Below are 68,196 nucleotides of genomic sequence, written 5' to 3'. Positions count from 1 at the left end.
AAAATTGCACTCTAGGGGTTGACAAGCTACTAAAGAAAAAAAAAGAAAAAAACAACAACAATTATGAGTCGACGGAGCCTCGCTACGCGGGGCTCCTACTTCTGGGTGGTTCACAAAAAATAACCACGATGGCTAAGGCGGGAGCGTAGCGCAGCGTAGCTCCCGCCTAATCTAACCTAACACAATCAAGTCGTATTGGGCCAACATTGGTATTAATTATTTAAGAATCATTAATAAATTTATTAACCCATAAAATTAGAAAACAGTAGTGAATTTTGATAATTTTTCTTAATTTTTATCAAGAAACCTTGAATTATAGAGTTTTGGAATGATAAAATCTTTCACCATATTATCTCATCGTAATTACCGAAAATCTTTGTCGCTAACACAGAAATAGATCAAGATATAATATCTGAGGTCACAAAAGAGTAAAGAGCGAGCGCAAAGGAGTGAGTGCGGCGTTAGATGAGGATGCCCCAACATGTTTTTCAGTAAAACAGAGAAACAGAAAGAAAATAAAGTTAGTCAATTTGCAGACTTGTTTTGATAATAGAAATTGATTTTATTGTGGTGCACCTTTCGATATAATTTTTAGAAATTTCGTTGTAAGATTGTCCAATTTAGAGTGCAAGTTAGTATTTTTGATAAACAATTTAAATTTTAGTTTTACAAATAATATATTTGATGTATGAACCATATTTTTGGTGTGAATTCGGTTATAAAGGTCGTCTCGTTTTGTATGATGTTTAAGTTTTTTTTGAAGGACATGTTCAGTTAATCAATTGTTTTTTTTGATCAGCATTAGTTTTTCTGGTATGCATTCAGTTAATTAGGGGAGTTAAGGTAGTGTGCTGAAAAATTATTCTGATGTGCATTTAATAATATCCCATTTTAAAATAAGTGCTTCTAGTTTACCAGAGATCCATTTATTATAGTATCTTTGTTATATAATGACCATGTTGCTATATAGTACCTTAAAGCTGCGTTGATGCGTACACCAACGCAACCTACAGAGCGCCAGAGCCCAGAGCTGATGCCCGCTAGTTTTCTCTGACACCGTGGTATTAATGAATTCCCTCTATTTTTTTCGTGAGACTTTAAATATGCTTTAGTAAAAATTATCATGAAGAGGAGGTTCTATGACATTAATGTCCAATCATCGTATAGATAGATATATTCAATGACATAAATCGGCTATTAGCCAGTGTTAGGCTGCGTTTCCACCAGAGATGTGTTGCGAGGAATGTGTTTTTGAGAACCAATAGAATCGCTTCATTGATGTGAGCTTGCCATGACATCGGTCGGCGCGGCGATGCTATTGGATCTTAAGAGGATACACCAGGGGCTAGAGACATGACAAAAAAGTACCTGTAATATCAGAGCTGTCTCCCTTACCTCAAGCCTATACCGCAGAAAGCGATAGAGACAATTGCAGAAAATCAACGATTCGTTGTCCCCTGATTCCTTCTCCAAAACTTAACCGATTTAAGTACTTTTTTCATTAAAGATTAAAGAAAGGCCTGAGCTATGTTCCTATGTTTTAGTTTTTTTTTTTATAATCTAGCCAAATGTGTTTTCTGGATGTTTGAACACAGCGGAAAATCTTGCCATTTTCTGGGTTTTTGAACGTTCATATGTTATTTAATAATTAAATTATTAAAAAAAACATAGGGACATTGTATTAGTGGCCGTAGATGTTCAGGAAAAAATATAACTCTACTAGCATTATCCAGGGAGGAAACAGGGGACAACGTTTGTATGGAAAAACGGCGGTGTGGACTCCTCTTAAGGTGACTCCGCGTTAAAGTAAAAAATCATTTTGGATATGTTTTAGATCGCTTGTTGGATATGTTTTAGATGTTGTTTTCTATGAGAGGCCGGCCCGGACTCTCATAAAAAAAAGAAATGGAACAGCAAGAAATGGAAAGGGCGTAAGCGACAAAATGGTTTTTGTTGCGTAATTTAAAATTCATAAATATATTTCATATATTATATGCTATGGGCAAATTACAGTGTATGCTTGAACTAATTTTGGAAGCTTAAATCACTCTCCTCTGTTGGCAAAATTAGAAGCCCTGGTTTTATAGAGATCTTTTTGATTAATCAGATTAATTATTCTGTGTTATAAAAGTTGACCAATCGTGTTATGCTATGGGTAATTCAAAGATAAAGACATGATGAATACTGACAATGAACTTTAACTTATTAGCTTCAGTCATTGTTGAGAAAAATCGATATCGCTGCAGCCAAATTATCAAGGCGTCACCTTAAAAACACATTCCTCGCAACACATCTCTGGTGGAAACGCAGCCTTAGGATAACGTATGCGAAGCGCTACTGGCTCGAACAATCAACAATAGATGACATGACGTATGACATCATGGATCCCACTTCTGAATATTGAGGATTCGTTTTGGAAAACCTGTGATAATACGATAACAACGCTATTAGAATTATTGAATGAATGATTCAATCGATATTCTTATTAGTTTATATTGCAGATAAAACGTTATACATTATCCTTATGTGATCTTTATTTTATTGCTCTACTAGAATAAATTTGACACCCGTTATAGGCAGTAACTCCGTTGCGCCAAAATCCAAAATTAATTTATCGTGCGACTATTATATTACCTATGTTTATCTATATAATCCGGCATTCTATACAACGCGTAGGCAATGTATAAAGTAATATTATTTACTAGATGACACCTCAACTCCGTTTCGTCAAAATTAGTTTATCGCGCAGAAACCATACATTTTTCCGAGATAACAATTATCCTATGTTCTTTCCCGCGACTCAAAGTATCTCCATACCATAAAGTTAATATACCTAGCGGAATAGAGAAACAAAGGCCTGAGCAAGAGAGATGTCACTATCAGTAACACTGCGTGGTAAAAAGAGACGTGTGATACATGACAGCAGCATTCTTTTTTGACGTCCAGTCGGCACGTGCCGCACGTTGACAATTTAATCTCATAGTAATCATATTGTTATCATGTTCTATCATGCTTGTGTAAGTGTATACGTACACATATTTTTACACACAGATGAAACCAATTTCGGTTACGTTTGACAGCTCAAGATTGTTGCTCTATTCCGCTAGGTATGTTAACTTTATGCTCCATATCTAGTCCTTTATTTAATTTAGTTTATTTCAAATAATAAACGTAATAAAATAATAAATATAGATATATAGTAGGAGGATCTCTACAACAGGTTTTTGTTTTAATTTTGGGAACTTACATTGACCATGGGTTATACCAATTTTAGGTGCTACGTGCCTTAATACATGGTACTTTATAAAACATACTAGCTGTTGCCCGCGACTTCGTCCGCGTGGACTTCAGTTTATAGCGCGCGATGTCACCAAAATAAAAAATTGGTGTAAAAAGCTTTTATAAAAAAACCCTGGTACCCCATAAATCAAAACAGCTGTGCAGTGTGCACATAGTATTTCAATTTTTTAAATTAAACTTTATATTTTATGCCAAATTTTTAAGCTTAATTAACCCCCAATTACACAACTTTACCCATAAACAATTTATCATTGATAGGTTTAAGGTTACGTCACTGCATAGATAAAGTACTGATTTATTAAATAACGTAGAAAGGAATAACAATAAAAAAAATTGAAAGCAAGTTTATAATAATACCGCATCTTATAGAAAGACTTTTGGGCAAGCGTTAGCGCGATGCAGGAGACGCACGGCGCCATCTATTATGAATTTTTGGAACTAACTTAATTTGAACAAATTTACGCATTTTCACCCCCTTACAACGCTTTTTTCCAGTAAAAAAGTAGCCTATGTCCTTTCTCAGGCTTGAGACTATCTGTATACAAAATTTCATTACAATCGGTTCGGTAGTTTTGGCGTGAAAGCGAGACAGACAGACAGAGATACTTTCGCATTTATAATATTAGTATAGAAGTATAGATATAGATTATAACTCCTCCCTCGCTCATATTATACCATGTAATTTGTTGTCTAAAATATACAAAAACATCGTAAATTTTGACTCAAATCAAAAAAACTGGAATAAAAATTCTGTAACTAAGTACATACTTCTAACCTTAAAATCTATTACTTATAAACAATCAAATATAATATTACCTTCAAAAATAGTCAAAAATTAAACACAACACAAAATACCATATTTTTAACCCAAATAGTATATTTTAAGCAGGTTAAAAATTAAACATTATTAACACAAAATACCATATTATTTTTAACCAAAACAGAATTTTATAAACAGGTTAAAAATGGCGTAAAACAGGAATAAGCTGTATGTTGGCAATAACAGTACTACGTGCAAGTATGTAGATCCTAGTCTACAAGTGGTGTTTCTAGATCCTAAATCAAGTTCAAGGTTACCCAACTACCCGTACTTATATGAATCAGTTAATATTTATTGCTGCCAATTGTTTTCGTGACTTAAATGCACCGACCATTTTTCGGCTTATACAGCGTGTATTTTTTAAATCCCGAAAAATATTTTTTTTATTTTTTTGTACATTTCATAAAACATTATTAGTATAATATTATATTCACATGGCTAAAAATATACAGCATATAAAACATTTAGAGCGATTGTTAAAAAATCTATAACCATATTAGAAAGTTCCTAATATTATGATAGTAGATTTAAAATAATCGGAAATATTATTTTATAAAATATATAAAAATATACTTAAATTTTTATTACATTTAAGCTATACTTAAGGTTTACACAATAGTCCCAACGCTATATTGAATTACTGGATTGGACGATTGGAATATTGTAAACCGGCCATTAAGCTTCTAAGGCATTTTATTTATACAATTGAAACAGCGTTACCTGCATAATATTTTTATTTCTAACTATATCATTTATTATTTATTATCATGGCGAGCAAAGCGAGCCCTAGTATATCCCATAACCTGAGCACTTTTGTTATACACTTTTCGAAAAAACTATCATGCCTATCGATTTGTACATTAATATATAAATTTTTATTTAGGTATATTATGTAGATTATGTAGATGGGTCATCACTTATCATCGGTCAGTCAAGGTTTGGTTACTATTAAAATATTTAAAAAACTGCCTTAAAGCTTATTACCACGCAGAGAAACGACGCGAGCCCTGACAAAGCTCGGTTTTTAACAACTATTAATTTAAATGCACAATCCTTGTCTTAATATTATATTGACACTACGTTTAATGAGTGAGAATTTAAAATGAGAACGATTAATATTTTCAACATCCTGTGGTTATTATGAAGGATAATCGTATTCAGGTAGCGTACTCCTGATGGCGCATGTCCTCGCCGAGTGCGCGCACGCACTCACGGGAGCACCCTGTATATATTGGCCGGGACTGCTCGGTACACATCAGTGTGAGACGGCAAACAAACAAAATGTTCAAATACGTGAGTATTTTTTAAATATTTATAACGTGGTAAAGATTTTTTGTTGAATTTTTTTCTGTTGCGTGAGTTAGTGATTTAATAACGTTTCTTATTATAATAATATTTAAGCTGTCGTAAATCGTTGTGAAATGTATAAATCTTTGCAGTTTAGATATATCTTGCAACTTTTTTATAAAAGAACATACCTACACATAATATTATAATTAAGATTGTATAAAGAATTTTTGAAAATAATTATTTTATGGTAAATTATTGCAAAGCCTAAAATTGTGTCTATAATTAATTTCAACTAAAATCTCATAAAATGTAATGATTCGTTTTCGTATAAATATTATAATAAGAGTATTTTCAAAAACAGTTAAAAGTTTTTATTAAATAACTTTTTATTGTAGTTAATTGTTCTGTGTTTTCTAAAAAAAACTTTATTTTTCAGTTGGTATTCTTCGCTCTGTTGCTGGCGTTCGCCGCAGCCAAGCCGTACGTGTACGCGCCGTACGCAGCGTACACCGCGCCCGTGGCCGGCGCGTACTCTTACCCCTACAGTGCTGCCTACACCTACCCCTACTCAGCCTACTCAGCCTACTCAGCCTACACATACCCCGCCTATGGAGTGGGTGCATCGTACTACATTTAAACTAACGACTACAGCGAATACTTTATGGATATTAAGTGACTATGTGATTATTTAATTTTAAACATAAAGTTATTTTTACATTACTTATTGGTATTAATAAAATTAACGTTATTAACACTTCACTACCTTATTAAATAACAATATATAATTTTAAAAACTTATGCAGCTATGCGAATAAACTTTTTGCTAAACTTAGTAAGTAACATGATATTTTTAGATTCGACAAAGTAACAATACTATATTTCATACAATCATTATTTAGCGAATGTTAACATGGGACATAATATTAATTATTTAACTAGGCGCTAATTTAGAACGCCCTGTATAAACATTGATATTATGAAATGCTTCCATTTTCGTTTTCTGACATCCATTGTTTTGGAAAACCATTGAATATGTCCTTGCTTATTATCTCAATGATTTTAAAACATACATACAGTAGCGTCTATTGATACTCTTGCAAATATATACACCGTAAATATCATTTTAGTTTAGTATTTTTCTGGTTTAGTAACACAACATGAAGATTTTTTTGGTAAGTGTTAATTTGTTCTGATTTTTTGTGAATTGTTTTAACTTTTAATACTGTATAAAAATAAATTCGGTCCTAAAAAAAATTGCTCTTATAATATTATAATTAATCTCATCTTATTTTTAACTTAATGCTTTTTTAAAAAAAGAAAATATCAAGGTTATGTATTCTCTATTTTTAAAGTAATAGGCTTGATGACTATTTTTTTTTTTTGGGAATTGAAAGACCCTTAAAAAATAGAAACATAGCTGAGAGAATGACTCTGATAGCTTAAAAATTCACCAAGATATGACAATTCAAACATCTCATAAAATAGGCCTGCCCGAAACGCTCCATACAAAATGCTACGAAAGACTGACGTCAATCTTTCGTAGTTTGTACGCATCGGGAGAGGACTTTGTTCGATAGATATATTAAATATTGCGTTTATGAAAGTCGTTTCATAACAAAAGTTGTTTTTAATTGCATAAGTTATCGAATGGTATACAAATATTAAGAAATTAAATTGAAAAAAAAATCGACTTGATTATCTAACTTTGAAGGCGCATAACAAAAAAAATACAAACGCTATCGAGCTGTAATTTTGGGATCACTTATTTTTCACCGTGATTTCTTTATTTTATTAACAAAATTCACTAATCTTTGACCTTGTCATCATCCCTATTGTTATAAGTTATAACTTATAGAGAAAAAATAATTAACGGTTTCAGATTCTTTCAGCCATCGCGACAATAGCCAGTTCTGAACCGGCTACAATTTTAATAAGCAATGGCTACTTAGCTTCTCCCCTTACTACCGCAGCCCTACTGGCTCAAGGATCATCAATATTGGCACCGCAACCCTCGGCAGCTCAAGTGGTACCTTCATCAACAGTTTCTGTGGTACCAGTTTCATCGGTGGTCCCAGCTTCATCGTCAGTACCGGTTGCAACGGTTGGAGCCGTAGCATCATTGGTGCCGGTGGTTCCAGTAACTTCGATGCTGGATTATCAGTATGCCTACGGTTCCTCATACTATCAAGATTACTCTTTGTCTCTGCCGTATGTTGAGTGGTTTTACCGAAACGGCAGAATGTAAAAAAATCTTCTAAAGTAGGAATTCGTGTTGTGACTGCAGTTGTATAATAATAATTATTAGGTTGTATAAGTATTTGGTTGAATATCTATAAATGGTTCGTTATATTTTTATATTTATTTACTTATAAAAATCTTTGTGAAGATTGTTGTTATATTTTTATCGCAATTTTACACAAATCCCTTTTTATAATGGAACACATGGAACTTCTTATGCTAAGTACTCACACAAAGTCGTTCTCGATAGTTTTACTCCAAATCGAGTAATAATTACTGTGTGGACCGCAAAACTCACAGCTCGAAGGCTCGCATCGAGCCAGCTCGAAGGCTCGCATCCAGCTGGCTTGATGGAATTAAATATATCAATTTAGAGTAAAACTATCGAGCAATGCTGAATGTGTGGACGAGAGCCCGAGCCACGGGTTTTGCTCGAAGTTAGGCTGTGTTGTTTTAGTATAGAAGTCGCGCGACTGCCGCACTACTCACGACTTAATGTGAAGGCAGCCTTATTGCTCGATCGAGCAAAACCGTATGTGAGTACTTAGTATAATAAAGGATTAGAAGAAGTCTATGTTGGTCGTGATTTCATTAATCGTGATCTATCGACTTGGTTTGACATAACTCCCTGTTTAAAAAAATAGAGCAATCTATTCGCTACGAAACCTTGCTAAGTTGTTTTACTCTTCAGTTTTTCTGTCAATTTTGGCTAATATTATATCTTTAAACGAGCAATTCTTGTATATATATATTTATAATTGGAATCTCGGAATCGGCTCCAACGATTTTCATGAAATTCAGTATATATTTCGGGGGCGATAAATCGATCTAGCTAAGAATCATTTTATTAGAAAAAGGTCATTTTATTCGTGTTTTACCGAGCGAAGCTCGGTCAAATAGTGTAAAATTGCCGTACGAGCTGCGAGGTAGGAACTTAACTATCCACAAAAACTTAATGCGCATTCGAATTAATTTCTCTAATGGTCCTTGCAAAAAATGAAAAACGAAAATGCCAGAATAAAATTTATTGAAAAATCACGGTGTTTGAATAGCCATAGTCATTTTGGGGATTGGTTGTATTAATTGTATGTATTGTACTTACAATTAATAGAACTAATTTTAACATGCAGATATATTAATGCTGTCAGGGGCGGATTAACGTATGAGGTAAGGGTTGTAGGCGTAGGGCAGCGCGGCGTAGGGCGCCACGACGCCGGGGGCACCGTAATACGCGCCGTAGATGCCGGGGGAGTACGTCAGCACCTGGGGCTCCGCCTTGGGCTCCGGGGCGGCGAAGGCCACGGCGAAGAGGGCGAAAAGGGCGAACTGGAATAAGAAATAATTAATTACTATAATAGTTGTTACTTTGCTTTAATTGCTGCAACATAATTTCCCCATCAAAAATAATTTTCACTACTTATAGATTAAATTGATTTAAATTTTATTTTAATAAAGTTAGTTAGTATATTATATATTAGTCGGATTCTGTATTCACTGAGACTAATCAGAATGATTTCACTGAAGTCCGCGGTAGCCTAGCCTTAGCCTATCTAGTATTAGCCTTACTAGCTTAGATCCGTGCCTTTATTCTTACAGAGTGTTATGTGTATGGATGCCCTATACCGGGTGTAACAAAACTAAGTGATAATACTTTAGGGTGTATACGGGTCTCCTATATAGAGTTCGCTGTAAAAGTAGCATTGCTGAGAGAGCAACTTTTTGTACTTTTATATGGAAAAATCATGGTACTCGGGCGCTTGCCCATACAAATCACAAACCAAAATTTGCTCTTTCAGCGCTGTTACTTTCTCAGTGAACCCTAGATAAAGAACGCATACAAACCCTTAAGTATTACTTACAACTTACGGCGGTTCCCAATATTTGATCTATCTCTGGTTTTGCCCTACTAGAGATAGGAATAGCTCACAATTGACATAAAATATATGTCTCTAATGTCTAATGTGAGCTATTCCTATCTCTAGTAGGGCAAAACCAGAGATAGATCAAATATTGGGAACGGCCGTTAGTTTTGTTACAACGTGTTACATATGCGCTGACAGATCAGAAGACACTATACTCCACTCGGGCTAACTTGTCGCTAGCGGTCGTTGACTCCCTGTCAAAAACTTGTCATTTTCCATATATACCGTGATTGACAATGAAGTGTCAGATATTGTTAATCGTGGTTTTATATGGAAAATGACAAGATTTTGACGGGGAGTCAATGACCGCTAGCGACAAGTTAGCCCGAGTGGAGTATAGAATCAGTATTTTCGACGCGTTTTCGCTATTTCTCTCACGTTATTAAAATGGACTAGAGTTATACATACTGTGACATAGAATGAGAAAGACAACGCTAAATATAAAGTAAAAGTAGTACAAGTGGGACTAAGGAGTAAGGATGTCAAGCAACTCACCAGTTTGTAGAACATGTTGTTGGTACTAGAGACTTCTCAAGTGGTGACTATAGGACGAGTGCTCTAGTTTATATAGGACCACGCCTCTGCCTATGCATGCCCTTGATCTTCAAAGTGATTATTGATATGAATAAATCATATCCGTGTTCCATCTGTTTGTCACCAACAATGACAGTACTAGATGTATAAGCAATGATATTGTACAGTTAAGGCTTTCGCGCACGACACGTCCGGCAGTCAATTTTTTCTGGTTCCATAGAAAACAAGGTCTTTACGCAGATGTTCATATAAGCACCATGAGCACAATGAGCAATAGCACACAATGAAGAAGAGACATCTAAGGAAGAAACAGTATCTTATCATTGCTCAGTTGGATGTATGACCGACGTAACTAGTGAGATATTAGGCGCAGAACTACTTTATAGTTTGTAATTTCAATGGATAAAAGAAAGTAACTTAATCTAACCAAAAACATTTCTTGTAAAATGTTGCCGAGACGATCACATAACCCTGTGAAAAAGATATGAGATATCATGTAGAGTCATGCTTTGTTCAAACCTACGCGACCAGGCGACTGCGAAGCGGTAGCGTCAAGTTGTCAAATGTGTGTTTTGATTCATAAGTCATAACTCATAACACACATTTGACAGCTTGACGCAACTTGACGCTTCCGCTTCGCAGTCGCCTGGTTCGAACCTGTGGTTTGAACAAAGCATCAAGCTTCTGCTACACGACCTAACTCTACTGACTCTCACCTCAACAAATTCTACATACTAGTAAAATATATGTATGGCTTCGCTGTTTCCCTACCGTCGCGGAAACGACGAAAGAGTCGAACCATACATATTTACTGATATACATAGAATTTGTTTATGTTAGGGTATCCTGAGGATACATCTAAAACTAACTCTATGTAGGTTAAAAAACGACGAAACGCTTCGAGAAAAGGTATAAGCTATTCTACCAATGCTATGTTACAATATATGCGTAAACTGTGTGTCTCTCTGTCACCTCTTCATTATTAAAAGCCAAAAATGTGGTATGAAGATACTCTTACTTTCAAAAAAGGAAACAGTTTTCATTACTGAAAAACAAATTTAGATTTAGGCGCAACTTAGTTACGAGGTGGTTTCGAGTAATAACTAGTATTCTAGTTTATGATATATCGTTGGCAATCGCCATAGTATTACATAGTCTACATTACACGCGTAAGCATACTACCTTATTGCATACTTGTATGAATATAATGTCATATCAGGTAATTAATTGAAGAATATTTGAAACACCATGCCGTTTAAAGATTATACGGCATATCTAATTATTAAGTTATTACTGATTTGTTGTGGTAAGACCTGAATGTATGAAAAACTTGAGAGGTGTCAAGGGACACCCGAATTGAACGAAGTTATTTCTTAAAAAATTAAAAAAACGCCATCTAATTGACGCACAGGAATACTATAACTCCCCCTGTCCCTACCATGCAGGTACTAATAAAAAAGTGTCGAGGTCAAATATCGTTCTGTCTAGCCTCCTTTACGCCGAACGCGCGATAAGGAACTTCGTTCGAATAAGGAAACTCGGGATATGCATAAAGCACGTATTACGGACATAAGACAAAAATCTTCATAAAGGAATATTAAGTTTTTCAAATATCCACTTGTATAGTTGGCTATTTAACTGAATATTCAAAATGGCACCAAGTAACCACGAAGAGGGCTATTTGACCACGCTTTTAGTGTAATATTCCATATCTATTGTAGACTCCATCATCTACAGAGAAATAAAAGATTTATATAAACGTGTCTACGCAGCCCCGTGTATAGGCAGCCCCGGATCAAAATAGGCCCTACGGATTACGCACATGTGGAGGTCGAAATAAAGTGGTTTACTCTCATAAAAAATACAAATACGGCACTCCCTATAGGCGCAGACGAAAAAAGCATAGTGAATATACTGGCAGAAGTGTACTGTCTATGTTCCACACATTATTGTAAAAACGTAATTTGTCCATAATTATTATACTGACTACACCTTTGTTATACACTGTATTGTATTTTAATTAATATATCATATGATTAACATAACTGCTGTATGTTATAACAATAAAATACCTTCATTGATAAAACCAGTTTGTTTCTAGGCGTTGTAAGTGCAACTTTGTTAGAAGCTACTTAACATAAAGATATGAGCTAGGCACTTAGCATAAAGCACGTCAGGAATTAAGTATAGTGCAACTTTTTATATGACACTAGCTGTTGCCCGCGACTTCGTCCGCGTGGACTTCAGTTTATAGCGCGCGATGATAAAATTTCATTACAATCGGTTCGGTAGTTTTGGCGTGAAAGCGAGACAGACAGACAGACAGACAGACAGAGATACTTTCGCATTTATAATATTAGTATAGATTAGATGATGCCCGCAACTCCGCTGCGCCAAAATTCGTTGATCGCGCGGGAACCGTACATTTTTCCGGAATAAAAAGTATCACATGTCCTTTCCAGGGACTCAATTGTCAAAACTCTCATCTCCATACCAAATTTCAGCAAAATCTGTTCAGCAGTTTGGACGCGAAGAGGTAACAGACAGACAGACATACTTTCACATAAGTATGGATTAATAATTGACATTAGTGATTGGTTAATTGGTCCAACCAAAAAATTAATTTTAGCCGAAGCCTATGGCTATAGCCGAAGACTAAACCGAAGTGATATACAGTAATTCTTACAGATAATAATTTTGCCGTCATAATGACATTTGTTACGAAAAGTTCTAGAAATTGTTTCAATTATTATTCAATTAAACAAGGTTCTATATTTAAATACGCACAAAAACTTTTCAAAATCGAGGACAAGCCTTTGTTGAAGAAAACCTTGCGGCCTATTTAGAAGCACTTCAAGTTGTTCCTATTATTTAAGGCCTCTCTTCACGAAGGGCTATGATGAATAACAATGATTGTGCAGCTAAAGTAAACAAAATCGACTTCGATCATTTTTTCATCAAGCCACTTTACACGTTCTTTTATTCTTCATGGGTTCATACCCATCTTCATCATCTGGCAACGTGGGGAAGCCATTTTATTTTAAAAAATCTTTTTATCGCAGTGATTCCTAATCTTTTAAAATAATGAAACCCCATAAACTACTCGTTAGTCGTAATTCGTAATTTAATCCATAGTAAGGGCCTTGTTCTGACGTCTGAACTAAATTCTTGCTGATTTACTTTATTTCGTTAATGTATTATTTGCACCAATAAGTAGACTAATAACAATTCTAACATAAAAACATTAATTGTAATGTGATATAATATAATGTACAATTCAAAACAAACTAATGGTAATAATTTAATCATTATTATTATTACCACTCGCCTCAAATCGTTTACTTTTAAATTACCATTTAATATGTAAATACTATAATATTAGTATTACTTTGTCAATGTATAGATAAAAGGTACCTATAATGTATTATGTAGTAACTTAGTAAGTACAACATTGTCACCAACCTGTTTGGTTAGTATGCTAGATATCAATCCACGGTCATCATTTAAGGCCCGCATACATGAAAGGCCAAAAAATCCTGTCGGACTAAAGTCTAAACACGGGCCAAACTACCCGAACTCAATCAGGGGACATTAAGGACAGCCAGAACAGGTATTCCAAAAGAGAGAAATCTTTTGAGCAACCAGCTTTAAAATTCACCTGAGCTAAATTGTAGGAAAAAGCGATTGCCGCAAAAGCAGTCTCCAAACATATTGTAATATCAAAACTACTGTCAGCACTACACCCGTGCGAAGCCGGGGCGAGTCGCTAGTTCTGTATAATATACCAAAAATAGACCAAGTGCCTATAATGTGCACCAATTTAAAATAAGTAATAACAGTAAGGCAAATGGTAATACCTAAATATAATTAAATGTTAATTGCTTAACGGAGTTTTAACACAAAGTTTTAAATAATATGCAACAGTTGCAGAAAAATTAACGCGAAAAACCATAATTATATATTTTAGCATATTAGGTATATTATGTTACCCAGACTACGTGATAAAAAAACTAGAAGCATAATAATAATTATTGATAAATCAAATACAAATCTTTTTTACCATAATCTTAGTTTACAATTTTAAAAGTGGCGGTCCCCCAAACTAGGCGCAGCCTGTGCTATGGGGGAATTTTTAACGAATTACAATAAAAAGAGTGCCAAAAAAAAATAACAGAAAATTAAATTTAAATTAACAAAAATATTCTAGGAATTAAAAAACAATAATAATACTTAATAAAATCTTAATACAGCAACAAAAATTAAAATTCTTAGGTTAAATTATTATATTTAATAACCATAATGAAGTGCATTATAGGTGTGTATAAAACTGGGTGTGTAATAGTGTGTGTGTGTGTGTATGAATGTCTTATGAGGTTGAGTTATTTGTACACTTTAATTAAATTTTCTGTTTCAATGTATGACCAGGGTAGTATAAATTTATATATACCTAGGATAGGATTTAACAATGTTCCGAATCTATAGGCAAATGATGTGTTAACGAGAGTACTGGGTATTCTGAAAAGTCGTCTGCGTTATTTAGAGAAGAAGGGGCCGAAGACGCAGTTTTGTGGAAGCAAAGAAATTTGGTTTTAGTAGTATTTAGGGAAAGGAGGTTATAACTTAACCAATTTAATATAATGGACATTCTCCGCTCTTTATGGAATCCTCAGCTCTTTTGCAGGTTCGTTCCCAAGTAGAGTCATGAAATATGATGGCTTTATCATCCGCATAGCATTGTAGGTCCGCATTTTTCAGTTTTAGAGCTGCAATGCCATTTATATAAAGGGGGAAGAGGGATGGACCAAGAATGCTGCCTTGTGGTATACCGTAAGTCACAGGACTCATATTACTTTTCAGACCATCAAAAATGAAACAATTTAATTTACTTAATTGCAGAAAGTTTATTGGCAAAATTTATATGGAATATTTTGGTTTATTGGTATTTTAAAATATAAGTTGACAAACTAATAAAACCCTTAGACCTTAAGTGACTCTTCGCAAAATATCACCAAGCATACGCATACCCGGTGTTGTACGGATATCCGTATGCGGTGCTGTACGCGACGGGGTTGACGTAGCCATCGTATCCGGAATATCCGGAATAGCCCGGATAGCTGGTGTAGCCGTAACCGTTGTATCCATAACCGGGCAGAATCGAAGGCTTCGCTGCGACGAACGCGAGAAGAGCGAACAGGAACACCTGAAATGGAAATTAAATAATTCATTTAATGAAAGAAGGTTTATAATTAATAAGAAATTTTAAAAAACCCCCGCCATACAACTTTAAAAAGTAATGAAATAATATTTACTGCCTTTAAGTTCAAATAATTCCTAACTTGTGTAAAGTAATATTTTAGTCCATAATTGTTGTCACGGTGTGTCGGGGGACCGCCAAGTAAACTACACCCTTCAACCGCCAAGTCGTTGATTATCTCGATTTAGTTCGCTGTGAATTGATCCAATCTTGTTAATTGTTATGTGAAATCAAACATAGACATTAGCGGTCCCCCGACACACCGTGACAACAATTATGGACTAAAATATTACTTTACACAAGTTAGGAATTATTTGAACTTAAAGGCAGTAAATATTATTTCATTACTTTTTAAAGTTGTTTGGCGGGGGTTTTTTTTAATTTCTTAATTTAATTTTATTTCATACTTTCTAAACTTGTGTTGGTTATAGTGCAGAATAATTCCTATCAACAGAATCTTGTTCTCATGATTACCATCTATCAAAGTCCTTTTCGATGAAGCCGTTAATAGAGCCCAAACATGAAACCTCCACTTTGGGTTCATACGAAGCTCGGTTCCTATACAGGGTGTAACAAAAATAAGTGATAATACTTTAGGGTGTGTAAGTGTTCCTTGTAGAGAGTTCACTGTGAAAGTAGCAGCGCTGAAAGACCAAATTTTTTTTTTAATTTTGTATGGGGAAATTCGTGACGCTCGGGCCCTTGTCCATACAAAGGTGAAAATTTTTTTTTATCTTTTAGCGCTGCTACTTTCACAGTGAACTCTCTACAAGGAACACGTACACACCCTAAAGTATTATCACTTATTTTTGTTACACACTGTAGAATCCAGGTGATGCTGCAGCAGCAGCATGTAAATATTTACTGTTTATTTACTTCTTACTGGTTGTCGAAATTAAAATGAGCCCAAGCACGAAACCTCTGCTCTAAGTTGGCGAGGAGTTGGATATCCTGTTGATTACCAGGTGATGCTGCAGCACCAGGTCAACTTTCCATTATTATGTGTATACGTCTATTGTATATTCACAAATGTCACGAACTAGAATGAAATATAAAACCCATCAAACGACTACAAGTTGCTAACGGCTCATGAAAATAACCAGATAAACCCTGATTGTCCAGCACGGAGCAGGCTGATGATGATGAACTATAGCTAAGAACACTCTCGATCATGTCAGCTTTCAAACAAAAAAAACTAGATCAAAATCGGTCCACCCGTTTGGATGCTACGATGCCACGGACAGATATACACACAGACAAACAGACAGACAGACAGACAAACAGACAGACACGTCAAACTTATAACACCCCTCTTTTTTGTCGGGGGTTAAAAACAACCGTGTTGCGTTCAAAATGACGACTAATTCATTCAGGATTCACACTTCACAGACAACTGACAAGCACAGATTAAGGTATATGACAAGTGACAGGTATACATAATATAATAACCCTGGATCATGTTGACGTCCCTAATAAGTATATTATCTGGTCCTTTCATCTATAAATTAAAAATAATGTAACGAATTTTTGCCATTTGTTTGCAATACAATATTTTTACAACTAAAAATTATTAATTTTTTATTCTTTATTAACACCTAAGTTATAAAAAATCTGATTTGCCCCCCCCCCCCCCCCCTGGCCCAGAATCTGCGTAATTTGCCCCCCCCCCTGGCCCAGAACCTGGGTAATTTGCCCCCCCCCCTGGCCCAGAACCTGGGTACGCCCATGATAAGCCCCATTTGTTGTCTTGAAGTTTGATCTTCATTAATTAATGTCTCTATGTGCGGCCGTAAGAAACTAACTAGTACATAAGGTAAATGACTAACTAGTAACTACTGTCCAATCACTAGTCATAATATTTCACCCTAAATAAAATGACTCGGAACAGCAATAAAATGTTGTAAGTCTTATTTACGAAAGTGCTTATGGCCTCATTAATTTTTTTTTTTCAGCGCTGCTACTTTCACAGCGAACTCTATACACGGGGCCAATACACATCCTAATAGTAGGGGAGGTCGCGCTCATTTTAAAAAGTCATTTCATACCGAGCGAAAATCGTAACAATAATACTATTCTATTAATACATAAGAGTTTTGATCGTCAGCTACTGCAGTATGGGTGGAATAAAAATTGAGAGTATCTCAAAGTTGTTGTTGGAAATCGTATTGAATTGACATTAAAAAGATCCCAATTCGCACCCAATAAAGGTCATATCTAGATTATACACGTTTAGGTTTGGTAGGTGCTATTTTAGTTTTAGTATATAACAACAGATGGCGCTTTTAAAGTAAAATGTATATAATTCTTCTTCACAAATATTGACTATCGAATTAATTACTTAAAATTGCTATATGAGACAATTTTATGGTTAATTCAAACGAAAATCGCCGTCAGCTGAATATTTGCAGGTGGAAATGTCGTCTACGCGACGCCCTAGGATACATTCACTGCGAAGTAGGGCTATATTGGTTATAGCTTATATCGCTGGCTGACGGGCTTTCCACCCGCATATTAACGACTGACGGTGGTCTTTATTATTAAAAAGGTATCAACATTCACCTGTATAAATTTTGTACGGTATAAAATGACTTTATATTTTAATTTTTTTAACATAGTTCAGTAACGCGACTGACGTTAAATCCCCCGACTGCGATACGGCTCACGGTGCATTTTTGGTTAAGCATGACCTCAATAATAAATAAAATAAAATAAAATAAAAATAAAATAAAAAGCCTTTTATTTCTTGCTATGAACCTCAATAATCATCCATAAAAATTTCATTTGGTATAAAATCACTTTTCGCAATTATTTTTTTTACAACTTTGAAATACTCTCAGTTAACATCCCACCACGGGTGCGGCGACTGACGCTGATTATATTGATTGAGAAATATTACAATTTATAATGTATATAAATATTATAATTAAATATGACTTAGCAAACGATAGCACTACCTATAAAGTATTAATATCACCATAGACAAAGGAAAATAGTATGTCCGGTCTCTGATATCACTAAGCTTTGTTACACCCCGTATATCTAAAAAGTTATTAGTCCATAATAATTATTATTATACGTAGAATATGTGCTTACCAATTTACTAAACATTGTGGTTTTTGTCAGTACTATTGCTTTGAAGTTCTGAAAATGTTGTGTCGAAGTCTTTGAAAACTTTATTATTTATACAAGTTTCCCCTTGCTTTGGTCTCTACACAAACACGGAAAAACAAAAGATCATACGATTATGGTAGTAACTTAATTAGTAACAAAGAAGATCCTTAACTTGGCTGATTTTGTAACAAGTTTTCAATACTTATATAATACTTATTATTTTTTTGTCTCTCTGACCGCTGCCCCGCACTGCCGCGCGTCCATGCAAAATCATATTGAAAGAAAATAAAATTGAAAAAAAAACATGTTTTCAATTGGTTTTTAGGGTGTATTTAAAAACTACTAGCTGTCCCGGCAAACATTGTTTTGCCATATATATATTTTTTTTGGTATGAAAAAGAGATGTTGGCCGATTCTCAGACCTACTCAATATGCTCACAAAATTTCATCAAAATCGGTGAAGCCGTTTCGGAGGAGTATGGCAACGAAAACTGTGACACGAGAATTTTATATATTAGATTTAATATATTATATACACTCGTTTAGTTTAAAAGGATTTAGACCACAACTCTACACTAATAATTAAAATTAACTGGAGAGGCTAATAGTTAATTGATTGTTTGTTTTCGCAAAATAGCCTACGAATAAAATTTAAATTAAATTTGCACACGTGTAGTATTTAAAACTATGGTGAATGCCATGAACAACATTTTAAAGCGTCGTACAAAAGAGGCATGAAGTAATATGGGTGAAAATCCCATAGAAGATGCAAATATATTTATACGTGGGAGAGCCATGCTTTGGCACGAATGGGCCGGCTCGACCGGAGAAATACCACGTTCTCACAGAAAACCGGCGTGAAACAGCGCTTGCGCTGTGTTTCGCCGAGTGAGTGAGTTTACCGGAGGCCCAATCCCTTACCCTATTCCCTTCCCTACCCTCCCCTATTCCCTTCCCTTTCCTTCCTTACCCTATTACCCTGTTCCCTCTTAAAAGGCCAGCAACGCACTTGCAGCTCTTCTGATGCTGCGAGTGTCCATGGGCGACGGAAATTGCTTTCCATCAAGTGACCCGTTGGCTCGTTTGCCCCCTTTATTCCATTTAAAAAAAATGAATAAATAGCCCAGTAAAACAACTGGTTATATTTTTTTTGGAGTAAAACAATTTATTTACGATTCATCCTGTCGACATAAAAAAAGTTATCTTAAAGGAATCAGCGGCTGTGACTTAAACATTTTTTGTATTAAATAAATATTCATATAACAGTAGTAATTAGGCGGTGCTAAAACATTGATAACATCATACAGATTATTTTATTTCGGCTTCGTGTGTAACAATGTATTATTTTTGCCGAAACCGGCTATATTGTTTAAATTTTAATTAGTTACGAATTATTAAATAACAAACTTTTGGGATTACAATTTATATAAAATATGGAAGTTATACGTTTTTTTTCCTTTTTTTTTTATACCCTTGTTAATAAGCGATTTAGTTAATTGAATTTTTGACATTTTAATTTGGAACAAACAGTACGGTACATTTTAAATGATGAAAAAATTTCAATATTTAATTTAGTTTTACTTGTTAAATGTTTTGAACAAAAAAAATTAAACTACAGCTAGGTACTATATACTTCTTAAAGAATTAAATTTTAACAAAAAATAATTGCTTAAATCGAACTTATATAGTTCCGGAGATATGCGAACGCAAACATCAACCATTCAGACCCTGATATAGACTAAGTACTAACATAATATAATATACGAACTGGTCAGTTCTGGAAATATTACATACTCGAATTGATAACCTCCTTTTTGAAGTCGGTTAAAAATATGTATACACTATACAGCCATTGGGAGCACAGATGTTTCGATTACGATCATGTTCGATTTTTTTTTTTCGAGGAAATGCATAGTATAATACGCTATCCTATTAATTCGCAGAGTTTTATAAATAGTAACCCTTGCACCTCTTACTAGTTATTTAAACTTATAGCAGATGAATATTTTATTAGTTGTAATGTGTTTGTTTTTAATGTTTTATAATTATTGTTCTACATTATTTTGGCTGGCTAAACCTTTTGTTCTATTATTCCAGCCATACATAGGTTCTGGAATTGTTTCGACTATGCATTAACAATTGATGATTATTTAACCAAATTAAAATACTCATTATTTTCTCAGCAAAACTCGTTATTAATTTTTCGTTATGGTTCAAGGCACCAAGGACTTTAAAATCGTATAAATATTCACAAATAACAGCTATGTTATCATAACGTTTAAAGAAGTGTAACAGAGGCACTACAAATTCCAAGATGCTCGCCAAGTTGGTAAGATATAATTAGCAAAAAAACATATTTCTGTAAAATAATTTTTGGTTGCAATTATATTAGCAAGTGTCCAAAATCAAATAATAAAAAAATGTACTAGATCGTTCATATTATGATGTTGGATAAAGTCGATTACAGATAATTTTGGCGTAGTAATGACCTACTCATGGACGTTTAGCAAAGGCCTAAGTTTGCGTCGAGAAAATTGGTCATCCATAGCAAAATAATGAGTTTTTCTGTTTGAGCTAAAGCATGCAAAGCATAAGTAATTTTTTGTCAACATCTATAACTTATCTGCACAGCTTATAGCTTATAGCCTGATTCTTAATTTATTTAAACAAAACAGAATTTAAAATTTTGTTAGTCTCGCTAAAACTCGAGAACTAAGTTTAGCGGGTCATCTATTTGATAATAATAATTAATCATACGCTGTTTATTCTGTAACAACAAATTAGATAAATCCAGACTTTATTTGTCTATTTACTTTTCAGTTTTTCCTCTTCGCCATCCTCGCTTTCGTAGCGGCCCAGCCGACGTTGCTCGGCGGATACGGATACAACAATGGATACGGTTGGAACGGATACGGCGGATATTCCGGATATAGCGGCTACAGCCCCCTGTCATACGGATACGGCTCCTACGGATCATACGGCTACCCATACTATTCCGGATACGGTACCTGGTAATTCCGAATCTGAAAGATCTTGATGTTTACAAATATGAGATGTTTTAAGAGATTTTAAATTTTAATAAAGTTTTATTTGCTGTTATTTCATTTTTCTTTTTTATGCTAATATAGAAAAAATCCTTGCCTTTAGATTTCTGTTTTTACCATTAGCTTAGTTATAATTGGACAGCACTATGTGATAACAGATTAAGCGACACTAGAGAGAATTCGAGAAAGTAAGCTTCAAAGATTTTAAACTTAAAATTATTGTCCGTGTGAGCTCATTATTATCCCCTACGGAGATGCCATTACTTGCCGTTTTTAGAGTCTTATTAACTCATAATTTGAAAGCTACAAAATTATAATAAAAGAGAAGAGCAATAATCTTCAGCATATAAATATTCCTTTCTCCGTTATAAATTTCCTAATTTTTTTTTATACTCATGATATCAGCTTCCAAAGTAATACCAATTTCTTTTAATTCAAGCATACATTCAGTATCTCCCTAGTATGTATTTACAAATTACGTTCATTTGAAACACACGCCAATAGATCGACAATTTCATTAACTACATATTATTTGCCGTTTGAATTCTTTTTAGGTCAATTTTGATCTAAGATATTAAGTAAAAAAAGTAGGATTTTGGTGCGATCTCGGCAACGCGGCAAACGTATGGTCAAGGTCGTTTGCTCGGGGGATGCAGATGGCCTTAAGTGTATGATTTTTTACTGTAAATTAAGATGTATATAAAGTTTAGATTAATTTAGAATATATTTTGGAAATTGGAAACTTAATCCAGGATTGTAAGATATGCTTCAGTTCAAACAGTCAACACTTCCTTAGGAATAAAAATGTTTTGTACTTGTCTGAAACGTTAGAAAAGTCACTCGATAGACTAAATGGAGTCAAACAACTGTTATAAGCTATCCAGTGTTTAAATATTATAAGGAAGGTAATAATTATTTAGTTTCAGAGGTAATTAAGAAATTTAAAAAAGCCATCGCCAAAAAACTTTAAAAAGTAATGAAATATTATTTACTGTCTAAGTTCAAATAATTCCTAAGTGTAAAGTAATATTTAATTAAATTATAGTGTATTTTATTAAATATATATATTAGTTTGTTTAAATCTAGTATCTGTGTATTAGTATATTTTTAAATAGTGGATAATATTTAACCCAAGAATTTTAATTTTTTGAATAAGATTTAGTGTAAGAGTAGGTAATGTGTGTAAGATTATTCCTAAGTAATTTAAGATGTAAGATAAGCCTAACTTAATTTCTAGTTTTCGTTTTATCCCAACTCAAGCTGCACTGTGTTGTTGCTTGGAAGAAATCGCTTTACAGCGGTAAAGCCGCCTTTGTAGTTTGTGCTCATGCTGAGTTCATGTGAATTTCCTTTATTTCATTTGTATATTTTGAGCACAATAAAGTATATTCATTCATTCATTTTAGTCCATATTTGTCAGCGACCACATAGCCTCTTATGTGGTCGCTGATATTTGTTGTCAAGGTGTATCGGGGAACCGCCAAGTAAACTACAACCTACAACCGCCAAGTCGCTGATTATCTGGATTCGGTTTTCTGTGAACTGATCCTATGTGAAATCATAGAGAAAATAAACAAATATACACGGTCTGTGATAAAATCAAACATCATTAGCAGTCACCCGACACACCTTGACAAAAATTATGGACTATAACACCCCTCTTTTTTGTCGGGGGTTAAAAAATAATCACATAACTTATAACGCAGTTGTTTATTTTCAAATCGGCATTACAATACAGTTAACATTAATACATATTATCATACAATTTTAAGCATTAGACTAGATTTTAATGAATTTAAAGAAATTGGCGGATTATAGAAAAAGGGCAGAGCTGAGTTTAGTAGTAACCGTATCCGTAATTGTACGGATAGTTGTAGGATCCGTAGCCACTGTACGCAACCGGATTCGAATATCCGGAGTATCCAGTGTAGCTGGGGTATCCGCTGTATCCGTAGTTGTTGTATCCGTACCCGGAGTATAGCTGTGGGGCAGCAGCTGCAAACGCCAGCACAGCGAACAACAAAATCTGGAAAAGAAGACGTCGTGTTGCCTTGACTCATACTTCGTCTTTCCATGAAAAGGACCGGTGCAGAGTGATTTTAAATCGAGCAACACCAATGCAACAGGCTCAAAGTCACAAAGCTACGAACACAAAGTGATTTTTATGTCGTCATGAAATTGCAATGAAAAAAAAATTATAAAATATAAATAATCTTTTAACCTTAAAAATTCTGATTGACTGCAGTACGCATATTGTATATTGCGTACTGTATGGTGTCAATGAGAATAGTCTCTGTTGCTAGCTGTCGCATGATGTGAATCGTTATTCTGAGGATTATCTAATGAATTGACGATTGCTGAAATAAGCGACATCGTCTTCATCTGTGCAAGTTCAAAACGTAATTTTCTTCATTATGAATTAGTTTAATTTATAAAAAATAATTATGATTTTGGTTAAATAAGATAAACTCCCATTAAGCATGAATAATAATAATAAACCTAGTTGATGTCATGCACTACATGAATAATAATAATAAACCTAGTTGATGTCAGCTACAGACCTCTTTCAGATTGCTTAGTTCTGTTATTTCCAGCGTAATTTGTTGCATTATTAATAATTAGAAATTAAAAAAAATAGTCATCTTTACAAATATTAAAACTATTAATAATTACGAATACAACTCATCATAATTGTACCGCTATAATTAGCTATCGGCTAAAAATATTCCCGTTAGATACTTTAATTTAAAAACACAAAAATATAGTTACACTTAAATTAACAGTGTTTTTTTTCCTTCTAAAGTTACACAATTACATTGGAAATACCATGTAAAATTGCTCAAAATGAAGTTAAATTATGTTTACTTTTTCCTTTAAATTTGCTTTAAGTTGCATTAAATATAAACTAATTTGACTATAATTCAACTAAAAGTACCTAATATGTGTATTTTACGTTTATGACAGCGCCAAGCCAAGTTGCGTTCGATAAAACTATCAAGAGCAAAGTGTTACTTAGCGAAGTACCCTGCTCTAGTACTTACCAATTTAGCGAACATTGCGTGTAGTTACTCCTTGCTTCTGGAAGACTTATGTAAATGTTATGGCTTGGTTTAATATTTATATGAACCATTCGTCCTTGAAAGCTCCTACCATAACGGAAACTCACAAAGAATTGCGCTCGAAATCAATTTCAATATAGAATACAGAAATCGTCTGACTACGGGCTGTACATTTCAAATTAGGTTCTTTTGTCTGTCGTACACAAATATACCTGACTTGAATGTCTATAGCTTTTGAACCATTTATATACCTAATGTTCACACTATTATGTTATTGTAAAAATAATATTTGGAACGCAATTTGGCTCTCGTACAGAGGTTCGTAGCAGCCTGCTAGCTACCTTCGCCATAATCTACAGCACAAAGTCTTATAGCAGTAATAATTATATGGAACTTATATCAAGTAAATAAATATTCTAATGCAAAATATTTTGGATTTGTGACGATGGTATGTCGCACTTTTTTGTATTTAAAGAAAAAGTGAAAGAACAGGGTAGGTGGCAGAATTTGTTAAGTAAATAATCAACTTTAGGTGTCGAATAGTCGACACCAGTTTGCCAAGTTCCCTATTGGCAAGGAGACACCATGTTCCCTGTTCGCAGCACCTTCATTTACGTTCCCTATAGATGTTGTGAGTTGTGACAATTATTTTGTCTGTCAACAAGTAGGTTTAAGTTTTGGTCATCGCAACTAAATTTCCATCTGTTTTATAAAAGATGGCCCCGTGCGAGTTCCATACGCCAGTTATTATCGCCGGGTTACTTCCCGAACCGGTGGTAGGTACCATAATTTAGACTTTAGAGGCTTAGCAAAAAAAAAATAACTCTGAATAAAAATAATTATTTGATTTTGGTTTTCAAATCTTTGGTTACCAAATACCAATCAATGACCAATAAGTCCGACTAATATAAACTGATATTACATAATTTTCATCTATCTAGCCGCAATTTCTTCACATAAATGAAAGAAAATTTGAATGTAGGCGTTACATCCGGGACATGAAAACAAAATTAAGGAAGATCGATGAACCCAAAACCACCGACGTATTTGTCAACATTGTTCAGTCAGCTCTCACGTCAAGGACGAAATAATACGTAATTTATTACAAAAGAAATGTTACGTAATATTATATAAATTGAGGTGTATACGTATTTTTTTAATGATGTAATAGTATTTCAGGACCATTCCTCTTTTGTTGTTGCGAGTGTCCATGGGCGACGCGGACGGTAGTTACTTTGATTTTTGACGGAGTTTGCTGTTGCTGAGTGTTGCTTTCCGTCAAGTGACCCGTTTGCTCGTTTGCCCCCGAATTTTATAAAAAAATAATTTATAGGGTTAATAATTCAGGCAGGTTTAGAATATTCGTTACTTTGAGTCTTGAGCAATAGTGACGTACATACCTCCTAGAATTGCAACGTTCTGCGAAACACAATTACCCTTGTAGGAAATCCTTTGGCCAAACGAGTAAAAAGATTTGGGCGAGCCGGGCGTTTTCCCAGAGCAGCAGAAACACGTCGGCACAATTGATTCTGCAACCTAGCCAAGTTTTAGAATTTTACATTTAAACCTACTTCAGGCCAGTTATTTCAAAGCTATTTGAAAAGCTGTTACTTAGAAGGCATAAACCAATTTTGGATGAAGAAAATGTAATTCCTGACCACCAATTTGGGTTTAGAATTTAGACAGCATCACTCAACAGTAGAGCAAGACCATCCTGTGGTAAGAAAATAAGACAGTCCTTGGAGAAAAAAGAGTACTTACTATGCTGCTGTATTTCTTGATATACTTAATACTTACAACAAGCTTTTGATAGAGTCTGCAACAAATGCCTTCTATTCAAAATCAAAAACAAGTTACCTAACTCTTACTACATGACGTTATTCAAATCTTATTTTGAAGACAGAAAATTCCAAGTAAAATTTGATGACGAAGTTTAAAAAATGTATGATACCACAGGGCTCAGTCCTCGGCCCAATACTGTACTCTATATTTACAGCAGATTTGCCGAGTAGCAGCTAGCTAGTGATGAAAATCAGACCATAGCATAACAAAAATTGCTACCACCTAAATAAAAAAGATAATTAGTGGCTTGACCAGTAGAGGATGAACATGAAGAATCCGTATGAAAATAGTGTAAAAAAACTTAGGGATGCATATTGATAGATGATTAACCTGGGCTAAGCATGTCAAAACAAAGAGGCAACAGGCAGAAATGGAGTTTAAAAAATTAAATTAAATACACAATAAAACATTACACAATAAACTTCTTGTATAGAAAGCCATCATCAAGCCAATATGGCCATATGGCGTCCAACTGTGGGGCACCGCAAGCAAAAGTATTCTGGCCATATTATCACAACGTTTTCAGAATAAATGTCTAAAAATTATAGCTAATGCACCTTGGTTCATAACAAACTCTGAGATACATACATATTTAAATATTACCACCTTAAATGAAGAGGTGAGTATCTAAATACTTATATACAAACATACAAGAAAAGATTAGAAAATCACACCTACGAACTTGCTAGGGACCTGCTAATGGATCACAACATAACAAAACAGAAACGTCTGCATAATAATATACTATAGTAACTAGACCAAAGAGAACGAATAATCGTTCTAAAGTAATGAAAGACCTGAGTGTTCAGTGCAACACCTCTCATAAAAGTGACTAGCAATGAACACACTAGAGAAAAAAAAGAAACCTACTTCAGGTTGGATAGTGGAAATATTTAAGAATTTTTCTAAAATAGGTACTAGCTGACCCGGCAAACGTTGTTTTGCCATATTAATTATTCTCAGGCCTCGTGTACGTATACAAAATTTAATTTAATAAAATCGGTTGAGCCATTTTGGAGAAGTTCGCGCACAAACACTGTAACACGAGAATTACAGTGTTTGTGTGAATATACATATTAATATATTAGATTGGTTCGGACCCTGCTTGTTGCTTCCTCCACTGTTATATATAATATTGGGAGTGCCTCCGCAGCCGGCGCCGGTTGCTGAACTGGCTGCCAGCACCGTCTTCCGAAGTTTGCGGAAGTCACGCGATATTTGTCGAAAAGGACTATGAAAAGTACCAATAATAACTAATAAGGTATAATGTGAGGATGCATATTTTAATGGTAGTTATGATGATTAATGTGATCTGCATAGTAGCATATAAGTACCTTTGCTTGTTTAAAAAACGCTGAAACTCTCAAACATGTATAAGGAGTCCGAAGTTCTGTTCAGTACCTTCGGAACCCTGCTATAGGTACCTACTGTGGTGCAAAAACAGCAAAATCTTACGTTTTGGTAGCATTTGATCAAAATGCATCACAAGAAACTAAAATATCCGCAGCCGAACATTTAATATCCACCTTTGGAAGTGGGTTGAAAAGTCGAATATTTCAGGTAATATTTCTTTTTAAATTTTTTTTACCGGCACTGGAACCCAGCGTTTTACGCATTTTCACCGGTTCCTATTTTGAGTGCCGGCGCCGGCAGCCGTTGTTTTATAATTTATATCTCGGCTGCCGGCAGTATACTTACCGCCGAACGCCGGTTCCCATTACTAATCTATTTTTGGTAGCCGGCGCCGGCAGCGGATCCCTATAATCCCTATAATGTTTCGAATTTCGCCGTCCGTAGCAATGTTGATAGGAGTCTGCGGGGCTAAATGGTCGCTTTGGAGAATCATATTATTATGAATCATTTCTTATATCTTTAAACGAGCAATTCTTGTATATAATATATACAATGTGTCCCGACACTGGTGTCCGATCCTTTAATGTCATGATCTATGGCATATTTTATCGACAAATTGGCTCTCAAATTTTTTCTCTCTCTCACGGTTGTAAAATGGCAGCCATTTTAGTTTTTCCCAGGCTTTCACACTAATCTGACGAAAACTTCTCATGTAAATATCCTATGAAGATAAAAAAGGTCTCATTTGATAGCTAAACTGATGGACTACGCTTACGCAGGCAATATGTTATAAATTTCCTGGAATGAAATATAGAAAACAGAAAGCTTCAGAAAAAAATTGTATGTTTTTTAATTAATGGGCTTTTTGTCTAGCTAGTAATTCGTAATAATTTGACATTCTTCATTTTCACAGTTTGGACAATTCGTTTTCTGAATTACTTTGAGAGGAATTGCAAAATGTGACCATTTTAGGTCCGCTGTTATAGGTTAGATACTTACTTGTTAGATACTATTACTAATCATCTAAATTCTAATAACTTCTCGTGGGATGTGACTTACGGCCATGCCACACGATGCGCTGCGACACCTCACCGGTGTCCGTCTCACCGGACTACCGGCCACACGGTGAGTGCGGCAGGAACCGCAACGTTTTGTAGTACTGTAGTGCAGCGACGGACTCGAGTAGGAGACCGGAGCGGCACCGGTCAGGCGCCGTACCGCCGCGAGTTACAGTTCGACAAGGCTTTATTTGGACGTGGGTGACATTGACGGGAGCGCTGCTAAAGGAGAACTGTCAAACACATGTCAAAAATGACGTTTTTGTATGATAGAAGCGTTTAGTTCATTTTCTCGCCACGTTCAAATAAAGCCTTGTCGAACTGTATAGAGTACTATAGAGTGAAGAAGCATTGTCTATGGCTGAGGTACGTATGACTTTCGCAGGACTTCTGCGGTAAAGGTGTAAGTTGTAACATCATAATATTACGTAACTTACTTAACTATTGGCATTGTTAACTTTAATATTATAACCATGGCTTACCCTTAATACCTCAAAATCGCAATTATTGTCGTCTACGAAGCGAAAGGGTATTACGTTTTCAGTGTCGTTAGTGTCAGGTCAATGATTTTTGTAATAAGCCACCTACATCAGGATTCAGGAATTTAGGCTGGCCCAGGGGTGGCAGAGACGTGTTGTTAAAAATCTAAAAGTATCGCTCTTTAGACTTATGTGTACCTAACTAGGTCATTTTAATAATCTATAATATGTCTTAGGAGGTAATTTGGTAGGTTACTGATATTATTGTTATTAATTATATAGTACATGTACCTTAATACTAGCTACACCATACTTCCTACTTCCGACTATCCTACTAAATATTATAAAGGCGAAAGTTTGTTTGGAACGAACTGGCAACAAAGTTAAAGATAAAGTTCGTACCATGGCCTCTTTGCTGGTAAATGGGACAAAAGAAACCTACAAAAGGTTGATAGTTGACGAGGCCCTCATGAACCATTTCGGCTCAATCGTCATGGCGAATCAGTTAACAGGCGCCAACGATGTCATCCTCATTGGAGATATTAACCAACTCCCGTTTATAGAGCGTGAAAACCTCTTTAAACTTAATTACACTCGTCCAAACCTGGTAACCAGCATCACCCAGGAGTTGTCTTGCACACACAGGAGCCCTATGGATGTGGCATACGCCTTAAGCATGGTCTATAATAACATCTATTCATCGAAGGAAATTGTGCGGTCCCTAAAGCTAATGAAGTATACAGGAGCGAGAATACCTAAAGCCAATCTAAATACCCTGTATCTTGTCCACACACAAGAGGAGAAAGCAGCCCTCACTAATACAGGCTATGGATCGGGAACGGACTCTCGCGTCCTCACAATCCATGAAGCTCAGGGATTAACGAGTCCCTCGGTGATCATCATACAGACCAAGTCCCGAAAGCTGGCAATCCATGACAGCGTTCCTCATGCAGTTGTAGCCATATCCCGGCACACTAACACCTGTGTCTATTACACTGACACTGATGGAGACGCTGTGGCAAGCTTCATAAAAAGAGCCACGGAGGTGTCAACCGAACACATAAGAGATTATAACATAAAAATGGCTATAAAAGACAGGAACGATAAAGTCCTAAGCCACATGGCGGGTAGATTCGACACAGAACGATATCTCTTTAACACCCTAGAAACTCCACCCAGCTTGAGTGACCCCTCTCCACCAAGCCAATGTCACAACATCTAAAGGCAAAGGGTGGAGCAGCATAAAATCTAAGGAAATCGGAAAATGTCGGACCTACTGGCCGCCACACCGACTGGGACCTCACCGTTCAAAACATATTATTATTATGTAATTTATAAAACAATAAATATATATATTTATTTATTATATGTATAATATATTATAGTCTATTCTACTAAGTATATATATTACTTATGTTGTGTCCATGGCGTGATGGACCACAATTAATTAAAATTCATAATATTATTTCAATTATCCTTGGTGCGAAAAATCTAAATAATAAAATAACAAAAAAGGATATGGACGAACAGTCCATAGACGGCCACAATTTTTTAATAAAAAAAAAAAAAAAAAAAGTTTGTTTGGATGTATGGATGTTTGTTACTCTTTCACGCAAAAACCTCTGAACGGATTTTCCTGAAACTTCACAATAATATAGCTTATACATCAGAAAAACACATAGGCATTTTAAACGACTTTCAAAATGGGAGAGGTGTTATGTTTTTTTTTTTTAATGTTCAACGATTACTCCGCCGTTTGTTAACCGATTTTCAAAATGTTTCTTTTGGTATATAGGGTATTATCCCAATTTAATATTACATTCACAAAAGTGGTGATCTGATGAAGGATCCATAAGTAATCGAGGGAACTCCTCAAAATTTATAGGGAAACATGTGATGACTTCGGTTTCGTGAGAAGTATTCTAGGCATATGCTACCAACAAGTAAGATTTTTTACCGAGGTATACCTGGTATACCGTGGTTCGGAAGGTGCTGAAAGAACTCCTGATTCTTTAAGGATCAGGGGGGTTTGGGGGTTTCCGCGTTGTTTTAAGAACGGAATGCATATGCTACTATGCAAATTACATTCATCATCATCATTATCATTAAGTACCATATTATACCATGCATCGTCCCATGATTATGAGCCTAATATGACCCTGTTATTGGTACTTTTCATAGTCTTTTAGATTGAGACTCGAGTTTTTCAAGCTATAATTATTTAAAAAAAATCTACTAAGTATACTTAATAATATTATAAATAATAAACCTGAAGAGTATGTTTGCTTTAACGCGCTAATCTCAGGAACTACAGGTGCGATTTAAAAACTTATTTCAGTGTTAGATAGCTCATTTATTGATCACCTGATTGTCTGACAAGTAAGATGATCCATGCGTCGGATGGGCATGTAAAAAGTCGGTCCTGCGCCTGACCTCTCGCCAGTCGTGTCGGTCTTCCATCCCACTGGGTATATGAGAGTAAAAGGAATAGAGAGTGCTCTTGTGTATTGCGCACACACTTGGGCACTATAAAATTACTCCTGCGTAACTGGCCTGGTTTCAATGAAACCGGCCACCATCACCGAAACCGGTGTGGGAGTTATTATTATTATTATTATTAACAGTTTGGCAGATAAAAAAATGTATGATAGCTGTATCTGGTTATCAAATAAACCTTTTTTTCGTTTCATTTCATTTTCATTTCAGGTATTCTAGAACCGTGGTGCCGTGGTGCCTGCAATTTTGTTACGGCAAAATTCGTTTTTCGCGCTTTGTATGTGTCTGTATTATTAGTAGGAAAAATATTCTATATTTCTCTTAAAGTCCTCCTGTTTTATATTTTTTTGCATTTTGCCAATTTCAATTTATCTATTACTTTACAGTCAAAACTTTTATATTTCCTTGTCTAAGTTATTATAATGTTTTAATACTTTAGATTCGACATTCGACAACCCTACACTGCCTTGAAGTATGTGTGTATCGTGTGTTAATTTTCAAAGTCAATGTCAAGTTATTTGATCAATTTTGTCACGACTTCACGAGTAGCAATTATAAATGTTATTAACAGCCGTACGCTGTACACTTATCTTTTCATTTATGTGTAAATTATTGTAATTAACAAGAATAATTATTATAGCACCTGGACGACCGAGCTTTGCTCGGTATAGCAAACACTCATTGACTTCGTGTTACTTAACAACGCCATCTGCTGGAATAGCTTTAGCTGTTGTTGTGTCGTTAAAGTAATTAGTTGCTCACAAAATAGTATTATTATTCGCCGAAAATACTAAGTTATTGATTCGATGTGAATATCTCAAGGAAAACAACACATTCAGTTTTCGAGTGAGGTTTAATTACTATTCGGGGAGCTAGCCCCCCGAACCCCCCACTTGAGGGACTGCGCCCCCCCTCTCCCCCCCGCTTAGATCGCAGAATCGGTTGCTTAAAACAAAACGGCTTTGCTTCGTTAGTGTTGCGTTTTTTCTCATGTTTTAAGAAAATACTACGCTATCCCACCAAAACATTAAATGTCAAAAGGGGCCAAGCAAAATATTGCATAGCCATGCAATATATCTATCGTAAAAAGTTTTCAGATCACATTCAAGCCAAGCCTTCAACTTATTTTGTAATTTAAAGTGAATTTATCAATGTTTTTCTTTATTTGATAATTATTAGAGTGGCTCGGCAATGAGTACAAGAAAAACAAATATAAAACTTCATATTTGGGGTAGTTCATACTTACACAAACGGCAAGCGTAAAATTGTTTTTTAGTATGTAACGGCACATGTGGACGATGGTACCCAATAAATCCAATCAGTTGCTGATTATTTCTCTAGTGCTCATTGCCTAGCCACTATAATAATTATAAAGTAAAGAAAACTATTGATAAATTCACTGAATGTTGATTTAAATTACAAAATAAGTTGAAGGCTTGGCTTGAATGTGATCTGAAAACTTTTTACGATAGATATATTGCATGGCTATGCAATATTTTGCTTGGCTCCTTTTTACATTTAATGTTTTGGTGGGATTTTGTTTCTTTTTTTAAGGTTCCTTTTCTTTTAGGTCACGTTAAAACTTTTCTGTACTTAGCTTAGCACCCATTCTCTGTCTCTAGGTATATATTCTAGTTCGTAAAATTAATTGATAATAACAGGTAGGTACTTCTACAAAGTACAAATTCTATGACGATAGCCAAACAACTTTTGAACTTTCAGGGGGTTATTCGTGCACCGATGTTACTTTCGATTGAGTATCCCGGATTTTTTTAAACCATAATAATTATACTCCGCAAACAAGCGATACCGCGATATAAAGGGAGTGCTACGCCATCTATCGAGCGAGTATGGAGTGTACAATGTACATCGTAATTCGCACTTCTGATTTCATTTATATTTGAATCGAATTTATTTATCATAGTTTCATTGTTAACTTTGTTAACACTATTTTTCCTTTTGTACGTAAAATAATTATTAAGTATAAAGTCGAAACTCATTTTTAATGTTCTTGCAAAGCCACAAACATAAAAATCTTTTCTTTTATAATATTATACTTTTCAGTTTTTAGGTTTCCTTGCCCAAAGGATGAAAAAGGGAGCCTATTCCTAATGAGTCTAGACTTCGCTGTCTGTCTGTCGTCCGTCCGTGTTTCACGAGGATAGTTCTCGAGAACCGCAATAGCTAGATATTTTAATTTTTTACAAATTATGTACTTTTGTTGTCGCTATAAAAGCTAATAGTCCAACTAAAATAAAATAAATGATTAATCGGGGCTCTCATACAACAAACACGTTTTTTTGTCCTATTTTGCTCTATATCCATAATGGCAAAAGTAAGGTTTTTGAAAATTTCAGAAAATACTTAATTGTAGTTTCAACCTTAATAATAAGTAATAAAAAGTACATAAACTTATGATTTAAGGGGGGCTCCCATACAAATTTACGGTACGGAACCCTATGTACGCCAGTCCGACTCGCACTTGGCCAGTTTCATATTTTTTCCTTCCATTGTGGATAACGATCTACCTTGTTACCAAATTTCAAGGTTCTAAGTCTGCTAGAAGTACCTTAGAATTTTGATGATCTGTCAGTCAGTGAGTGACAAAATGTAGTAACTTTGATCATCCGTAACTATTAAACTGTTTATCGAAATGTTATGTAATTTGGTGGTTAAGCTAGTTTTAATACTTGCTCCTAGTCACCGAAATTCTAAATCAATAGTTTTGTTAACATAGAAGATAATGGGGGTGTGAAAAAGCCGCAAACCGCTTCGAGAAAAGTATGCTACGGCCTTTGCTACAAAACTTGGCTGTCTGCTAGAAGTACCTTAGAATTTTGATGATCTGTCAGTCAGTGAGTGACAAAATGTAGTAACTTTGATCATCCGTAACTATTAAACTATTTATCGAAATGTTATGTAATTTGGTGGTTAAGCTAGTTTTAATACTTGCTCCTAGTCACCGAAATTCTAAATCAATAGTTTTGTTAACATAGAAGATAATGGGGGTGTGAAAAAGCCGCAAACCGCTTCGAGAAAAGTATGCTACGGCCTTTGCTACAAAGCTTGGCTGGAGCACTGCCGTGCTCCCAGATAAAATTCTTGTGTCACAATGTTAGTTACCAACTTACTCCTCCGAAAAGGCTTTACTGACTTTTACCAAATTTCATAAGCATATTTCTGTCTGAGTAGGCTACTGGTTACTTTTTATACTTATTGATAATTGCATTTCTTGAATAAATAATTGATAAATTGGTCACCAAATAATGTCTTACACAAAAATTCATATTATTACTACCAAAAACCTTACTCTAAGATTTGTTAGACGTCATCCAAAATGAATACTTACATAATATATTGAACACAGACTACTTTAATCCTTCGATCGCAGATTCTTGGAAAACTATTCTTCATTCACTGGTGAGCTTGGGGGTTGATAGGTTAATGTAGGAATAAGGGTCAATTCAGACTTCGACGCGACGCGTAGATGAATAATATTTTCTAGTCATTTACATTTTACACATATTATTCTGAAACACAATCAAGATGAAATAAATCTATCGTAAAAAGTTTTCAGATCACATTCAAGGCTTCAACTTATTTTGTAATTTAAATCAATATTCAGTGAATTTATCAATAGTTTTCTTAATTTTATAATTATTATAGTGGCTCGGTACTATATTGTATCGGTACATTATTACTTTTAGAGAAACTTTTGGACTGGTAGTTCCAGAGACATGCGAACACAAACATAAAAACTTAAAACATACATGCATACGAACACAATACATATTATACACTTTTGAAGGGCACATTAATTTTGTTCAGACGCTGATATAGACTAACATACTTATACGAAAACTGGACAGTTCTGGAAATACTTATTACATACATACACGTCGAACTGAACACCTTTTTTGAAGTCGGTTAAAAATAGGTTCATTTCTGGCAGGCGCAAACAAGTGACCATGTTTGGGAACCCAGTATATACAGGGTGTAACAAAAACAAGTGATAATACTTTAGGGTGTGTACGTGTTCCTTGTAGAGATTTCACTGTGAAAGTAGCAGGGCTGAAAGACCAAAATTTTTTTTCACTTTTGTATGGGGATACTCGTGACGCTCGGGCCCTTTCCCATACAAAAGTGAAAAAAAATGTTCGTCTTTCAGAGCTGCTACTTTCACAGTGAACTCCCTACAAGGAACACATACATACCCTAAAGTATTATCACTAGTTTTTGTTACACACTGTATATATTTTTTTTATGAAATAAGGGGGCAAACGAGCAAACGGGTCACCTGATGGAAAGCAACTTCCGTCGCCCATGGACCATCAAATGAATGCTTGATTTGATAATATTTTAGGAAACGTAATTTGGTGATCAAAATATCCATTTTTGATCGTTTCGAATTTTATTGGTAGTAAATAGGTAAGTACATTTTTGGGCACCGTTTAAAGCCATGCTTATTTAGTTACTTCAATATACCTAATAAGGCCGAAATCAAAAAAAGGTACTCAATAATAAGGCAAAACAACATTTGCCGGGACAGCTAGTAAGTAATATAATAATTACTTATTACTAAGTGTTTGAATACTTGATTTATCAAAAATGTTTCATAATAATCTTGTAAGTATTAAAACTGGTTGTGTGGACGATAGACATGTTTTATTTAAACGCCTGCCGAAAACAATACTGCATCCGAGAAACGCTCGCAGCGAACAAAAATAGTATTACGTTACATCGAGCGGTGAACTTGTGAACCGGCTAGCCGTTAGAGCGAGAACGAGAAGGCAAGATATCGTTCGCCGTTCGCACGTCTCGGGCATTCCCGGACCATCTCGGCGCGACGCCGAGCCGCCTCGTCAATATTGGTACCGCGAGTTCACAGCTTGTTCGCGCGGCGCGGGGTTCACATTCTCGCCGCGCCGCCATGACAGTTCGAGCGCGACCATTGACGCACCTCGTCGTAAACAAAATGGAGTTGAAAAGTCGTCTAGCTTGGGATAACAAACTAGAAATGGAATTTTTGAAGCACTATTTCACTGAAAACATACTATGGAACCAAAAAAATCCTTACTACAGGGACAGACACCAAAATTATTTAGCATGGGATAGGATCAGCAACGCCATGAATATGGACATCGAAGAACTAAAAAAGAAAAAAGACTCTCTGTTATCTAGTTATCGTCTTTATAGAAATAAGGTTAAGAAGTCGTTGATAAATGGATCTGGAGCAGTGTATCAACCAATCTGGTTTGCATTCTCGTACATGGATTCTTTTCTATCTAAAGGGCAAACTGAAGTAAAACAACTAGACGTTGGAGTAAGTTAAACTTTATTTTCTTATACTTATGTACTTAGTAAAATTTTTGTAATTATTGTAATATTAGGTGACGCCCTCAACTTCGTCGGGCCAAAATCAAATTATCGCGTGGGAACCGTACATTTTTTCGGGATAAAAAGTATCCTATTCCTGGGATTTAAAGTATCTCCATAGGTACCAAATATGTACTTATCAGGAAAATTGGTTTAGAAGTTTTGACGTAAAGAGGTAACGGACAGTACAATATTAGTATGGATATGGAAGAATGGATAATATTTTAGTAAAAATTCTATAATAATATTATAACGATACTAAAATCAATTGAAGGTGTTAAGGGACACCGGATGGAAGGAAGTTATTAAAAAAATTATGAGTACCGCTACCCCACCCAGCTAAAAAAACAAATTTCCCGCCATAGAGGAATGGTAGAGTTTTAAATTTCCCGCCAGTTGACGTCATCGCCTCATCAACACCCTCTGCCCCTACTTCGCAGGTAAGTGTCAGTCAAAAAGTGTCGTTACAACTTTTTTCGTCTAGCCCCCTTTTGCAACGCGCGATAAAAAACTTCGTTCCAAAATTTAAAAAATACATTCAAACTAGTAATGTCACTTATGCTATTTTCTAATAATTTCATTAACGTGATAATTTTCATGTCGTGTCATTGCTTTGCTATTTGCTAAAATCGTGGCTCGGTTCACATGATTCACATCGCACCGCTCGCTCGCATCGAATATTATTTCGCATCGAGTGAAATATAGTCAAGTTCAATAGCAGTTAGCACCGCGGTGCGTAACAGCGCGGACGTGAATTTTTTCGTGATCGCAGACTATATTGTTAGCAATCTTATTTTTAGCAAGTACTATCAATTTAATTATTGCATTAGGAAACGATTATTGCATTAGCAATGATTTAATTGTTATTAATGTTAAGTATATTTTAGTTTTCTTTAGTCAAGTGAAACAATTGCGTTGATTAAAACCGGTCGCGTGAATGCAATAGTTTGTTCGGTTTTCTTTTAATTTAAAAGTGTGTGAGCATATTTTGTTTATGACAAATGCTAAAGATTATATATTTAAAGTGAAAGATAAAAAATATATTTTAACGCTTTTTAGTTTCTTTATAGTGATTGTTTTTGTTAATATAATTGTAAACTTTTACTTGATTACGTGACATTTGGTGGAAAAGTGCTTAACTGAGGAATTTCATGTCAATAAATATGTCTGGTCGTTTGTTGATATGGGATTATTTTTCTAAAGTGCAAGGCGATGGTAAGAGAGCCATTTGTGACCAATGTTCTAAAGAATTTTCATATAGGACCTCCATAACTAATTTGAAAACGCATTTAAAAGTTAAGCATAGGGAACTTTATAATACTTTTATAGCGGAATATCAACAACAACAAGTTGAAGCTGCACTATCGTCAAACAAGAAAGTTTTAGATCCTAAAGAAAAAAGTGTGAGTATGTTTATAAATACCTATTTACTATTTGAAAGGTGACGTGACGTAATGAAAAAGCATTAGCATGCTGCATACGTCACAAAACACAGCCATTTATGATAAAAAACGTTTTTTTGCAAAAGGAAAAGCACGTAGCATGCTAGTCTTAACTTCATGTCAATAAAAATTAACATGTTAATAAAATTAATAGAAAATAGCAATAATTTCCGTTGCTATTGGCGTAAAATGGCCGTAAATTGCAATCAACTTCGCTTGTTCACTGGTTAATACAAAGAGTTAATGTACTTAAATCCCTTCCATACTACAAGTAGGTACCTACCTAATAAACTGTAGGTATACAGTAATGTGAATGACAAATCAGGGCTTGAAAACGTTACTAATTCACGTTAAAAATTACGTTAAATAATTATGTTATTCCCCAATTATTATTATTATTAGTTATAGTGCTAACGAGCAAACGACTTCGCAAACGGTTATCTTGGTTATTTTTTGCGACGTTGCCGTTTGGCGTTTTCTCGAAGCATGCGGCGCGGGCGCGTCATGGCGGGTGGCGGCCTGGCGGGTGGCGGGCTGGCGGCGGGGCGCAGGGCAGGGACGCCGCGCCGGCCCCTCTGACATGACGCGCTGTTGCCATTTTGTTTGTACTTAGTGTTGCCAACGTGATTATGCGCCAAATTTTTGTAGAAATTGGTAGAATGTAAAATGTAAAATGAGTCCAAAATTGGTAGATCGACCAGGTGGTCGATCTACCGATGCTGAGGTCAGCATCATCACCATTTTTTAAAATGGCTTATTTGTATCGATAAAAATCCTTGCTTTGGTCGCGTGTACGGGACAGTCCAGAGTTCCAGACAGAGTGTATGGGGTAGAAGATGGGACTCCCAGTTGTTGGAGCATTGGGTGCAACTCCATACGGTACTAACCCCTACACATATTATTGATCTGTAGAGGAGGAACCTTAAAATTGTTTAATTAAACCTTACCGTATACTGTAAAAAATTGTGATGTTGTAAATGTTGTAAAAAAATTGTAACTGAGATGATGTTGTTAAGTAGTACTTAGTGTAAAACACGTAAAAAATGTGCATTCATTGACTAAACAAAAATTATCGCGGTACTACGGAACCCTATATTGCGCGTGGCACGACACGCACTTTGCCGGTTTTTTTAGGATTTACGAGTATCAATAAAATCTTTCAACAAAATATTTTGTTGTAAGTAGATATTTTGCAAGAAGACGGATTTTTTTAAAATCACTAGTGTTTTTAAAACTTGAGTACTTATATTTTTTGGATAATTCATAAACTTATTTGTATCGATAAACATCCTTGCTTTGGTCGCGTGTACGGGACAGTCCAGACAGAGTGTATGGGGTAGAAGATGGGACTTCCAGTTGTTGGAGCATTGAGTGCAACTCCATGCTCATGCATGCTCCATGCCGCATGCATGCCAAGCTTTTTAGCAAAGGCACGGCCGTACCATACTTTTCTCGAAGCGGTTCGTGGCTATTTCACACCCCCTTTATCTTTTATGTTAACAAAACTAGGGATTTAGAATTTCGGTCACTAGGAGCAAGTATTAAAACTAGCTTAACCTCCAAATTACATTAAATTTCGATAAATAGTTTAATAGTTACGGATGGTCAAAGTAATTACATTTTGTCACTCGCTGACTGACAGATCATCAAAATTCTAAGGTACTTCTAGCAGTCTTATAACCTTGAAATTTGGTACCCGAATAGGTCTTTATTCACAATGGAAGGAAAAATTATGAAACCGGCCAAATTCGAGTCGGACTGGCGTACATAGGGTTCCGTACCGTAAATTTGTATGGGAGCCCCCCTTAAATAATAAGTTTATTTCATTTTTATTATTAATTATTAAAGTTAAAATATTATTGATTATTTTCTGAAGTTTTCAAAAACTTCACTGTTATCATTATGAATATAGAGAAAAAAAGAGGTAAAAAATCGTGTTTGTTGTATGAGGCCCCCCATTAATGATTTATTTTATTTTATGTGGACTATTAGGTTTTATAACGACACAAGAAATACATAATTTGTGAAAATTGCAACTATCTAGCTATTGCGGTTCTCGAGATCCAGCCTGGTGACATACGGATGGACGACGGACAAACAGCGAAGACTTATTAATAATAGGGTCCCGTTTTCATCCTTTAGGAAAGGAAACCTAAAAACTGAAAAATAATAAATATAGAAGATTAATTAAATAAAAGAAAATATTTTTATATTTGCAACTTTGCAAGAACAGTATGTGCATATTTGTTTTACGTACAAAAGGCTTTAAGTTAGTTATGTACTTAATTTACGCCAGTAATATAGTACTCTGTGTACTTAATAAAATGAAAAATAGTTTTAACAGCGTTAACAATGAAACAATAATTAAATTCGATTAAAATATGAATTTAATCAGTGCTGCTGCAGCGGTATACACTCCTTGCTCGATATATGGGAGTTTTAAGTTATCACATGAAATGAGGACGTGCTCCTTTCCTGCGAGGAACGTCAAGACGCTTTATACATCAGTGCTCCGATGTATTTAACGGTAATGCTAAAAATTATCAGCTTCAAGTATTAAAGATCTAAAAGTCAATTATAATATATGAATATAATAATCGACTCAGAACTCAGAAGTACTCAGAAGTATTTACGTTACGTTGTCCACCTATAGAACTAACGAAGCGAAGAGATAGAGAATGGGTGCTAAGCTAAGTACAGAAAAGTTATAACGTGGCCTGAAAAGAAAAGAAAGAAAAAACGTTCAAAAAAGAAATGAACTCCCACCAAAACATAAAATGTAAAAGTAGCCAAGCAAAATTATTCTTATATACTTCTGTCGTAAAAAGTTTTCAGATCACATTCAAGCCAAGCCTTCAACTTATTTTGTAATTTAAATAATTATACAGTAACTGTATCAATAGATTTCTTTATTTTATAATTATTATAGTGGCTTGGCAATGAGCACTAGAGAAATAATCAGCGACTAATTGAGTTTATTGGGTACCATCGGCCACATGCGTCGTTACATGCTAAAACACTCTACGCTAGCCGTCTGTGTAAGTATGAACTCCTCCAAATATGCAGTTTTATATTTGTTTCTCTTATGCTCCTTTCTATTATATTCTATAAAATATTATATTCTATAAAATATTATATTCTATAAAATATTTTGCTTTTACATTTTATGTTTTGGTGGGATAATATATTTCCCCACATAAAAAGGTCTTGCGTCGCCACTGATTTGAATTTGAATTTGAAAAAAAAATAGACTTTCTTTTATTGATTAAAACTAGATTGCTTTTTGCTAAACTTTCAAAAACTAGGAGGTTATAATTTTGTTCGTATGTTTATGTATATATTTTTGTATGTTCAACCATAACTTCGCCGTTTGTGGACCGATTTTCATGATTCTTTTGTAGTTATACAGGATGGAATTCGAATTTAGCTCGATGTTCACAAAAGTGGTGATCTGATGATGGGATCCATGAGGAATTCAGGGGACTCCTTGAAATTTGTATGGAAACATATAGTGATTACGATTTTTTCTGAAGCAATCGAGGTAGTTGCTACCAAAAAAAATTTAATTATTGAATCTATAAAATGTTATTAATGAATTTATAAAATGTTATTTACTGTATCTAATTTATTTCAATCTTACTGTTTTAATTAATTATTGTAATCCAAGCTATTATGTATTATCTATATTTAAATATTTGCACGCCGTGTATGGCAGAATATGTTTGTGCTTATTTATTATTATTAACATCTTTTTTGTACCATATTCTGGCAAATAAAATATTTGAATTTGAATTTTAATTTGAAAAAAGTAAAATTTCGCACCAGGTTCTACCCTGGATCCGAAGGTACCGAACAGAACTTTTGAATCCTTATAGATACAGGTTCGGAGATTTCGGCGTTGTTTAAACAACTGAAGGGATAAGCCAACACATAAATTTGATTGATCATCATCATCATAACCATAATAATTATACCATGGGTCATCACATTATGACCCAATTACATATTGGTACTTTTAGTGATATTTAAGTAGATGTTTTTGATGATTATTTCGCTATTTGTGGACCGATTTTCAAAATTCTTGTGTTGTTGTATAGGATATAATCTTAATTTTGTATAACAATTACGAAAATTATAAGCTGATGATGGAATCCATGAGCAATCGAGGGTTAGTTAGTAAGTTAAACATGTGTTATTGATAAGCTTCAATCGTAATAAAAATTGTTAAAGACATCCTCCATATCACATTAGAAGGTTCCAAATAATCTATTTTTAGTTTTTTACCTTTTTTAATATAGATCGGTAAATTATTATGTATACCTAAATTTATTATTATGAACCTTTATAGGTAAAAGTTTGGAAATTACAGCATCGCTTAGATAACTGCAAGCATTTACCACAATTTCGCTTACAGTACTATAATATGGTTAGTTAATATTCGTAGTGGTTATCTACGCATAAAGCCTTGTCTTGTAGATAACTAAAAAAAGTAAAATTATTATTTTTTAACACAAAATTGAACCTGACTTCTTGGGTTTAATTTTTTGTTAAATCATTATCTGTGTTACTACTAGCTCCTACTACTAGTAAAATAATATAAAACTAGGGTAAAATATTTACTACAAAAAATAAGAGTACTCAATACATGACGACAAAAATAACTATTTGTATTTTGCAGGACGAGGACTCCGATGATCCACTTTGCCAGGAAACAGAAGAAGACGACAAAGGCAACATTTACCTCATACCCATCAAGAACGAACAACTTAAGACGCCCTCGGCTAAGAGGCAACGACGCAGTTTGCCGACGCAGAAATTTGAAGAGAGCTCGACTATCGACATGCATGAGATTAGCCAAGCATACACAATAAATAATCCCCATGAAGAAGACGATTGCGATAGATACGTAAAAATCTTGGCTAACAAACTCAGAAAACTGCCGGAGGATGAACGAATAATTATCATGCACGAAATCGACGGCTTATTCGTCAAACGAATTCAGAATAAGTTTAACTCGTCAGAAGCTTAAATATATTTGATATTGTAGGTAGATTGTAAGCTAATTAATGTGTCCTTTAATATATTATTAAGTTTTTGTACAAAACTGTTTTTTTTCTAAGAAGTTTTAGGCCATGCTCAAATTTTAGTACTTGCTCAAAATTACAGGGAACACAAGCATTTAAGGGGTTCCGTAGTAAGAAGGAACCCTTAGTACCATGCCACACGATGCGGTGCGGCGCCTGACCGGTGCCGCTCCGGTTTCCTACATATAAAAACGTATGGTATGGCACACGGCGCTGTCCGGTGCGCTCCGAATCGGGACGAGGCTTCGAGAAAAGTATGGCACGGCCGTGCCTTTGCTAAAAAGCTTGGCTGGGGCACTGCCGTGACCCCAGATAATTCGTATGTAAAGGCTTGTCACTCAAAAATCTGTAATTTTTCTAAAATCTCATTCACCTACGTTGTTGGAGCCGATATGTCTGTATATATATATAATTGCTCGTTTAAAGATATAGATAGCAGGATGGTAAATAATGAAAAACTTTAAATTATTGCCATAGTTTTATTTTGCCAATTAATGTAGTCAAATCAGTGGAGCATAGTCGTTAATTTCGGTGTTATATCGGGAAGTCTTCGGGAATTAGCGAAGATTAGCGATAGTAGTAACTGTAGGCGCTGGGTAGAGAAGAGTAGGGCGTGTAGGCGAGCTGGGCGCTGTAGGGCGAGACGACGGCGGACAGGGGGGAGGCGAGGGGCACGGCGGGGTAGGTGTAGTCCACCGCGGGGTACGCCAGCAGCTGCGGATCCGGCTTGGGCACGGGCTTGGGTGCCGCCAGCGCCGCCGCCACCAGCGCGAACACGGACAACTGTAACACATCCAATATTACATCAGCTTACCAACACCACGTTGCCAGGTAACGATGGCTATTGATATTACTAAGGCTTCTTACAGACGAATGGTACTTGCCAATTACGGCAGATACAAATGCAGCCGTCGACACTTGCCACCTGTAAGAAGCCTAACACGTAGGTAGATTAGGGATATTTAAAGCAATACTGGTAAATAGTAGCAAGAATATTGTTGTATCAGAGCCATTTCTCTTGCTGGGCACAAAAATATAGACGTTATTTGGTCGTGTCATGTCAGTTTAATGTTAGTCAGAATTTATTTAAACATTGCTTGTTTAGGAATTAATTATAATATTATACTTATCTAATATTAAAAGTTGATATTATAAACTTTGTAAAGCATCAGCTTTGTACCTGCCCTCGTCTGATATGTTGTGCGTTTTGACCGACTAGGACATTTTATGAGTAAGTATAACATCTGTTTACACTTTACAGTTGTTACAGTGTGGATATTTGTATATTAGTAAGAAAGCAAGTATATTATTGACTTTTACTTATCTATATATCTTACTAATAATATTATAATTCTGCAGAGTTTGTTTGTTTGTTTGTTTGTTTTAACGCGCTAATCTCAGGAAGTACTGGTCTGATTTGAAAAATTCTTTCACTGTTGAATAGCTCATTTACCAAGAAAGGCTATAGGCTATATTTTATCACGCTAAGACTAATAGGAGCAAAGAAATAGAGGAAAATGTAGAAAAAACGGGGGGAAATTATTTGAAAGGGCTCACTTGAACGCGCTAATCTCAGGAACTGCTGATCTGATTTGGAAAATTCTTTCAGTGTTAGATAGCCCATTTATCGAGGAAGGCTATAGGTTATATTTTATTACGCTAAGACTAATAAAAGCGAAGAAATATTTTTGTACAATAATTAATACTTGGGATGTGATCTACTATGCTAACGCGGACGAAGTCGCAGGCAACAGCTAGTAGTCTATACAAATGTTATAAAGCTGAAGAGTTGGTTTGTTTGTTTAAACGCGCCAATCTCAGGATTTACTGGTCCAACTTAAAAAAATCTTTCAGTGTTAGATAGCTCATTTATCGAGGAAGCCTATATTATCACGCTAAGACCAATGGGAACAAATAAACAGAGGAAAATGTGGGAAAAAAGGGAGATAATTGTTTGAAAGGGCTTAAGATAAAAAGTAGACCACTTGAAGGATCATGGGCTATTTTTTGTGAGGAAATTTGTGTGTGTAATTCCTAATTTACGCAGGCGAAGCCACGCGGAACATCAAGTATATACTGTAGTTGATTTTAAGTAAAGAACTGCCATCACACTTTTAATTATTTATGAAAAGATAAAGAGCTTACCAGCTTGAAGAACATGTTCGGTATTGATTTGTGTATGTTCTGATGACCACCTGTCATTACCCAATATTATATATACCAAACGGTAACCTTGATCTTGCGACAAACGGACACAAAAACCCGCGACGCGACAACGCACCATTTTAGGAAGTGTGATGTTTGTGGTCGATAATCTGATCATTTTTTCATGTGGTCATTGTTTAAGTAAGTATAATAATAATAATTGATGATTAATTTGAATATGATTTTGTTGATAATATTCATCAACTAACTACATAATATGTTACCTTCGACTTTGTGGACACGAAAAGAATAGAAGTGGAAACCGCACATTTTTCTGTTGTAATACTCTAAATAAATGCTCCTCTAAATTAGCAGAAGTACGAAGTACGAACGAAAACGAAGTACTGGGCTGTTACGGTTATCGCTTAGGTTAGTCTGGTGGCCCAGTTGCAAACGGAGAATACATTGGGGCTTTGGTACGGTAACCATGGGTCCTCGACTCAGGAGAGTCTCAGTCAGTCGAGAATCCGTAAAGGATTTCCCTAAGAAAAAATAGGGGAGCGGAGTCTTTCTTTCTAGTCCTCTTTTCGTTTCTCTCCCCAAAAAAGCAGGAGACGGCTCAGAGTCACCACTCAAAGTGTGCCTGACAGTAGCCAAAATTTTTTTAAAACAGCTAGCATGTAAAGCTTAAGCCCCAATTTCACCAAGGACCGTTAAAGTTAACGCTCGAATTAGTATCACGTTACCTCTTTCGTTTTTCATATGAATAAAAGAGAAGACATGACAATTTAACAAGCTGTTAACACTAACAGACGTTGGTGAAATTGGGGCTCAACCTACTAAATAATAGGATTAACCCATCAATCCCCAAGCGGCGGCACAAGCGGCAGCCGGTTGCCGCATAACAATAGAAACTTTATTGTGTCTACGATGGATGTGTTTACTTAAGAAATTAATCCCTTTAGATTAAAATATACAAAACATTAATAATATTATTGTGATTTGTGATGCATGGAGAATGGAGATACTTTGAGTTCCGGGAAAGGACATAGGATACTTTTTATCCCGGAAAAACTCGCGTTAATTGAATTCCGGCGCACCGCGCAGCGGAGTCGCGGGCGTCATCTAGTTAATCTATAACTTATCCACAGGATATATTGTAAGGAAGTAGAAAAACTAATCCTACGCCAAACTATAATTATCACAAAACCACGCCCTATGTGTATCAGATTATTGATAACGCATTGTATTCTAAGTACTTCCTATGAAAAAAAGCTTTTGTTTATTCACGCCTTTTCGTTTTTGAAGATCAAGGCTGTCATTTAGGTATATAATGATGATCTATCACATTTGGAGCATCATATCGAAAAGTAACAGCAAACATCAACCATGTTCTTCAAACTGGTAAGTCCTCGAGCAAATCGCGAATACTCGATATAATTATAGAGCCTAGTAAAGTAAATTGTTACGGTCTCACCACAGAAGCTTTAATAACAACAGAAACAGATGTTTAAAAGATTAAACATCTGTTGAACAGTAATTGTTTTGAGACCATTTTGTACTGAATCTTTCTCTAATCAACTGTTCAACGGGTGTTTAAATATTTTGTAATAAGACCGTTCATGTTTAAAATTATCACTTTTGAACCAATCACAAAAGTTGAATTCTAAAAGGTACAAGTTGAAAGCCTGAATGAAGTTGCAGCAGACGACGTGTCGTCGCGACACTACTCGTATGGTTTCTATGTATTTCTATGAATAAGTGTTGCTACCTTCGTGTCGCTAGCTGCGGAGGGTATTTCACAGAAATATGTGGAAATCAGTAATGTCGCGACAACACGTCGTATGCAGTTGTCGCGTGTCGCTCGGTTCCAACTTGTATGGCGGTAAATGTTTTAGAGCTTAATTTTTTCTATGCTTCAATTTCACTGATGGTACTTATTCTAGCTATACGGTATACCTAACCGAGTACCGTAGCTTTATACAATTCCATTACTAAGATAATCAGTAAGTAATAGTATTAATAAAGTAATAAAAGTATCTATTAGTATTTGTTTTAACATCATTTACCGTTGAGTACTGTGGAATAGTTGTGGCACATTCTGACGTGCAATGGGGTGAGCCGTGTTTTCCATACATTTTATGAAAGACTTCAAGGCCTTGAAGAAAATTAACGGATGAAATGAACGAATATGAATATCCTTTAGAAGGCTGTTAGTTGTTACTTTGTCTGAAAATAACACTGAGCACTATGACGTTCATTCTGAGCGGTCCATGTAAGTTTTCCCAGTGCAAAGGCCAAAAGCCATAGGTCGCAACCCTTATATTTTAACCTCACCGCTTACTCACATGGACCGCTCAGAAATAACGTCATAGTGCTCAGAGTTATTTTCAGACAAAATAACAGCATTCTAAGCGATATTCACGTTGGTTCATTCATTTTCTTCATGGGCTTTGCAGGCTTTAGCGTCCTGAGTCTCGGTCCTAAAACATAAGTAGGTACATACGTACATACAAACATGGAAAATGTGTTCCGCCCATAAAGTTAATATACCTAGCGGAATAGAGAAACAAAGGCCCACTAGGTATGTAACTTTATGGTTCCGCCACACTGCGAACCGTCAAAATATGAACATCATAGTCAATCGCAACTAGTTTGGCATCATAGTAGAAACCTTTGCTAGGAACATTCTGTCGGATAATTGTGAGGATAGTTGTATAAGATGTGTGTATTCCAGTTGTCCGTGTTCGCGCTGGTGGCGGCGGCGCTGGCGGCGCCCAAGCCCGTGCCCAAGCCGGATCCGCAGCTGCTGACGTACCCCGCGGTGGACTACACCTACCCCGCCGTGCCCCTCGCCTCCCCCCTGTCCGCCGTCGTCTCGCCCTACAGCGCCCAGTTCGCCTACTCGCCCTATTCGGCTCTACCCAGCGCCTACAGTTACTACTATCGCTAATCTTCTGACCTGAAGACCTATTCATGTAATTATTTTAGAGACGTTTGTTTTGGTTTTCATACTGTTGTCCTCGCACTATTTTACGCGTGTGAATGCAACATTAGTCAATCGAAACAACATTTTGAACTAAAATAATTACTTGAATTTACTCCCTATTTTGAATACACCAAACAACAATACGCTTTTATATTTAGTGCATCATCATAAAATAAATATTTGCATATTTTTCTAACTTTTATTGCTCCATTTTTTTGTACGTTTTCTTTTTAATTGAAAACACGAATAAAGTAATCGCTAGGTTAATTCTCAGCAAATCGGGCCAGTATTTAGTATTCCAATGTAATACAATTTACATCTCGTCTATTTGCAAGTCAAAGTGAATTATATTAAGAATAGTACCGAGATTTATCTATTACCATCGAGTTCGCTACAAGTAAATAGAAAAACAAAAATTAAATTTAATAATAAATTTTCGCCGCGTTTCACAAAATAAACGGCCAAGTGCGAGTTGGACTCGCGCACGAGGGGCTCCGTAACAATATACTTAGAGCAAAATATACGTGGGAGAGCCATGCTTGGGCACGAATGGGCCGGCTCGACCGGAGAAATACCACGTTCTCACAGAAAACCGGCGTGAAACAGCGCTTTATTATAAACCCTCCCCTATTACCCTGTTCTCTCTTAAAAGGCCGGCAACGCACTTGCAGCTCTTCTGATGCTGCGAGTGTCCATGGGCGACGGAAGTTGCTTTCCATCAGGTGACCCATTTGCTCGATTGCCCCTTTTATGTCATTAAAAAAGGAAAAGAAATTAGACCAAAAATTGTGTTTCTTGTATGGCAGCCGCCAGCCTCCTTAATTTTTATTTTTTATTTTAATATTATTATAAAATATTAAATTACACATAATACAACTAAGGATTTTGTGAAAAATTCAAATACCTACCTGTTGCCATTATTGAAATAGAGCAAAAAAGGCCAAAAAAATCACGTTTATTGTATGGGAGGCCCCCTTAAATATTAATTTTATTTTGTTTTTACTATTTGATGTTATAGCGGCAACAGATATACACAATCTGTGAAAATTTTAGAAGTCTAGCTTTAGCGGTTCTTGAGATACAGCCTGGAGACAGACACACAGACGGACAGATACCGAAGTCTTAGTAATAGGGTCCCGTTTTTTACCATGTGGGTACGGAACCCTAAAAAGCAAAAGGATGCATTCGTGTATATTCATGTGTCCTTCATAACAAAATATAACATAACTGCCTTTTTCATTTTTTGTGGACCTTTTATAGTTGCTAAGTAATCATACTCACTCAACTTTTTTATTTATTTTAAAAGTCCACACAGTGCCCAGCACATAGATTCTCAAAACATAGTCGGCCTAGTTCTAAGAAATGAAGTGGCAAATACGGTTAATAGCATGAGCGTGCTTCCTTACGATGTTTTCCTTCACCGTTCGAACACCTATATTATGTTTACGAGATCTGAAAGTCTTATTAGCACATCTGGGATCGAACCTGCACCTTCTCGAATGCGAATCAAAGATCTAACGACCGCAGACTCTCAATTGTCTTTTATCTTATAATAGATAATTATTATACTAATTTGTTTTACAAATAAACAAACTTAAGTTAAGGTTTATTCGGGGTAAACAAACGTGATTTTCATTTCTCCAAAACTTTCTTAGAAGAGGGCAACGCACTCACGCAATTATACTCTCCTGGATAAGGGGATGTTTTTATTTGATAACTAGATGACGCCCGCAACTCCGTTGCGCCAAAATTCGTTTTTCGCGCGGGAACCGTACATTTCTCCGGGATAAAAATCCTAATATGTCCTTTGCCGGGACTCAAAGTATCTCCATAACAAATTTCAGCAAAATCGATTCAGAGCTAACAGACAGACAGACACACTTTCGCATTTATAATATTAGTAGTACCTATAATATGGATTATTGTTAATGGAGCAGACTTGTTTGGGTGGAGAATATTCCAGAAGATAACGTTATTGAAGTATACGGAAAATTCTATGGTACGCTAATATTACCGTGTCTATGGTGACAAATTATTATCTATGGGTACAAGGTATATTATCATAACTCATAAGCATAGAGTAAACATTATAGCAAGCTATAGAGTGCTTCTAACAAGGTATGAACCGTAAGCACGAGTGTGAACATATTTTCCTATAAGCGTCTTACGATGGCGCATGGAACATCACTAGACTTGCGTTATACGTTTGACAAGTATCTATAGAGTATCTATAGAACTTCTGCTTACGATCGGCACAACGGGGAACGAGCGATGCGCGCGCTCTATAGCTCGCTAATGTATACTCTAAGCTCATAAGTGTTGATAATTAGTTTTTAGTTCATTTTTAACATCATAAAACATGCTCGCCGTCGTTGTTAAGCATTTGTATATTAACCCACAATAATTGTTGAGTTATGAATGCAGTCTTGTTCTAAATGACGTAAAGAACAAAACAGCATTCATAACTCAATACGTAATTTTTGTGGGATGATACACAAAATAGACAAATGCAAAACTGCGTCCAAATGTGAAAGTACGTCTGTGTGTATATCTGTGATCTAATTATCTACACTTACTCCCGCACTCAGAGACTTTTGTCAGTTTGACAGATAATGTCCATGGGCTTATGTCAAAATTTTGAATTAATTACATAATTAATGTTCCACTCTGAGTTCGGCAGTCAGGGCCTGTTTCACCAATTTTTGACAAAGTGCCGAATAGGCTATTCACAGCTTTTTTTATAGATTCTGCATACTTCATCTGTCAAGTTAAGTGGTAGATAGCCTATTCGGCACTTATCAGGAAGTGGAAAACAGGCTTGAGCGCTTTTATTTAGAAATATTATATAGTAGTGCGGTATAAAAAGAAGTTGCGAGCAACATCTAATGTGTCATAATAGCTCTGTCCACACCGTGCCTTTTGCTGTTCGTCAAGGGCATGCGTTATAGCGCAGTCAACAGCGAACGTGAGGCATGCCCGCGACGCATGCTCTCTGACCCTATCCAAAACTTCAAAAATGACAATATTGGCGTTACGTTCCTTGACGCATTCAATTATTGAATGCGCCAATATAAAAGTTGATGACGAAAATTGAAGATGAAAGTGCACAGTGTGGACATAGCTAATATGAAATATTAAAATTGCACTCCTTTAACTCAAGCGTACTTCTTAGTAAGCTTATTTAGGCTCAGGGGCCGTACCACGAAACCGTTTTGAGACTCAAACAATCGTACTCTAACAAACGAGAAATGATGTTGTTGGAACAGGACGCGGCATTATCATTCGATAGTTTGAGCCTCAAATCCGTTTCGTAGTAGGCCTACAGGTACATTTCGGAAACGAAATTAAATCTCACTTAATAAATTAAGACCTTATCACATGGTGTAAATAAAAATGAAAGAAAACTCTACAATAAAGATATAGTTTATTTCTTAACCTTGGAGCATTACAGAGTAAACTTAACATCAGAATTACTTGGATGGTCTACATGGCAGCGGTGGTAACCTTACATAACTAGATACAGCTTAATTGACTTAGAAGTAGTAGGGGCTTCCGTATCCGTATCCGTATCTGTAGGCGTAAGGCAGGGAGTAAGAATAGGGTAGGTAGGGTGAAGTCCACGAGTAAGGGTCGTACAGCGAAGGGTAGGACAAGAACTGAGGGTCCGCCTTCGGAGCAGCCATCGCGACAGCCAGCACAGCGAAGAGGACAAACTGGAAAGAAACCACAATGTTACACAATACACAATATGAACAGAATACAATACATGTAAAATGTATAAACTGTCCCAAAATCTTTGTTTAAGTGGGCGACTAACCCAAAAAATCAAACATCGTCCTACTCTCTTTACACTCACGCTCGCCTTTCATATGCCAGGTGAAAAAGGACGACGCGGATTCATCGCCAAATTAGTTTTTTCTCAATAACTCGATAAATATACAACATTTTGAAAATCCGCTAGGACGGTTACTCAATGATAGAATTTTATACAATGTGTTAAAATATTAACTTAGTTCAATGCATGGTTAATGGTTATAGCAATAAATGAAAAATTCGTGAAAATTAGATGCGTTTTTGTGATTTTTTTCGATCAAGAAAATTTTAAGATATCGTGTTTTAATGCTAAGATCGAATTTTTGTAAATATAATGTAGTATCTAATTTTAGAAAATTAAACAATTCGGGGCTTATTTTCAAGAGTTTTATACGTGGGAGAGCCATGCTTCGGCACGAATGGGCCGGCTCGACCGGATAAATACCACGTTCTCACAGAAAACCGGCGTGAAACAGCGCTTGCGCTGTGTTTCGCCGAGTGAGTGAGTTTACCGGAGGCCCAATACCCTATTCCCTTCCCTACCCTCAACTATTCCCTTCCCTTCCCTTCCCTACCCTCCCCTATTACCCTATTCCCTCTTAAAAGGCCGGCAACGCACTTGCAGCTCTTCTGATGCTGCGAGTGTCCATGGGCGACGGAAGTTGCTTTCCATCAGGTGACCCGTTTGCTCGTTTGCCCCCTTATTTCATTAAAAAAAAAAAAAAAAAAAAGTTTTCAAGTATAAAAATGAAATAGAAAAGCGATAATTCTGGGTTAGTCGCTCCCTTAAATGTCATGTTAAGGCCTCCCACATTGGTTTCGGTGACGTTGACAAGTTTGATTGAAGCCAGATAAACTAAATTTTATATTCAAACTAGTTGACCCGGCAAACGTTGTTTTGCCATATAAATTATTTCTAGTATCAATAAAAAAGTAGATAAAAAAGGCCTAACGAATGTACTAAGTATCACAGAAGTTGATTTCTAGGCAGGGGACCTAAGTAGTAGGTCGCGTTACGTCAAACCCAGCCACAATTAGCATTGAATTGACATAATCCGACCTAATGACGTTGGTCTGTCAACTGCCTAGAAATCAATTTCCTCGATGGTATAGACAAAATTTCATTAAAATCGGAAGACCCGTTTTGAAGGAGTTCGCGCACAAACATTGTTACACGAGACTCTTATAATATATTAGATGTGTGTGCGCAATATAGAGGACCCTGACAGCTTTTACATGGCACGGCGACCGTGCCGTGACCGTGTGTCACCCGTGCTTACCCACATACATTTCTACTTTGCAACCGTGTGCATATGAAAAGGGCCTTACTAAGAAAGATGACCAAAATGATTATTGTGAGACCACCTTTCACTAATCATCTTAAACATTACTCGTACACAATCTGCATAGACGGAAGAGCCTCACCTTTGGGCTAACTTAGAAAAGCGTTGAAATTTGAAACAATATAATATATGTTATTTATTTTTAACCCCCGACAAAAAAGAGGGGTGTTACAAATTTAAAAAAACCAAACAACTTTAAAAAGTAATGAAATAATATTTACTTTCTCAAGTTCAAATAATTCCTAACTTGTGTTTACACAACAATTATGGACTAAGATATTACTTTACAAAGTAATATTTTAGTCCATAATTGTTGTCAAGGTGTATCGGGGGACCGCTAAGTAAACTACAACCTACAACCGCCAAGTCGCTGATTATCTCGATTCAGTTCGCTGTGAATTGATCCCTAACTTGTTATGTGAAATCAAACATCTACATTAGCGGTCCCCCGACACTCCTTGACAACAATTATGGACTAAAATATTACTTTACATTGTGTTAGGAATTATTTGAACTTGAAGGCAGTAAATATTATTTCATTAATTTTTAAAGTTGTTTGGCGGGGGATTTTTTAAATTTCTTACTTTATCTGAGGACGAATTTCGACCATTGGGCGATCTCTAGTATACCTACTAGAGATCGCCCAATGGTTTTAATACTTACCAGTATTAAAACTTCCTAAAAGTAGTAAAATTATAAATACTGTACATGGTTTAAACCACATGGCTTATAATTGCACTTGATAATATTGATTAATATAAAGTTTACTCTCGTCTCCTGCTTTTAATTGTCTTAAAATACATATTATAAAATATTAACATAACTTACCAATTTGAAGAACATGGCTAGTTCTGGAGTCTGGAGGTTGACTTGAGGAGTTGAATTCGTTATGGAGCTAGTACCACATGATCCACGTTATATACTCAAACTGCAGCCTTCAACTTCAAAATATGCATGTTACACAATGCTGTATCATTGTTGTAACTTATGCTAATTTAATTACATGATTAACGTAAAATGTCTTTGATACTCGTACCGTGGCTTTGGAAAAGCAATGAAATTCGAAAATAATAATGGAACAGATGAAAACTTTTTGATAAACGATTAAAAGCCACAGTTTCATTATTGTAATACATAATGTTAGTGGTTGCGGCTCAGGGGCTGTATCATGAAACCGTTTGGAGACTCAAACAATTATACGAAAATGCCGTGTCCTACTGTAACAAACGTGAAATGACGTTGTTAGAGCAGGACGTGCCGACGTGGCATTCTCATTCGATTGGTTGAGTCTCGAAACGGTTTCGTAGTAGCACAGAATATAATATATTATATAAGTATTAGTAGTACCAAGTAGTAGGCCTTATAACAGGAACTAAGGCGTGATTTATATGCTTCCGCGCGAACGAGCGGTTTGGCCGCTATTTAAATAATTCCTTACATACAATTACTTGTGATCTCATGGTGTAGCGGCCAAACGGCTCGTTTCCGCGGACGCATATAATTCGAGCGAGCGAATAAAACAGGCGCAGCGTAAGAAAGTCGTAAGTTATTCAAAATATCGTTAATAAGCTATGTCCACGCTATGCGCTTTCATCTTCAATTTTCGTCATCTTCTTTCGTTTTGGCGCATTCAATAATTGAATGCGTCAACGACCGCAACGCCGCCATTGTCATTTTTGTTCAGTTGCAGTGTCTGTCAGATTAATTATTATTGTAACATGTGCGACGAGAACATTTTACTGGGTGGAATATGTGCGGCTTATTGGGGCATAAGAAATTCCAAAAAAAAGAACAAAGCGAAAGTTTTGGATACGGTCAGAACGCATGCGTCGCTGGCATGCCTCACGTGCGCAACAAAAAGGGCACATTGGGATGTCCCCAATGTGCCCTTTTTGTTGCGCACGTAGCTTTAAGGCGCTATTTACTATCGATCGTTTCGACCCAACGCACTGGGTGTCAGCACACCTTAAATCTACTTTTTAAAACCAGTCCATACGAACAAATAATTATAATTGTCATTGATCGAAACGATCTATCGCAAAGTCGCATTCAGAATTCAGATTGCTATACTTGTATCACTATTTGACGAATATTCCGTGACAATTCAATTTCAATTTCATTTAATGACCTAAGATTAACCGCAGAAAACTAGATTTGGCGAATAAGCAGACCAACAACATAACTGAACAATTATTATAGTACGGACGGTCCCTACGTATAAAAGGTCATGTCCAAAATAGCAATTTTTTTATTGCATCATGCTCTTCCATATAATGAGACGCATATTCCTACATTATTATTATTTTTCTATCACAAGTAATTCCAAAGATAAAAAGACGTAAATGACGACAAGTCGGAGTTTGTATTAGATTTTAGTGTGGTAAATGCGGACATCTATACTTACCGTCTTGTACCGCGTTGAAAATTACGCGCTGTCCCGCGTCATGTCGTACATGTCCGTTTCTACCTCTAAGGTAGCGAATTATTTTTAGACTTGTTATCATTTACGTTCAGCTATTATGAGATTTTTGTTCGTTTTTATCGGGTCTAGTGCCACACATTCAATCAGATTCAAACCAATATGAGTATTTAAGTGTTATAAATAATCAGCGATGTGAAATAATTGCTGCAACGGAGGCTGAGGCTCTTTTCATCATGAACAACCATCAGTGCCTTACTGTTATGGATATAGAGCAAAAAAATCGCGTTTGTTGTTTGAGGTCCACAATAATCAATAAATTTTATTTATATTTTAATTAATTTCTTATAGCGCCAACAAAAAAACGTAATTTGTGTAAATTTCTACTATTGCGATTCTTGAGGTGAAGCTTAGTGATAGACGGGCGGACGACATATAGAAAGCGAAGTCTGATAGGTTCCCGTTTTCAATTATTAAGCACGGAAACCTAAATGCTTGAAAATATACTATTATATTATTTTATTTAAAGAAAGAAAATAAAATATTTTTATGTTTGCGGCTTTGCAAGAACATTGAGTATGAGTTTCGACTGCATATTTGTTTTGCGAACAAAAGGCGTTAAATTGGCTATGTATTTAATGAACTGCTGTTTATTTTATATAACACAGTTAATAAATAATATTAATTAAAAACTATAAATAACACTCCTTATTTGCGCGATAGATGGACTAACGACGGGAAAAGAAGCCCTTTCAAATAATCTTCCCCGTTTTTTCCATTTTCCTGTTTCCTTGCTCCTATTTATCTTAGCGTAATAATTTATAGCCTATAACCTTTCTCGATAAATGAGCTATCAAACACTAAAAGAATTTTCTAAATCAGACCAGTTCCTGAGATTAGGACGCTGAAGAGTTTGTTTGTTTGAACAAACTCTTCAGCTTGATAAGATAAGGTGTTCTGTCAATTTGGTAGTCGCAAATTGGGATGAAATACTATTTTGTTCCTGCAAGGAACATGTAAGATGCATCATGCTGCAGCTCTGTATTCAATAGTAATGCTGAAAATTACGACCTTCATAAATTCTCAAGAAAAAGCTGAATATGATAATAGACTCAGAATTATATTTTACCGTCCAGACTTGTCCACCGTAGAAGTTATAATGAAACCTCAAAGAATTTATTCATATTAAGATGCAATAAAAGTCTGAGGTCGTCAATATTGGTCACCTAGGTCTGAAAATTGGAAAAGGTATTGCCTTGCTCAAGTATACGAAAAGACCAAGAAGAAGATGATCTGGGCATTTGTTATCTTCAAGATGTAAATATGTTAATTTTTTTTACAGTAGGTATCATTGACAAATTTGCAGAAATATTATATAAAAAATCTAAATCATAGCACCGATGCATTTTGTAAATAAAATCAGTTCATCATTCTCATCATCTTCATCTTCAACATTACAATGCTTTTGTTTAGTGAAAACAGAATAAGTTAATATATTTATACTTAAATTTGTAGACTTTGGAAAATTAAACAGTTTATCTTATCAAATAATCACATTTTATTTGAATTTTTCATTATGGACCTATAGTTATTGATGACATGTCCTTTTATTCGTTCATTATAACATAGACTACAACTACAAAACTACAAAAAGAGGTACATGCATGGCTACTTCACAAAATGTATTATGCAATAAATGAATATTTTAATGACGAAATGGATGACGTTAAAACCTAATTTCTGACATTATTTCTAAAATTATTTTTAATTGTAATAAAACATTAGCATAATATATTTGACATTATTTGTATAATATTCATTAGTTGGACAAAATATTTTTTTAGAAATACTGTTAATTATCTATCTATCTATTTTAATTAATAAAATTCAATGACATGGAAAAATTATAATTACTATGATAATATTTGCACACTATGTTAATAGTAGAATATGTCTGAACTCATAAAAATGTAAACATCTACTGTACCATATTCTTGGCAAATAAATAAATTTGAATTTGAATTTAGAAAAAACTTCTTAAATTAGCAGCGTATAAAAAGATATGTCTGTGTTTTTTAGTTTTTCTTACTGAAGAGGCAGAATTTATATTACTTATACATGATAAACTTATAAATTATGACAATACGAACCATTTTATATAGTGCTTAATGAATTTAGGACCTAATATAATATTTTAATTCTTCCAAAGTAAAAACGGACATGTACGACTTAACCGTTATGGGCAGTCTTGAAAAAACTTGACCGTCAAAACGGTCACCTTGCAATTTTGGCGAAAATATTGTAAATATTTAAAATTGTGTTATATAATGACAAACGGCCTACATTAAGCTTTACAGATGAATAAAAATAATTGTGTTTATGTTTAAGAGGATTCCACACCGCCATTTTTTCCATACAAACGTTGTCCCCTGTTTGCTCCCTGGATAATGCTAGTAGAGTTATAATTTTTTTCCTGAATATCTACGGCCACTAATACAATGTCCCTATGTTTTCTTTTTTTTCATAATATAATAATTAAATAAGATATGAACGTTCAAAAACCTAAAAAAATGGCCAGATTTTTCGCTGTGATCAAACGTCCAGAAAACAGATTTGGCTAGATTATACAAAAAAAAAGCAAAACATAGGAACACAGCTCAAGCCTTTTTTTAATCTTTAATGAAAAAAGTACTTAAATCGGTTAAGTTTTGGAGAAGGAATCAGGAGACAACGAATCGTTGATTTTCTGGATTTTCTGCAATTGTCTCTATCGCGTTCTGCGGTATAGGCTTGAGGTAAGGGAGACAGCTATAGATATTACATGTACTTTTTTTTATTCTCTAGCCCCTGGTGTATCCTCTTAATGGTAATCTACAGTAACAGTTTGAATCTTAAAAACGCTCTCCTGAAAACCACTACTTTTGACATGTCGCTTTATACGTAGGGACCGTCGAAATAATTGGAATTTGAAAGTTCGAACACATGCAAAGCACAAATACATAACTCAAAAAAACGCGGTTTCCTAGACCAAGACAAAGCGATAAACTTTTCCAAAAACTCCCAACATACTGCAGATTTATTAACAACTATTGCCGAGCGACATATCATCTAAGATCGATAATTCAGTGTTGGTATGCTATTATTACACCAACAATAATACATGACTAACACTGTATCTTTGCTTGCGGAAATTAGTTAATCGCACCGTACCTACACTTTTCTGTAAAAAAAACACTTCCTATCTCCTATCCAAAGACTTCATACCAGAAATTTTAATAAGTTCAGCGTAACTGAACACTCGCATTTAAAAATTTAAAATATTATAATGTCAATAAGAATTTATACTACTACTTACTAGACCTTATTCTATAGGTTCTATTATCTTCAATAGATTTTAATAAAACCTATAATACTCAATCGAAATACGCAAAAAATGTACATAAAGTTTTATGACGTGTACAGATTTTTTACTCGCTCCATTTTACATCCGGGTAAAGCGACATTTTTTGTTCACAGCTCTGAATATAATTATGGCCAACAACCACCATCTATCATCATGTCCTTATGAGAAATTTGAAGACTATTGTTTAAGATTTACTCTCAACTTAACTTAAGCGTCAACTCCAAAAGTGGCTTGCTGCTTATTTATTTTTATGGTTCTAAGTTATTTCTTCTGGACTATAATATAATCTACAATATCTGCCTTATTAAAATACCTCTAGTCAATGGAATATTAACCTTTTTTATTGTACCGACGAATAATAATAAAGGTACCCCAGTAGGTAATTCAAAAAAAAAATCTTAATACTAAAGCTTCTTTTATGAACGCCTCACGAGTTTATAAGCAAACTAGTGCATCGATAATAAATTAGTATCTTACTAATTATTAATTTGAAATTTCTAATAAGTATATGAAATTCTCGTTTCACAGTGTTTGTGTGTGAACTGCTCCAAAACGGCTCAACTGAAGTGTTTAATGTATGTACAATATACCATCAAGGAAGTTGATTCCCAGGCAGTTGACAGATTAACGTCATTTGGTCGGGTCATGTCAATTCAATGTTAATTTTGATCTGTCGGCTGGGTTTGACGTAAAGCGACCAAACTACCTAGATCCCCCATCTGCCTAGGAATCAACTTTGCTGATAGTACATCCGCTAGGCCTCAAAATAAGTTTTTGTCTACTTCTACAGAAATAATTTATATGGCAAAACAACATTTGCCGGGTCAGCTAGTAAAATTGTATAAGACATAATAATGTGAGAATAATGTAATTTTATGTAGGAAATGAAGGTGATACTTTAGAAGGCCAGCATATTTACATAATTAAAATGTATGTTAAAATTGTTTATAATTTTAATCGTGTTATATTTTGGTGGATACATTATATTATTAACATAATAACTTTAGTTATTAATATCAATACAATTTTATTTTATGTACTATCAGAGAATTTGCTTCCTAGGCAGATGGGAGACCTACGTAGTAAATCGTAAATCTCTCATCTGCCTTCAATTCAATTCAGTGATAACGGGCCGTTATCACAATTATTAACATTGAATTGACGTTGGTTCGCCTAGGAATCATTTTCCTCTAGGAAAGATATAAGATTATAGCCCACTCTGAATTTTGTTTACACATTTAGTACAAGATGAACTGAGACAGAAAAACATAGTACATTACAGTATAACGTTAATAAATTAAAAAGCACAGGAAGGTACTTTATTATTATTATGTTCTCATCTTGGCAACATTTTTACATGAAAATGTTTTTGGTGGGATTCATATTTATTGCAATCTTCATACTTACTATAAATTTTCAGTCACATCTATGGAATAACTAAAGAATTACTCATAACCTTGTCTATCGTACGCTATATTATAACGTCCTTCTGAGTATGTATTATGTAAAAATATTTTTATATTCACTAGCGACCCGCCCCGGCGCACGGGTATCTATACTAATATACTAATATTATAAAGCGGAAGAGTTTGTTAGTTTGTTTGTCTGTTTGAACGCGCTAATCTCAGGAACTACTGGTCCGATTTGAAAAATTCTTTCAGTGTTAGATAGTCAATTTATCGAGGAAGGCTATATTTTATTACGCTAAGACTAAAAAGAGCGAAGAAATAGAAGAAAATGTGAAAAAAACGGAGAAAATTATTTGAAATGAAAGGGCTTATTTGAACACGCTAATCTCAGGAACTACTGGTCCGATTTGGAAAATTATTTTAGTGTTAGATAGCCCAGTTATCGAGAAAGGCTATAGGCTACATTTTATTACGCTAAGACTAATAGGAGCCAAAAAATAGAGGAAAATGTGGAAAAAACGGGGGAAATAATTTAAAAGGGCTTATCTCACGAACTACTAGAGCATTTTTTATGTTATTTGGATCAGATAAGAAGTAGACCACGTGAAGGATCATAGGCTTTTTGTACAATAAATAATACTTGGAACGTGATCTACAATGCTACAATGATCCTTCATGTGGTCTACTTCTTATCTGTGCGTCTATTTCTATTCTATTAGTCTTAGCGTCATAAAATATAGCCTTCCTCGATAAATGGACTATCTAACACTGAAAGAATCATCAAAATCCGATGCGAAGTTTTAAAGATTAAAGGGAACAAAGGAACATGAGACAAAAAAGCGATTTTGTTTTATAATATCTAATGGATAATAATAATATTATCTTACGACGTATAATCTACGCTACTAATTCAGTACTGAATTTCACAAATAATGCAATGGTGTAAACAACGCTAATGCCCATTTTAAGTGTGTATTTTAGTTCACACTTAATCGCGCATAAGCTAAAAAAACCTTCGTAAATTAACTTGTTCAAGGCTTCATAGTTTATAATATGTCAAATTTTCCTTCCACCCCTGTTTAAAGTGTTCTAAAAATAAGTTCATCGCATTGCAGCTAGTCCGGTCAAGCAACCGCCAACTCGATATAAGACCGAAACTCTAAAAATAGATTGTGAAAACTCTTCGTGTATTCTTTATGAGGTTAAACAAAATTTGTATCATATTATGCTTTAGAACTTGATATTATATCATGTAAAAAGTAAAGTGTAGTTTTTGTTAATCTTTATGCAAAATTATAATTAATTATTTTATTATATTTCCCACTATTATACGTGGGAGAGTCATGCTTCGGCACGAATGGGCCGGCTCGACCGGAGAAATACCACGTTCTCACAGAAAACCGGCGTGAAACAGCGCTTGCGCTGTGTTTCGCCGAGTGAGTGAGTTTACCGGAGGCCCAATCTATTCCCTTCCCTACCCTTCACTACCCTATTCCCTTCCCTACCCTCCACTATTACCCTATTCCCTCTTAAAAGGCCGGCAACGTACCTGCAGCTCTTCTGATTATGCTAGTGTCCATGGACGACGGAAGTTGCTTTCCATAAGGTGACCCGTTTGCTCGTTTGCCCCCTTATTTCTTAAAAAAAAATTCTGATAGCTCTGAAAATGTAATAATTTTCTCACCTCCGGGCGGAAAATGTCAACTTTCGTCCCGTCTGCGCTTACCGATGCTGCCGTTTTCTGCCTCCGTCGCGTCGATGAGAAAAATAGTATACGCACCATAGCCAGTAAATAAGAAAGCCTCAGATCACATGTCACAATTCTGATTAATTATCTGAGACATTTCTTATTTTCCTGCCGTAGTTGCGTAATGTACTATTTCTGATTATTTAAAACAAAAAAACGTCTGATGAAAACAACAAGAAACGTGATAGACTCAAGTATAATATTGAATTTGACACCTACTGAATTACATGACGACACTCATTCTTTCAATTACGCTATGTGTTACCGGAATTGTAAATTAAACACGTCATAATATTAAAGTGGACGACTTCTGTCATGGCTCAATGGTAAAGAGTGTGTGGCAGCTCAAGCCGGGGGTCGCGGGTTCGAATCCCGCCGACGGAACAAAAAGTTTACAATGTTCGTCGGTCATGGATGTGTAATCAATATGTGTAATGTGAATAAGATAAAAGTATTAAATAAAGTTCCGTTGCTTGGTACCCGTAACACAACTCCTTCAGGTACTTAGCACAGGGCCAGACTGACATGGTGTGAAGCGTCCATAGATAAAGTCTTTTTATGTTTTTACTTTCCTTTTTATAGTACAAAGTCTTCATTTTCATCATACCTAGGAATATTATTTGCAGCAATGAAAACCTATTAGATGTGTAAAAAACAATTTTAAATGTTCCCCTTCACAGAATTAATTAGTTATGCTAATTGGTTGTGTGGTCGACAATCAGCATCATTCAGGAAATTTCTACCTCATTCTCAATCGAGAAGCCTTCCAAACGAATATTTTTTCACTTTAAAACTAAGAATAATTGACATTTAGAAGGGGCAACGAGGCAGTGCCACGTGACGAGAAACAAACAATAACGAGTTGCTAAAGAATATTAATTAAAAAGTATCGTTTTTGTCGTGCTTGCGTCGCGAGAGGCCGTCACGTGTTGAGACGATTGGAATCTATATCGGTAAAGGTGGGGCACGTGCCCTCAGTCACGCGGGCCTTCGTGAAGTTAGCGTAAAAATACCTGCAGGAGCGCGGGAAAATCGCGGAAAGTTACGGGACAGGAACGGGACAAGGATCGCACGGGTGTTTACGTCACGCATATATATTGGATTGCGGGGAGCATAGATTACCGCTGACCGAGTTTTCACCTTGTCTTGGAAAGGGAGGGGGAAGTGCATGCAATGCAGGGTTGATTGACCTCGATCCTGTATTGTAATTTCCGGTCTCTTTAAACTTTGGTACAGTATGCTAGACACATACCAATATACAAGTTTTATCTATCAGCACATATAATATTGTGCTGATAGATAAAACTTGTGAGTAGTTTTTAAAAAGTTTTAACACAAAATGTAGATTTGTTTATTTCAAAGTATTTATATGATGACTTCATCGTCGCTGTTGCATGGAACTTGTGTGCTTGGAATTTGTGGTTCTAGTTAAACCATAGTATAAACTGCATAGAATCTATGTATTAAATAATAATTGCGTAGCCCTCTTTCAGTTTCAGCACTCTACGCCGCATTGATTTGGACCCAGAAACGATATTTGACATAATAACTGGAAATCAACATGTTCTGCGTAAATGTTACGGATTGTTTGCATCAGATCAAGGAAATGAGCCTGATTCTGACAGTTATGCAAGCCAGTCGCGCATGCGCCGCGCACCCTTTATAACTGGCCGCCTGCCCCACGCCGCGCCAGTTAACGGGGACTATCCTACCTGGAAGCTTCGCTCTCTAATGCAACAACAACTTCGAGCTTCGAAAAAGTTTCGATAATCACAACTGTAAACATTGTGAAAACATTTTTCAATTCCTTGTTTTAATAACGAGTATTTCGGCGTATTCTGTGGTGACGCAAACGGACCTATGAAAAGCAAACTGGGAAACGAGTTGACGACCAGCGAACGGTTCGTCGGTGACTTGCCGGTGACGGACTCCCAGGCGTCGAAGCGAACCTCGCGACGGGAGTCGATGGCGCCCAAGATCGTGGTGTGCCCGCCCGTGGAGGAGATGTCGGAGCCGGCCAAGCCCCGTGGCGCGCGGATCCTGCAGGCGCTGAGCAAGCGCCTGAGCCGCCGCTCCACCGACGCCGAATCCCTCGGCAGCTCCAGCAGCAGCGACAGCGTGTCGTGTGAGGCCGGCCGGCCGGAGGAGCACTCATGCTCCACCAGCGACTCCGGCAGCGACGGCTCCGAGCGCCACCGCCGACATCATTCCACGGTCTCCCTCCGGCGGGTGTTTAAGAACCTCAACCTCACGAGCAGATCGCAGTCGACGTCCCCGGTGGACCGACAGCGGCAGCCGAAGAAGCAGGCCCAACCCAAGCGCATCCTCCGCTCCCCGGTCACGTACACGTACGTCCGAGGCCTGTCGGGCCTGCCGACCCAGCGGGTACCCCGGCAGACGGTGTGCTGCGGCTCCATGGGGCTGAACCGATAAACTGGCCGGTGGGGGGTGACGAGCCGATTCTAGACGAAAACGGAAGACTGGAAAAGACTAATGAAGGTAGTCTAAGAATCGCTAGCGAAGTGTTCTCATCATATCAGTAGGAGTGAAGATCGGGCGATCGTTTTCGCCGAGGACCAAGAAACTAGAAGCTGAGATAAACACAGGGCCGTGAAGCAACCGTCGTTTGACTCTGCGCTCAACTTAAGAAAAATTCAAGACTGTGCAGTTTTAGTAGATGGTCCGAGCATAGTTTAATTTGACGTAAAATATAAGTTAGGTTTCGAATAAATCTCTTTTGATCACTTGAACTTACGTTACATTTTATAGCTTGAATTGAAAAGTGTGGTATTTGTGATGGTCATAAACCTCCGCGTGTTGGATTTTCCCAAACAAGAATAGTGCCTTTCCATAAGAAGTAGTCTTATAGTAGTATTAATATTAAGTACAACAGAGTAATCGTACACCGTCTTATGTATTATATCCTAATGTTCTAAAAACATGTATTGAATAGCACCTAGATAACGATACGTTTGGCATTACTGAGGCATATAATAGTGACTTTGAAGCAGTAGATAAGTTTTAGTTTTGACGGGTTCCCATTTAAACCTGTCAAAATTTAAAATTATTTATCTGTCTGAAAATGTAACATAATATTAGTATTGGTAAAATTGTTTGTAAACTGAACACCCTTTTAAAGTTAAGTGTTTACTTTACACCTAAAATATATTCTTGATTTCCATCACCATAGAAAATGTTTTAAAATAATTGTTACTTAAATATATAAATGTAAGTTATAGGTAGATGCAATTTTAAATAATTATACAATAAGTCATTTTTATTGTATGGATTTTGGTATATAATAAAAGATGATAATAATTAACATATTGTTTATCTTAATTCCTTTAAAAACAACCAGAACCACAACATTGTACATTGGGCAATGAAGAGACAGAAAACTTTCCCTTTAAACAGTATAAACTTTTATTATCAAAAATGTCTACAACAATATTATTATTAACGAATGGTACAATTACTTTATTGTATCATCCGTAATTCAAAAACCCAACAATATTCTCATAGCAAATTTATCTACTATCAGAGTAACTTAACAAAAATACAATTTTACATTGAATTTAATAGTAGATTAACTTTGTTCGTAGAGCGCGCGTAGCTACGAGCTACGACGTAGCAGCGTAGCCCGCCTAGCCATTAAATGCTAGGAGAATTATCCTTCAATCGTTTTTCATCTTATAATCTTTTTAAAACCTGTTGACAACTTTCCTTTCTCGTACTTTTAAACGAGAACAAAAGGATAATCCGATTATAACGATTGTCTAAAGCTTTTACTGGCAATAAATTTTATTGAGAATCTTTAGGTTAAACAATGATATTGTACATCTAAGAATTGATGAGTATTTCCTGTAAGACACTTAGGCAATTAAAAATTTTATATTTACAAATCGTTGTCCAATATTAAACAAACAATTGCTTTAAAATAAATAACATAACGTTTGTGTTATGTTCTTTATTATTTATAAAATTAATTTGACGCTTACCACTAATTCAATCTAGCGTTTTAAATTTCAATATCCTTAAAAGTTGAAGTATGAAAAAATTTCCTGGTAGACTTTAGGCCCTATTAAAAGGTTAATGGGGTGACGTCACCTATTGAACGGGGCAAGATCGTGCCCTTTACGCACTTAATTGTTACCGACCCTACTGTAATCGGCGAACCGCACTTTTCACCTCAGTTAATGGGTTCGTATTTCAGAAAAGTTTACAATTTAGGCGCGGCTGGATTAATAAAGCGTAGGAGAATTAGGCTAAGTGGGCTAGGATCAATTTTAATGTGCAATATCACGTATTGTGCAATATTATTGACCGTCTAGGGTTAATATTAAACGCCTTTCAATATTATTGTCAAATAAGTGGTTCAATAAATATTGTGTGTGATATTACACAAAAAAATTAAGGGGCCCGCTATGTTGTTAGATAATAATGATGAAATTAAAATGGCAATCAAACAGTAACAAAATAAAGATACTAGAATAATGTAACAACCACGAACTTCAACAACCGATACTGAAAATAATCATCATCTTTTTGTCCTCACACCTCTATATGCTAGCAAGAAAATTAATAAAATAAATGATATAATCATATTATCATTTATAGAACAGGAACATTGTATTGACCGCAACAATAATAGATAATCTTATCGCTAACACTTCAGAGGAATGTAAAGTACTATGTGATGTCCTATGATAATATAATTATCAACTGACATTTGCAGTACTCGTAACACCAATATAAGTCCTACAATTTTTGAAAAATTTACCATGAAGAATATCGTCGTACTTACAATTTTGTTATTGTCCTTGGTTAAGACTTGGTTTTATATGAATTTTGAAATTCGCATCGTGCCAAGGGACCACCATATAAATACTATTTTACGCATACCTGTTAAAATCTTTTATTTTTTAATTATTATTATCGGCTACTCCGCGTTGGCTCCCGATGGGCCAAAATAAGCGTTTACGGACGGCCACATTCGTCCATAACAATTGCTCATGATCGACGATGATTGTGCATGCTATCAACTATGTAATGGCAATGGCAAATGAAAAAAGAAGCGTCCTTAGGGTCAATTCAGACGGCAACACAACGCATTTCTAAATTAGTATGGATTTGGCTGATTTGCACGACTTCTCACGCAATTGAAATATGTCATTTCAGTACAAATTTAGAAATGCATCTACGCGTCACGTTGCGGTCTGAATTGAC

General features: G+C 35.6%; 3 protein-coding genes and 2 long non-coding RNA genes across 6 annotated transcripts in view; 3 read left to right on the top strand and 2 right to left on the bottom strand.

Annotated features, from left to right (window-relative positions):
* Positions 1 to 6,047, top strand: part of LOC121739531 (vitelline membrane protein Vm26Ab-like) — an 8,481-nt gene extending 2,434 nt beyond the window's left edge. Inside the window, exon 3 of the mRNA XM_042132048.1 lies at positions 5,847 to 6,047. Coding sequence (XP_041987982.1) covers positions 5,847 to 6,047 — 201 coding nt within the window. The remainder of the gene's footprint in view (positions 1 to 5,846) is intronic.
* Positions 6,048 to 8,658: 2,611 nt separating this feature from the next.
* LOC121738706 lies at positions 8,659 to 10,205 on the bottom strand. Its single transcript, XR_006037325.1, has 2 exons — positions 10,066 to 10,205; positions 8,659 to 8,974 (listed from the first exon to the last, which is right to left on the bottom strand). It is a non-coding gene; the product is annotated as an uncharacterized LOC121738706 (long non-coding RNA).
* Positions 10,206 to 23,208: 13,003 nt separating this feature from the next.
* On the bottom strand, positions 23,209 to 24,613 carry LOC121738707. Its single transcript, XR_006037326.1, has 2 exons — positions 24,555 to 24,613; positions 23,209 to 23,539 (listed from the first exon to the last, which is right to left on the bottom strand). It is a non-coding gene; the product is annotated as an uncharacterized LOC121738707 (long non-coding RNA).
* Positions 24,614 to 36,683: 12,070 nt separating this feature from the next.
* LOC121738824 lies at positions 36,684 to 43,709 on the top strand. Of its 2 annotated transcripts, none has more exons than XM_042131073.1 (2): positions 36,684 to 37,123; positions 43,297 to 43,709. In XM_042131073.1, exons 1-2 carry the CDS (start codon positions 36,731 to 36,733, stop codon positions 43,645 to 43,647), a joined length of 744 nt encoding a protein of 247 aa, XP_041987007.1. In that variant the 5' UTR covers positions 36,684 to 36,730; the 3' UTR covers positions 43,648 to 43,709. The 2 variants fall into 2 exon arrangements, with proteins under 2 accessions (XP_041987007.1, XP_041987008.1); XM_042131074.1 differs by lacking the exon at positions 36,684 to 37,123 and adding an exon at positions 38,256 to 38,579.
* A 20,967-nt stretch (positions 43,710 to 64,676) lies between these two features.
* Positions 64,677 to 66,194, top strand: LOC121738772. Its single transcript, XM_042131006.1, has one exon. The coding sequence runs from the start codon at positions 64,831 to 64,833 to the stop codon at positions 65,401 to 65,403; it is 573 nt and encodes a 190-aa protein (XP_041986940.1). The 5' UTR covers positions 64,677 to 64,830; the 3' UTR covers positions 65,404 to 66,194.
* The last annotated feature ends 2,002 nt before the right edge of the window (positions 66,195 to 68,196 follow it).

The sequence above is a fragment of the Aricia agestis genome, chromosome Z (genome assembly GCF_905147365.1).
Source record: "Aricia agestis chromosome Z, ilAriAges1.1, whole genome shotgun sequence".
NCBI lineage: Eukaryota > Metazoa > Arthropoda > Insecta > Lepidoptera > Lycaenidae > Aricia > Aricia agestis.
This window is presented reverse-complemented; position numbering and strand designations above follow the sequence as displayed.

What these genes read in the sequence shown, in the direction of transcription:
- LOC121738824 (XM_042131073.1), top strand. Translation starts at nt 36,731, where the DNA reads ATGACAGTTCGAGCGCGACCATTGACGCACCTCGTCGTAAACAAAATG. An exon ending in TAAAACAACTAGACGTTGGA is followed by an intron (nt 37,124 to 43,296) that starts GTAAGTTAAACT and finishes TGTATTTTGCAG; the next exon opens with GACGAGGACTCCGATGATCC.
- LOC121738772 (XM_042131006.1), top strand. Translation starts at nt 64,831, where the DNA reads ATGAAAAGCAAACTGGGAAACGAGTTGACGACCAGCGAACGGTTCGTC.